This window comes from Triturus cristatus, chromosome 11, assembly GCF_964204655.1.
Source record: "Triturus cristatus chromosome 11, aTriCri1.1, whole genome shotgun sequence".
In the NCBI taxonomy this organism is placed as follows: domain Eukaryota; kingdom Metazoa; phylum Chordata; class Amphibia; order Caudata; family Salamandridae; genus Triturus; species Triturus cristatus.
Genome location: NC_140594.1, coordinates 388,639,572 through 388,711,660, shown reverse-complemented (window position 1 = coordinate 388,711,660; position 72,089 = coordinate 388,639,572). Strand labels below are relative to the sequence as shown.

Genomic DNA, 72,089 nt, shown 5'->3' with positions numbered 1-72,089 from the left:
TTATCCTGAAATTTGCTATTTTGTTTAAAAAAAAAAAAAAGAAGTATGTTAATAACTTTTCACCTGTGATACACACACAAACACTACAAGGAACTGTATCACTATAAGACTGTCTTTATATATAAATATATATATATAGCAGTTTGGGACAATATATATATATATATATATATATATATATATATATATTGTCCCAAACTGCTGTATTTAGTGGTTCACCAATCCCACGATGTCGGTGCCTGTTCGGCGGCCACAGTGACAGCAACGTATTCACCAAACAGCTTAGACACACTCCATACGAAGGTAGTAAAGCTGGAGAATGGAACACCAAGAGAATGCACAATATCTTTATTGTGCACAAAGGGCAAGACGACGCGTTTCGGCGTTAAGCCTTTTTCGAAAAAGGAGGCTTCCAATATCACAAATGTAAATCTTCCGCCCTCTTATTGGCAGAGAGCCCGCTCCGCCCCCTAGCGTTGTCAGCTTACCTGTTGTCAGTTCACAAAGTGTGTGTGGACCGCAACACCCAGAATGCATGATGTTGAGCCCAGGTAGGTGTTGCAGAGGGAGTATGTCACCAATTGGTCATGCGGGGATGGCAGTACAGTTCACGAGTTGCAGCCAATTTCCTGCTTGTTAAAGAAACAAAAGCTCCTCCTCGGGTCCCCAAACCGCTTCAGCCTCGGACATCCAGGGAACCATCCGGCGGGGGCAGCAATGACAATACACGCCACCCAGCATGAGGTTAATAACCTCAAAACCGCCTCAATTTTTCCCCAAAGTACATGGCGGACCCAGACCATCCAATACCTTGGATACACACAAAAACCGCCGCAACAGCAAAGTCAGTGACATCAGGGCCAACTTGCGAAGTGGGAGACTCTGTGCCGTGTCTCTGGCTGACACGGAATTGTATCCAACAGAACTCCTTCTTTAGAGACAGCAGAGACCACACAGGGGAAGACCTTGGCAGCAGATTTTATTTCTTATTAGGCAAATGCATTTCGGCAATTTGTCAGTCTTCATCAGCGCCCAAGTATCCAGGCGGCTTCAAACATCACAAACGTAAATCTTGCCACCCTCTTATTGGCAGAGGGTCCGCTCCGCCCCCTAGCATTGCCAGCTCACCTGTTGTCAGTTCACAAAGTGTGTGTGGACCGCAACACCCAGAATGCATGATGTTGAGCCCAGGTAGGTGTTGCAGGGGGAGTATGTCACCAATTGGTTATGCAGGGATAGCAGTACAGTTCATGAGTTGCAGCCAATTTCCTGCTGGTTAAAGAAACAAAAGCGCCTCTTCGGGTCCCCAAACCACTTCAGCCTCGGACATCCGGGGAATATATATACACACACGTATTATATAGTGAAGTGTTACTATTTGAGAAATTTTATCTAACGCTGGGGGCAACGGAGAACTAGTCATGGCTACCAGTGATCTGCTTAACCGACCCAGTCTATTTGCACCGGTACCTGGCAAACCGGTTTTAATTTGGAAAAATGGTACAATACATTTGAATATAATTTAGTAGCTATTGACGTCAAAACATTTTCTGCTGAAAGGAAATTAGCGTTATTGATTAGCCTTTAGGTAATGCAGCACCAGAAATATTTGAAAATTTACAGCCTATATCTGCACCATCTGGAGATGCGTTGTGGGATGTATTTATGGAAGAAGTTTGCAGATAGCAAAAACAGTTCATTTAAGAGCCAATGTCATGACTGAACAACAGTTTGTAAAAAGACAACAATATGGGGACGAGTCAGTTGAAGAATATGTTGCTGCTTTGAGAGGTTAGCTGCTAACTATGAGTTTGGGGCGATTGCTGATACATACATTTGAGACCAATTTGTGTTCAATTCTGAATATAAAAAGAATACAGAAGCATTTCTTGGCATGTCGTAATCCCAAACTATGCGAAGTTTTTGATCTAGCTAAGGGGTTAGAAAGATCTGTGTTATCAACAAAGGCTTTAGCCTCCAATGAAATGCATTTAAGTTTGCCTGTATTTGTAATTCAAAAGGGTGTTTATAGACAAAATGCATTCTTTTTAAATGTGGATCTAAGACACATCTTGCTAATAACCGGCTATGAAAAATGCAGTGGAAAATGGGATAGTGTTTGTCATTCAAGCAAATTGAGCAACAATACTACTGTCAACAGAGTTGAGAGTGTAGAAAATACATTAGAGAATTTAGTTTTAACATTGTATGATGCTGAGCCTAATATAAATACAAACATGATTTGTGCAGGGTATGAAGCACCATTAGGAATTGTACATACTTGGGAAGTGGCAGTTGATGTTATGGCATACTCAAGTTCACTAATTACCTTTTTGTCTGAAATCACGTTTAAATCAAAATGGGAAAGTATTAATTTGTACAAAATAGACCTTAATCCAAAAGCATTTGGCAATTTCAACATAAGTATGTTAGGCTATTTTGAAGATTGGTTGGAATTTCAGGGCCGCACAGTTCTCAAGAAAATATATATTGTCATTGATGGTAAAGATATTGTTGGATGGTATGATTTGGGTATGTTAGGTTTTAAGTTATGTCCTGGCACAGATTTCCCATTATATTGAGAGGCATTTCAGTAAATAATGTGGAACTGCTACAGTCAACGGATCAGGATGTAGTCAATAAACATGCTAATGTATGTTCTCCTATTGTTGGTCTGGTGAATGAATTTGTGCTGATTTGAGATCCTTGAATAAGTGTATTGTAGTAGATTTTCATCCGTTACCTAAGACTTTCATCACATCATTTGGATCTTTTCAAACACATGGCTCGGAACAAGACCCCAGGGATGGATGGTCTCCGTGTGGAGTTCTATGCCGCATATTTGGCTACTTTAGCTCCGCGTCTGCAGGCAGTGTATAGGGAGGCATGGGACGTGGGTAAGCTACCGTGTACTTTGAGGGAGGCGATCATAGTACCGTTGTTGAAGAAGGATGGGGTCCCATCCTCCGGGTCGGCGTACCGGCCGCTCTCCATGCTCTCGGTGGATTATAAGATCCTTAGTAAGATCTTGGCCACGCGACTCATGGGCCACATGAGCACATTGGTACATCCGGATCAATCGGGTTTCATTCCCAAGAGGAATACCGCAGCATGCATTCGAAGGTTAGTGCGGATTATGGGGGACCGAGAGGAGGGCCCATCGGAGGCCGTGGTACTGTCGGTAGATATCGAAAAGGCTTTCGATAGCGTGGAGTGGCCATATCTGTTTCGGGTGCTGAAGGGGTTTGGCCTGGGGGACCACTTTGTGCGCTGGACCAGATTGTTATTTTGTTCTGCCACAGCTAGGTTCCGCACGGGACGTACTATCTCAGCCGCTTGTCGGGTGGATAGAGGCACTCGACAGGGCTGTTCGTTGTCCCCACTTTTGTTTGCCTTGGCGATCGAGCCCCTAGCGACGCATGCTCGTAAGGGACGTTCCTATGAGGGGGTTCCGTTGCGTGGAGAGCTACACCATATTTCCCTGTACGCGGATGACCTCCTGCTGTATCTAGCAGATGCGCGGGATTCCTTGCGGGGCGCTAGAATCCTGCTCCGGGAGTTTGGCTACTTCTCGGGGTTGCAGGTTAACTGGGCTAAGACTTGCCTGTTTCCTCTGTCCCCTGGGGCCCAGGCGCCTTTGGCGCTTGACGACCTACGTTGGGAACCTGCCTGCCTGCCGTACCTGGGCTTCTGCATATTTCATGCTCCTGCCAATCTCTTCAAGGGAAATGTGGGTGGCGCGCTGAGGGGGCTTAAGGGGAGTATGGCGTTTTGGCGCACCCTCCCGTTGTCGGTGGGCGGGCGAGTGGCGCTGCTGAAAATGGTAGCGCTGCCGCGATTGCTTTACTTCTTTCGCACCTTGCCGATATGGATTCCGGCTTCCTTTTTTAAGGTGCTCCGGGCACTGACGACAGGGTTCATTTGGGGATCAGGCAGACGTCGAGTGGCGTTGGCCACTCTGATGCGACCGAGGGTGGAGGGGGGTCTGGCAACTCCAGATTTTGAATGGTATTATTTGGCAGCGCAACTGCAATGGCTTACGCAGGACGTGGCGCGCGAGTTCAGAGGGCCTGAGGGCCCGCAGGGTAGGATTATCCCTAGTCATGTGTTGTCATTTATTGTGCTTCAGCAAAAACTCCGGTTGGACCAGCTCACACTCGAGGAGCGCACGCTTCGGCTCTGCTGGAGCCGTAGTCAGAAACGAACAGGCTTCGTAGTCCCATATGCCCCGGAAATTCCTTTGGGCATGTGTACGGCTCTCCCACATGGATGAGACTGGTCGGCGTTGGCGAGCTGGGAGGAATGTGGGGCTCACATGCTTGGGGATCTATACAGAGACGGGGTTTTGTTGCCATTCCAGGAATTGCAGAGGGATTTTGATTTGCCGATGGGGGATTATCTTCTTCACTCTGCCTTGGTGTCCGGGATTCAGAAACATTGGAAGATGGGGCTGTCGGAACCCCCAACGTCCTTGGGATGTCAGTACGTCGTTATGGCGGCGGGCACCTTTAAGGCCATTACCTGTCTCTATAGGCGGCTGTCCACGGAAGGGCTCGCGCCCCTGGCTGGCCTGCGGGAGAAATGGGAGGGGGACCTTGGTAGGCCTATTCCAGAGACGGCGTGGTCGCAGCTGTTGCGGAGCGCCTGGAAGGGCACACGCAATGCTAGGTTTCAACTGGTCCAATTTTACACTGTTCACAGAGCCTACTTAACTCCGGCGAAGATTTCGCGGTATTTCGGAGGCTCTCCATCAATGTGTCCTCGGTGCAATGCGGAGGGGGCTGACTTTGGACATATGTTCTGGTCCTGTCCAGGGCTGGGCTCTTACTGGGCAGATGTGGTGGCGTGTTTGAATCAAGTGACTGAGCGTGAGCTAGCAGTGAACATGGGAACTTGCCTTTTACTTTGGTTTCCGCACACCCCCCATACAAAAATTACGAGCACATTTTATGATTTGGGGCTGATAATGGCAAAAAGGGAGCTTACCATGCATTGGAAGGCAAGGGCAGGACCGAGCTTTAGGAGGTGGAAGGCGAGTTTCCTGGTTTGGGCAGGGAATGAAGGGACACTTCGTCTACAACTGGCCAGGCGTGCTTCTAATGACAAGGCGCTAGAAGCTGCTAGGGTGTGGGGAGCCTTGGTGGAGGAGCTTTGTTGCCCGGGGGAGCAGGATGAGGAAGGTGGGGATCATGCACGCATGGCCCGAAATATGGGGACTGAGGCGGGGCCACCTGGGACCGCTGGGGGGTCTGCTCAGGATGAGGCCACTTGAATACTTTCCGCGAGCAATCGGCATTTGTACAATATCTTAAGATGTGCCGAGTGGTCGGGCCGCAGGAGTGATGTGCATATGAGTGGCAGCGTGCAGCCTTTGGTCCTTTCGAGACCATCACTGGGGCTCATCCCATAATTTTGAGTTCGGCTCTCTTGATCCTTGGGGCACTTTATGTTTCACCAGGAGGGGGTCTGCTGCGGGCACACTGACAAGGGGGGGAGGGGGTAGAGAGGGGGCGGGGTGGGGGTGTTAGGGAAGAAAATGCTGCGGAACTAACTTCTCCTGCACTGTCCTGAGTTGCCTAGCTCTCTTGCACAAGGCTATTGTATGTAACGTTGATTTAATGCTGCGATGGTTGGGAAAAAATCAATAAAAATTCTTTAAAAAAAAATTTAAAAAATCATTTGGCTCTTTTCGGTATTTGAGACTGCCATTTGGTTAGCCTCTACTACCAGTGTATTTCAAAAGCTAATTCATGTTTTTTTCAAAGGACTGGAATGTGTTCAAGCTTCCCACAACAACATCTTAATATTTGTCAAAGAGATCAATGAACATATTAAGTTGTTATACGAAGTGTCGGAAATCCTTGAAAATAAAGGTATGACAGTAGGCATAGACAAATGCTAATTTTTAGTAAAGGAAATTGATTATTTAGGGCACAAAATTACAAGGAAAAGTATCAAAACCAAAACAGATTTAGTGGATACTATTGTCAAAGGAGGCAACCCTATGACAAAATATCTTTGAAATCTTTTTTAGGTTTAGGAGAGTACTATGCTAGGTTATTTCTGGTGTATGCTATATTTACTGAACCACTGCACAAGTTACTTAAGAAAGGAGAACAATTTGTATGGACGGAATTACAAGATTAAATCTGTGACAGTCAAAGCTTTAGCCCTCAAACCGTTCGATCATTCTGCCAATTGCTATGTCATAGAGGATGCTAGTTCATTAGAATTGGGTACAGTTTTTAGCCAAATTGTAGATAGCCAAAAAAACACAGTGTCCTTTATAGCTAGAGCTTTGCGAGGAGCTCAATTGCAGTATAGTACAATTGAAAGGGAAGCTCTTGCTTGTGTATGCGTGGTACAAAAATTAAAGAACTTTTTGTGGGGCAAAGAATGTTTTCTTTTGACAGATCATAAACATTAATGTATGTGAAGGACGAACGAAAATCTAACAATGCTTCATCAAGACTAGTTAGGTTGACATCTAGACTGCAGTTTAACTTTTCAATTAAACAAATAGCTTAGGGAAAAAAATTGACAGCAGAGTGTTTGTCTAGATTACCCCAGAAGGATGTGGGGGGGGGGGGGGGGGGGGGAAGAGGAGCTGAATAAGCATGAATGTGTGGTTGCAGCTGTTGATGCCACTGACATGTGTGATGGTGCAATATCGGAATCAGAATGGCTTAAATGGAGGGCATAGAATAGTCAATTTCCACTTGTTAAGCAGCATATTGGGATGGGATGGCCACCCTGCAGAAGCCTGTGTACGATATTGCAAAGCTTTCCTCAATTTGCTGGAGAAGTGCAGAAAATTTTATTCTTTTGAGACCGGATTGGTTTGTTCCTCCGGAAGGTATTACGCAGAGACTGATTAAGTTGGCATATGAGGGACAACTTGGAGTTACTGCCAAATAGAAAATAATCAGACAACATTATTGATGGCCAGGTGTGGACTCTGCAATTGAAAGGGGAGAGGATGAAGCCTTACGGCTAGAGCGGTCGACCTCGAAGCTGGGAAACTGAGTTTGAGTATCAGCATCGATGCTCAACATCCTGCGATTCTGGGCAAATCACTTAATCTCCCTGTGCCTAACAAAAAAATGAATGTGTCCACCTGTAACGAAACTGGTGCTCATGTAAAGCGCTCTGATACCTAATATATTCGTGTCTAGTTGGCGCTATATAAAACTCTAAAAAAAGAAAAGGGTTGTGGATGCATGTGCTATAAGTGTAGGTTCAGATAAACATTGGAAGGTAACTTGTGAACCATCCAATCCATCGGACGTTCCCAGTGTACCTTGGGAAAAGCGGTCGGTTTTTCTGGACCAATTAACATTTTGGGATAAGAAAGATTTTTACTTGCTCTAATGGACAATTTTTCAAAATGGATATATCATACATTTGATAGCAATCCTAGTAAGGAAGAAGTGATAAATATCTTAAAGTATGTTTTCCAAATGTAAGGTTTCCCAAAAACCTTAATGTCAGACAATGGAGTACAATTTATATCTAATAGAACGACGATTTTTTTTAAGTCATGTGGTATTATTATTGAGATGTCACCGCTCTATTGCCCAAAAGCTAATGGTCAAGTTGAAAGGGCCATTAGATTTGGCACCAGTCACAAGAGGGCAAGGGAATAAGGCAGCAAGGGGGCCTAAAACTATTGGGAAACAACCAAAGAGGATCAATGACCCTTCACTGGGTCTGCACTCAGACTCAAGAAGTGTAGGTTCAACATTTCACCATAGTCTCTTCCTTGGCCTTAGTGTGTAGGAAACACAACATCCTGCTCTAAGAAAAAGGAGAGCTTCTTCTCCCACAACCTCTGCCTAGCATCTAGAAGTAGAAGTGCCTATTACCTCTGCTATAACGGGCACACTGCAAAAACAGTAGAGGACGCAGTCTGCCAAGGAGTTGATCAGTTTTAGCAAGCGAAAGGAAGGCAGGAGACTTTCATCCAACCTTTATCAGGAAGAATGGTTAAAAAGAAAAACTCAGCTATGCCTCCCTGAAAACTAAGAACACCAACACTATGCCTCCAAGCAGCAGTTTCAATGTGATCTATGGCAGCATTTAGCTGAAAAAGCCACAACATAGGTGCCTCACCTATTTTGTCCAGAAAGGCATGGTAGGAACAATAATAGTTTCTACAGCAGACAAGGCCCTGACTATGGCAGTATCCACAAAGATGTACACATTACCCAGTCTCAGCGGAAGACAGGAAATCTCAGAGATCATTAAGTTGGTTTATTTCAAAAAGGAAGTTGCAAGGAGGGCACAGTCAGCTACCCAGGGAGTTCCACCAGGAGGAGTCTGCTCAAGACCAGCATGGACGTAATGCCCCCATAAAGAAACTAGTTACAGATTGTGTTTTTCAAGTAACAGTGACTCTCAGGCCTTTGACACTTCACAGGGGCCTAACCTCAAGAGGGTTGGAGGAACAGTCCAATTCAATTGCTAGAACAAATGGGAAATAGGTGTCTGCTGCAGGCTACCCATGTAGTAGTCCAAAATGGCGTTCAGATGCCCTAATTGCACAGCTTTTCAAGGGACGCATGCCTTCCACAGTGGACATCTTGGGAGAAGGCATGACTTCCAGTTGCAAAGCTACATGGTTCATGCACGCTCTGCTAAAGAGTACAATGGTGGGGAGAGAAGACAAGCAAATGTATCCTGAGGGAGTATCTCTCTCTACAGGAGTGGAGTGCCTGTCTTGTAAAATCCTTCCTGATAGCCCTTGTGAGGGACAGCTGGAGAACTGACGGAGGCCCCTTGAGCCAACATTTTACCTTCTGTGATAGGCCACAGGGATTTTCAGATTTCATGTCAAGACTGGAGGCTAGCATTATGCATATCAATTTTATTGCTAGCCCCTTGCAGCACTTTGAAGTAAAACATTATTAACAAAAAACTCTAGAACTTAGAATGTCAATCCAGCCTATATAAACTCCACTGCAGCAGTCATCTTCCTCTTTTATTAGCTGCTCCTTGCCAGATAAGTATCGCTATTTTCAACCTGTTTAAAGTTTATAGTATAGATGTGTATAGAGAAGTCTTTGCCAGACTGTTTTGTGTTTGAATGATTGGTTTTGGATACATTTTTTAAACAAAATGTACTTGAGCGTATTTAAGGTAGGTATTCGTTTGTCTTTGTGAGATAGTTAACCCAATTTATGGGTTTTATGTTTGAGGAATATCAGTTTAAAAAAAAAATTAGGTATTAGGATGTAGGATGTGGGGGGAAAAAAGGGAAAAAAAGATTTGTGCAGTGTTTTACTGCTGGGGCACGAACGTACGCTGATGCTCGAGACCAGCAACTGTAACAGTAGAGAGACCGACCTGAGTCACGCGTACTGTTTCTCTTCGAGTGCATGTCAGGGTTCGGCTTCTCAGCTCCTGGTTCCGGACGCATGGGGATCAATTTGTTCCTCCGAGGCATCCGTAGGGGGAGCAGGAGTCGTCATGCATACGTGCATGAGGGCGCGACATATGGAATGTGACAGCCATTTTTTATACTTTTAGCCTCATAATAGAAAACGCATATTGAGGGCAGAACAGCCATCTTACTAAAGGGAAGAGCGTACGTTGTTCAGATTAACTGTCAACAGCCGATTTTGACAGACGAGGGTGTACGGCGAGTGCCAATTTGAGGAGAGGAGATTGAAGTGTATAGTTTAGATAAGTGAAGGATAGGCTAGAAGTTAATATTTGAAGTGACTAGAGGACATTGAAAGTTAGGTAAATACATAAGAGGAAGAAGAAATACATATATTATTGAAGAAATGGAGTTGATTGAGGGAGGTGAATCTTCAGGCATGGGGGATGCAAATTTAAGGAAATAGTGCAGGAGGAAGTTAGGAGTTCGGTAAAGGACATGCTAGGGAGAAAAGGGAAAGCAATGGAGTATTGAGAGGATGAATACTGGTCAGTAGAAGAATACGAGGGAGATAAGGAGAAAGGTTTTGGCAAAAGAAGAAAGAAGAATAAGGATACAGAGGTTGGAGTCAAGTTTTTGGCTAAAAGTAGGGGTGTGCCAAGCGCCACACATGAGGAGTGTGTCCGTCGCGGCACAAATGGAGGTATCCAATGCAGCAAAAATGAGAGGGAAAATGCACATGGAAATGAATTCATTCAGGAGTCTGAAGATAATCAGGATGAATTCATTTTGGATGATTACTTTGATGATGGTTGGAATATGGATTTGGACAAGGTGGATAAGGAAAGGAGCGAAATAATAATAATAATAATAATAAAAGGGGATTGTTAAAGATCCACAAGGAGAGAATATGTTCAGTCCAGAGATGAGGCACCCCAGGAGTGCAGACTGGTGGCTGCTTCCTCATTTGGTGAAGTTTCTAAAGCTTTGGGTACGAAGACCTTTAGAGAAGGAGGCCAGGGCAGTGATGAAGGCTGAGTGCTCTAGGCCAGTGGTAGAAAACAAAACATGTTTGACACCGGATTTGGATCCTGATTTGATCAGCTTTCTGTTTAAGATAGGTCGTGACCCTTGTAAGGGGTTAGAGATGGCACTAAAGCAGTGTAAGGATCGATTGTTAGATATTTTGGGGCAATTAGCCATGGACTTGGCAGAAGAGGCGAAGATACAGGGTGTCTAAGTAGACAATGAGTTACTGCGAGGTTTGGCGCAGACAGCGATTTGCTTTCTCGGAAACGCGAATGCTGCGTTAACCGCTGAGGGACGCAATGCGGTGTTGATGAGGAGAAGTCCCAAATTGGGAGATTTTGCCAAGTAGGAGCCTTCCAAATACCCAAAGGGTTATTTGTTCAGGGAAGGATTGGTGAAGGAAGTTGGCAAATATGTTTCAACCTTCACAAGTCTAGATGAGGCCCAATCATCTTCGAGAAGGGTGTTTGGAAGAGGTGTTTTTGATTGGGCCGGGGCAAGAGCCTATTTCCCTGCACGATCATACAGTAGGGCGCAGTATCAGTCCCAGGGACATTCAGGGAATTTCAATCTGCGACAGGGTTCTATCCGCAGACAGGAAGAGAGGGCAGGATTCGCCAAGCAAAAGGAAGAGCTCAGTTTGCACAAGGAACTCAAGGTAGGTATGAGGACTGTTTTTGGTTTTATCCCAGAAAAGGTAGGGGGAAGGTTACGGTGGTATGTAGAAAATTGGGAAGTGTTGACAAAGGATCAGTGGGTCCTACAAACAGTTCAAGGATTTGTGTTGGATTTTGAAAAAGAGCCAATACAACTAAGAGAACCAAGGGAATTGGCATTTCAAAGGGATTTACAGGTTTTAGTAGAAAAGGAGATGATACAGAAAGGAGCTGTAGAGAGGGTGTCAGAGGTAGATCGGGGTTTTGTAAGAACAATCTTTTTGGTCAGGAAGAAGGAGAAGGGTTGGAGACCCGTGATACATTTAAGAGGGTTAAATCAGTTTCTCATTTACAGGCATTTCAAGATAGAAGGAATCCGTCTTGCAAGAGAGCGATTGGATGGTGAAATTAGACCTGAAGGATGCTTATTTTCCATTTCCAATAGCAGAAGAGAGTTGCCTTCAATTAAGATGGTCGGGAGTTTTATACTAGGTTTCGTGTCTACCATTTGGTATAGCATTGGCTCCATGGTGTTTTACAAAGGTTCTGAGGCCAGTAGCCAAGTTCCTCAGTAAGAGAGGTATAAGAATGATTATATATCTTGACGATTTTTTAAAAAGTCAGAGGGAGCTGGAGTAACAGTTACAGGTGACTATATAGCTTTTTGAAGCACTGGGGGTTGTGATAAACAGGGAAAAGTCTGTACTAGTTCCGAGTCAATGTTTGGAATTCTTGGGTTTTTTGGTGAATACAACAGAGAAGACTCGTAGTCTGCCAGAGAAAAAAGTGATGAAGATAAAAGTGGAAGAAAGAGGAATGTTAAAGAAGGAAGAGTTGTCCTTGTGGGCGTTGGCAAGGATGATTGGATTGTTTTCTTCGTCAATTCAGGCGGTTTTCCTGGGACCGCTTCATTACAGAGCTTTACAGAGATTGAAGACGTAAGCTTTGAGGAAGGGCTTGTGGTATGAAGATCAGATTGCTCTATCAGGGGCGCTTGAGAGGAGTTGATATGATGGTTAGAGAATTTAGAGGCTTGGAACGGACGGGCAATTTCTGGTGTTTGCCCGGATTATGTGCTAGAGACAGATGCAAGCCTTTTTGGTTGGGGGGGGGGGGGGCGTGTTTGGAAAGTCAAGAAACTGGTGGGAGTTGGTCGCTGGAGGAGAATTTGGAGCACATAAATGGTTTGGAGATGAGAGCAGGACTGTATGCTCTGCAGAGTTTCAGAAGAAAGATCAGGAACATGAATCTCCTACTGAAGATGGATAATGTTTCAGCGGTTCGTTATATAAACCGCTTGAGAGGAAGGAGGTAAAGAATTGGACTCTGTTAGCAAAGAAAATATGGCGTTTTTGTCTAGAGCAGAAAGGAAAATGCTACTTACCTAGTATGCATCTGTTCTTGGCATGTAGAGCTGTAGATTCACATGCTTTGCATAGCCAGCCATCTAGTGTTGGGTCCGGATGTTGGCACTTTGTTTTTCTTCGAAGAAGTCTTTTCCAGTCACAAGGTAGGGGACTCCTCCTTTCGGTGATAGTGCGCATGGGCATCAACTCCATTGTTAGATAGTTTTCCGGCAGAGGGTTATAATGGAGTTAGTAAGAGTAGTAGAAAGAGATGTCCATGTATATATTTATCCAAGTTAGATGTCACTGCAACAGGTATAGATACCCGGGGAGGCGAGTGGGTGCATGTGAATCTACTGATCTAAATGCCAAGAACAGATGGCAACTGGGTAAGTAGCATTTTCCGTTTGAGGCAAGTGAGCTGTAGATCACATGCTTTGCATAGGCAATACAGTAGTGATCTCCCAAAGCGGTGGCTAACCTGTAGCTGTTGCAGTCGTTTGAAACAGTGTACGTAAAACTGCTTGGCCCACACTAGCTTGCTGTCTTGCTAACACTTATGCACAATAGTGTTTTGTGAATGTGTGTGGTGTAGACCATGTTGCATCTTTGCAAATGTCATCTATGGATATATTTCCTAAAAATGCCATAGAAGCCCCTAGTTTGTGTGTGGAGTACGCTCTAGGAGGAATGGTCAATGTTCGTTTTGCTTTTGCATAGCATGTTTGAATGCACTCGACTATCCACTGTGCAATACCTGATTTTGATATGGGATTGCCTTTATGTGGTGGAGCAAAAGCCACAAATAGTTGTTTCGTATTACGCAAAGGTTTTGTCCATTCTATGTAGTAGAGCAATGCTCTTTTCACATCTAAGGTGTGTAGAGCACGTTCTGCTAAAGAATCTGGTTGATGGAAGAACACAGGCAACTCAACAGATTGGTTGATATGAAAGGCAGAAATGAACCACTGGTAGAAATTTAGGGTTGGTCTGAAGAACCACTTTGTTTTGGTGTACTTATAAAAATGGTTCTTCTATGGTTAGTGCCTAAATCTCACCCACTCTTCTCAGTGATGTGATAGCTATGAGGAAAGCTACCTTCCAAATGAGAAATTGAAACTCACATCTGTGCAATGGCTCAAAAGGTGGACCCATCAGTCTGGTGAGGACAATGTTGAGATTCCACACTGGAGCAGGTGGAAGTCTTGGGGGAATGACTCTTAAGTCCCTCCATAAATGCTTTAATGACAGGCACTCTGAAGAGAGACAAATGTTGTCTATTCTGAAGGTATGCAGCTATTGCAGCAAGATGTAAGCGCATGAATGTGTATGCTAAGTTTGAACCCTGTAGATGTAATAAATAACAATGTTTTGAACTGAAGTATCAAGTGGGTGGATTTGATTGTTATTACAGTATACGACAAACTGCTTCCACTTTGCCGCATAGCAAGCTCTTGTGGCAGGACGTCTAGCCTCTTTGATAATGTTCATGCAGTCTGGCGTGAGATTGAGGCAGCCAAACTCTAAGACATCAGGTGTCAGATCGCAAGGTTCTCCATGACTCTGAGTGAGGAGATTGGGTGTAAGATGTAGTTTTTGGTGAGGAACTACTGAGAGCTCCAACTCCAATTCATCCATAGTGCATTGCCTCTGGACAATGGGTGTGGATACCTGGATGCGAAGCTTGGGCATTTTGCATTTAGGTGTGTAGTGAACAGATCTATGTCTGGGAAGCTCCACATCTGAAAGAATGGGTGGAGAACTCGAGGTGGAGTTCCCACTCGTGGATCTGTTGTCTTTCGCGACTGATCAGATCTGCAATTTGATAGTTTACTCATGAAAGGTGTTCTGCGAGGAGATACATTTTTTGACATCTAGCCAACCTCCAGATGGTCTGTGCTAGTTGTGACAGCTGGAGGGAGTGTGTCCCCCCCCCCCTGGTTCTGTATGTAGTATATTGCTGCCATGTTGTCTGTACGTATCAGGACAGCTTTGCCTACTAGATGAACTTGAAATGCTTTGAGTGCTAGAAAAATCGCTAGCAGCTCTAGATGATTTGTGTGAAACTGCTTTTGCTGCAAGCTCCACATGCCCTAAATTGTATGCGTTTGGAGATCAGCTTCCCAACCAGTGAGTGAGGAGTCTGCTGTTAGCACTATCTGTGGAACTGAGTCGATGAAGTGCCGCCCTTTTGAAAGGTTTTGTGGTTTCCACCACTGCAGAGAGCGATGGGTGCGGCCGTCCACCAACACTAGATCTGATAAGACACTGAGCCTGGTACCACTGACGTGCTATGCATTCCTGAAGGGTACGCATTTGAAGTCTTGCGTAGGGGACTATTAAGGATGCAGGACGCCATCATCCCTAGTAACTGCATGAACACTTGAGCTGGCAATGAGTGTTGAGGCTGAAACTAAGAGAGTAGAGTCTGCATGTTGCGGATTCTGGCCGGCTAGGGGTAGGCCAGAGCCTTTTGTGTATTTATAGTAGCTCCCAAATACGCCTGTGTGTTGGATGGTTGAAGGTGGGACTTGGACAGATTTACTTTGAATCCAAGATCATGGAGCAACTGCACTGTTTTGTGAGTGACGTAGGCAGCTGTGTTGAGAGCTTGCTTTTATGAGCCAGTAATCTTAAGTATGGGAAGATGTAAATGTGTTGTCTTCGTAGATGAGCTGCGACTACTGCCAGGCATTTGGTGGAAACCCTGGGTGCGGTGGTTACTCCGAATGGGAGTACCTTGAATTGATAATGTGGGCCCGCTACCACGAACCTGAGGTATTTGCGGTGAGTGGGGTGTATTTGGATATGGAAATAGGCGTACTTTAAGTCAAGAGTGGACAGAAAGTCGTCTTGATGAAGGAACTTTAGCATTTGTTGGAGTGTCATCATATGAAAGTGGTCCGACAATGTATAGATTTAGTTCTCTGAGGTCTAGTATAGGCCTGAGAGAGCCGTTCTTCTTGGGAATTAAGAAGTACAGGGAGTATACACCGGCCCTTTGATATTGTAATGGGACTGGTTCTATAGCTCCTTTTCCTAACAGAGAGAGAACTTCTTGCTTGAGGAGGTTGAGTTGTTCTTGTGACATTCTATAGCTCCTTTTCCTAACAGAGAGAGAACTTCTTGCTTGAGGAGGTTGAGTTGTTCTTGTGACATTGCGTGTGATCTTGGAAGAATGTTTGGGGGAGTGTCTGCAAGTTCCAGGCAGTAACCATATTGGATAATTTGTAGAGCCCATTTGTCTGAGGCGATTGTTTTCCAGACAGGTAGAGATTGGGAGAGACGTTCCACGACAGGAGTGGAAGGATCGGGGGTAGCGTAAGGAAGTCACCATTTGTTGTTTGCGGAGGGAAGTGCATGTTGAGTTGACTCTGCCTCTTCCCTTTCTGTTGTTACCTCTAAGTCCACCTCTAAAATAGCTTCTTGATGAGGGTGATTGGTTGTTGCCCTTGAAAGAGGGGGAGGGATTCTCTGTGAAAATATTTTTGGAGCCACCCCTGTAAGAGCGATAAAAGGATCCCCTATTTTAACCCCTTCCCCGCTCATGACGGAACCGTTCCGTCATGAGCCACGGTTGCCGTGTGCTCATGACGGAACGGTTCCGTCATGACACGCCCGTTGGCGGCCGCTCCGCCTACGCGGCGCTGTTTCCCCGCCTGTGCGGGGGGACAACGCAAATGGGCGGAGTCATGACGGAACCGTTCCGTCATGAGCACAGCTCAACTGTGGCTCATGTCGGAGCGGCTCCGTCATGAGCACAGGCCCACCGCGCTGCCCCCCTGCCCCCCCCAGCGCTGCAGCAGAATGTCCGCAGCAGCGAAGGGGTTAAGGCAATTGTAAAGCCCCCCATGGACTCGACGACCTCAGTGTCCTTCTTTATTTTTCCTAGCAAAGTGTCCACTGCTGGACGGAAGAGGTGTCCTTTGTCAAATGGTTGGCTGAGAGTAGAGGCTTCAACCTCAGGTTTGAATCCTGAAATTGTCAACCAAGCATGCCTGCGTAGCAGTACGGTGGTGTTCACTGCGTGGGCTGCTGTGTCTGCTGCGTCTAAGGCGCACCTGATGGAGATATTGGTGATTAATTTACGCTCCTGAATAAGGTCATTAGCCTTTGATTTGTGTTCATCAGGCAGGAACTGCCTTAGTTTCTCTAGCTCATCGCAATAAGCCCTGTCATAGTGAGCTAACAAAGCTTGCGCATTAGCAATGCGCCAATGATTGGCCGCTTGTGATGCTACCCTTTTGCCCGAGGCATCAATTAATTTAGACTCCTTATCAGGAGGAGGGTCCACACCTGTAGTCTGTGAGTTAGCGGTCTTGCGAGCGTTGGAAACTACAACAGAGTCTATTGGCAGCTGACCTTTGATATAAGCGGGGTAAGTAGGTGCTGGTTTATACTTTTTCACCAGCCTGGGTGCAATAATTCTTGCCCTCACAGGATCTTTAAAGCGCTCAACTGTATCTGTATGCTTCAGCATCCCTTTGAGCATTGGTAGTGAGTGAGTAGCTCTCTGAGAGGAACTTAGGGTTTCAAATAAGAAATCCTCTTCTAGAGTCTCTTTATGTAGCTCCACCCCATGATAATGAGCAGCCCTGTTAAGTAGCTCAATGTATCCTATGTTGTCATCAGGTGGTGAGGTTCTGAAAGGATAAAGATCCGGATCATTATCAGTGTTCGGATCAGTGTCATAGTCTTCCCATGGGTCAGTATCCGGTGGCCTATCCTCATCCCCATCCCCTTCATCCTGTGGGTCAGGTGATAGCGGTGAATTTGTGGGTGTGATGAGCAAATTCGGATCAGTGGGCGAAGGAGGTGGAATGTAAGGTGGAGAAGGGTTAGTACCCACATTTTTTTCCTCTGTAGAGGAATGTGGTAATCCTCCAGCAGGCTCATCTTCCTCTTCTCTGGTAATTTGGCATGAATATGTCCAGTGTCTGGATTTGTTACCAGTTCTTTTTGTTTCGGATCCGAAGGCGGAATGTCGGACCAAGGCTCTTTTGATGGAGTCTTTTTCTCTTTGGTCGCTGTTTTCGGCGTCGAAAGTTTCGGCTCCGAACCTTTCGGCTCTAAAGCTTTACACTTTGGTAACAATGGAATGGTTACCACGACATGGTTCGGTTTCAACACCGAAGGTTTCGGCTCGGCTCCGGCATGGGACTGACTCGAGCCTGAGCCGGAAGGCTTTTCCTTGTGTTTCGGCGCCAGGCGGAGGGCGGGGCATCCAAAACCTTTTCTCGGTGCCGACCTTGGCCCGAAGGTAGAGGAGAGACCGAAGCCTTTTTCTTCTGGTGTTGCTGGGGCAAGGGGGTTTCTGTACTCACGGTACGGTGACCCGGTGTAACTTGCTCCTCTTCTTCCATGTCGGAGTCTGCCTCGGTCACGGAGATATGCTCTGCTTCTTCTTTGGCTCCTTGAGCGTGGAATTCTCTGTCGGAATCTTTGCAGAAGATGTCTGGTGCAGAGCCGCTCTGATGTTGCATTTTGTGAGCCCGACGGTTACGGAGCGCCTTCTTCAATCGAAACGATCAGCACGCATCGCAGTCTTTTTCATCGTGTTCCGGGGATAGGCAGAGGTTGCACACTTTGTGCAAGTCGGTGAGCGGAAACTTAGTGCGACACCCAGGACAGAGCTTGAATGGAGTCCGTTCCATCGACTGTTAGCAAGCTCGGTGCGGGTAGGCCCAACGGCCCCCCACGAGTTTTCCAATCAAAGACCTTTGAGTCAAAACGATAAGCAGAGAATGGGAAAACGCATCGAGAAACAATACCGTCGAGGGTAGTGGTTTGCGAGTCGAAGGGAACACGAGAAACGGTGCCGAACCGGAGTGCAGCAAGTCAAATCCGAACCCGATGGCATAAAAAAAACAATCTAACAATGGAGTAGATGTCCATGCGCACTATAACCAAAAGGAGGAGTCACCTACTTTGTGACTGGAAAAGACTTCTTCGAAGAAAAACAAAGAGCAAACATCCGGACCCAACACTAGATGGCAGGCTATGCAAAGCATGTGATCTAGAGCTAACATGCCTCGAACATAGGCTTACAGGCAGAATATTTTCCAGGGCAGGAGAATTTAATAGCAGATTGGAATTTGAGATATCTCCGGGATTTCAGCGACTGGAAGCTGAATGTTCTAATTTTCAAGAGAATATTTCAGATTTGGGGTCCTCTGGAGGTGGATTTGTTTGCTTCGAGACTGACGTTCCAGATGGATCGTTATTACAGTTGGAGACCAGATCCGTTGGCAGGGGAGGTGGATGCATTTCAACAGGACTGGAGAAAGATTCGGGTGTATGCATTTCCGCCGTTTGCAATGATACACAGGGTATTGTTGATGGTGAGTTGACAGAGGTGACAGGTAGTTTTGGTGACGCCTTTCTGGGTGGGACAGGCTTAGTTCCCACGACTGTTGAAGTTAGCAGTAGAGGAACCGTTCTTAGTTCCAGAATCAGAGGACGTTCTATTAGGGGCAGAAGGAGAATTTCATCCCTTGGTAATGGAAGGGGCATTGAGCCTTCTTGTTTGGAGGATTTCATGGGTGGAGTGCTGTTTGCAGGTCTTTTGCAGCAAGCTCAGGAGTTACTCAGAGAATCTTGGGCACCAGGTACAAGAAAGATATGTTGGTGCATGGAAGAAGTGGGTTTGTTGGTGCTTGGAAAGGGGGTTGGATCCTGTGAAAGCATCTGCCATACAGTTAACACATTTTTTTAACAGATTAGTTTCAGAAGGGGTTGAGTTACAGAACTATAAATTGTTATAGGTCTGCTGTTGTAGCGGGTGATGGTTTGGTTGGAGGTTGTTCTATAGGTAGGGAACCACTAATTTGCAGAGTAATAAAGGGTATTAAGATGCAGAGACCTCCTAGACCGAGATAGGATTCACTGTGGAACGAAAGTTTGCTTCTTCATTTATTTGAGAGTTGGCCTATGAATAGGATTTTAAGTTTGAAGCAGTTGTCAATGAAGTTAGCATCTTTATTGTGTTTGCTGAGTTTGAAGAGTATCTGATGTTAAGGCACTGGACAGGGGAAATAGATTGTTCAACCCAGACTGAGTAATTTTTAGAATAGCTAAAAGGGCGATGAGTATGTCCTCATCGATTCTTTTACCCTAAGTTTGATAAACATCCTAAGTTGTGTGTGGGGAGATGCTTGAGGGAGTATGAGAATAGGATGGAGGAATTCAGAAGGGGTGGAGATAACCAGTTGTTACGTTAGGACATATAGGCCAGTTTCAGCAGCGACAACTGCACGATGGGTGAGGACTTGCATGTTTGGAGCAGGTATTGATAGGAGTATGGAGCACATTCAGTGAGAGAGAGCATGGCGAGTAAAAGTTTCAGGTCAGGTGGACGCTTAGAGGAGAGTTTGCATGCTGCTGACTGCTCGAATGCTGATGTGTTTGCAAGATATTATTTGAAAACTACAAAATATGTGTAGTCCGTGGCATTATCACAGCTTTGAACATGCATAATGCTAGCCTCCAGTCTTGACATGAAATGTAGATTCTCCAAGTAACTTGAAGAGAGAATCTGGATGTAATTAAAAGATACAGAGGCTAGCATTATCCCTCCCACCCTCCCAGGTATTGGGAGAGGGATAGGATGATGGAGAGATAACTTGGAGAATTATAATAAGGTTCTCATGTGTCATTAGAAGATCTTTTATAGGTAAGACTGTTGTTTGTTTCAGGTAAAGACAATAAAAGAGGAGATGAGGACTTCAGTTTACTTTTGGACGAGATTAACGTTTCGAGTTTTGGGACCAGAGCAGCTTAAAAGAGGAAGATGGCAGCTGCAGTGGAGTTTATTTAGGCTAGATGGACAGTCTCAGCTCTAGAGTTTTCTGTTAATGTTGTTTTACTTTAAAGTGCTGCAAGGAACGGACAATAAAAGTTATATGCATAATGCTAGCTATTGTGTATTTAATGAAGTCCAGATTCTCTCTTCAAGTTACTTGGAGAATCTACATTCTCCCCCTCCCCAGCCCACCTCTCTGGCAGAGTAAATTGAGTCAAAATCCGATCTCTACCACCTGGGTCAAAATCCATTTTAGTACCTCGGCCAGGCCCCACCTCCTCCAAGACCACAGAATATGTTCAAACACAATATGCTACAGAGGTTTAGCATGGGCTTCCATTTCATTAGGGACGCCACCCAAATTCTAAAAGCTTGTCGCTCCTATCTGGTCACGCTGGGGCTGCACTTAGAGGCAGCCGATGCAGCAGGATCATATTAAAAATGCCCCTACCAGTCCTTTGAGGAATGCAACAGGAGAGCCCAGAAGAATATTCAACAGAATACATCTAAGGAATACCATATCCAATGTATGGAATCGAGAGGGGGACCACCCCCTTGTGGCCATACAACAGGTGACAATATAAAAAGACGAGAAAATGGGAAATTTTGGGAGTTCTTCCTGAGACTAATTCTAGATTCATACAAATATGAGAGGTACCTCCAAAGTAGTGAACTTACAATAGTACCTAGTGAGTTAAGCATACCAAATGGCCCTCACGGCCAGAGGGAGTAATCCTCACAAAGTGAAGCTGGTGCATAGTGGTCGTCTTCAACCTTGCAAACCCTACAGCCTAACAGCTAAAGAGGTACTTCCTGATTCAGGAGAAAGGAGGAAATCATTGTCTCAGAGCTGGAAAAACAGCTACCAGACAAGCAAAGGCAGTCGGAGTCCAAGGGTGAGAAAAGCCAAGTAATGGAACTCCATCTCCAGACTGGGAGTTTAAACCGCAAATCAAAGAGCAACCCCAGACTAAAAGAGCTGCATATGGCCATATGACGGAAGCCTTGTATTGACGATGCCTTGAGCATGAGCTGTCCAGTAGCAATTAGGACAGCCAGCTAACTCCGGATGACTTTGCTTTGGGTTCACTGCATTGACCACCTAGTCCACCTGTATTAAACAACTGGGCACTTGTGCTCCTGTCTCCATCTTTTCAGTGAAAGTCCAATGCATCACACTCTTTGCCCAGTGGATCCATTTTAACCCTGTTAAATATAACACAGAGACTAATGAACTTTCTTTTGGCACCCACAATAGCTTTTTGGGACTTACAGAGGACCCTAGTCCAGTTTGGATGGTGGATTGTTACATTTTGTGGTGAGAACCTCGGCCAGACAGGCTCATATATGCTAATTTGGCCCACTTTACACACAACTACCAAGACTAGAGTGAAAGAAATACAGAACGAGTTCAACTTAATGCAATGTATTTTATTAACTGGTAGGTTAATAAACCTCTCAGTCCATATTCTCCATTGGCTTGTGTCATGGTCTTTTGTAAATGCTGGCTTCTGATTCGTAAATAGGCTTGTTAGTCCCTCCTTAGTACCACCTTGTCTTCACTTGTAACCTCCCATGAGGAGTGGCCCTTTTACTTCTGTAGTTACACCGTATGTCTTATTTAGTCTTTAAGCACTATTTCTTTAATGTGTTCCTATTACTGCAGGTACGACATGCTTTCCTGCAACATTCAGCACGCCATGCGTGCTTTCAGTTTCAAATAAAAATGAAATAGGTCTCGCATTTACAAGAGTTTCAGCTATTGGCATTGTATATGACAATGCCTTTCATTTATGTGTTAATATCAAAACAGATACATAAAAAGCATTGTCATTTACGATGCCAATAGCTTAAACTCTCACAAATACGAGACCTATTGCATCGCAAATGCTTGTTTCAATCTGTTCTTATAAGAGGGGCCTATCATTGGCCACAGAAAAATAAACAGTCAGGAAAAGAAAGCCCTTTTACTGATCATAAAAATGAATACATGGACACCAAGCGAAGGCTTAGTTAAAAAAAACGCGAACATATAGTTTGACATAGGAGCCTCTGACTGACAGATACAACGTGATCCTTTCTAGATTACACTGTCGCATTCAAACAAATTGTGCATTCTATTCCTTAGTGGTGCCTGTACGTGAACACCACATACAATTAACAAAACAACTTCTTCTCGGTTGTCATTCTAGGCACAAAAAGGACCTGAAGGAATATAAAGACTTGGCTATGTTCCAACTCCCCCTTCCAAAATCAGGTTTGGGGGACCCAAGTGGACAGTGTAAGGAGGTGGCATTAAGCGCAGCTTTAGAAACCCACACCAGTGGGAAGCACAACAAGGATTCACTATTGGGCTCTTGGTAGTTTGTGAAGTTAGCAACTGATGAGAATTGGGAGACACTGACACAGGTGCAGGGTCAGAGTACCAGACACTGGTGTACAGAAATGCCTAATGTGGGCATTGTGAGGAAATAGTGCTTAAGGATGGTGTGAGGTGGCATAATCTGGCAGTGTGAAACTAGTACTCCCTGGAAAAGTGAGTAGCTCCAAATAAGTCAGAAATCACAAAGTCAGACGGAATCTCTTCCGTTATGCTAACTGCAATGCAAGTGTTTGCTGTTAAGATAAGCCATCAAATAGGCCATCCCTCATTGTTTTCAAACTAGCCCAGGCGCCTGCTGTGGTTCTCTTATTGAGCATGTTCATACTCAGGGCAATGAGGTTCCATCTATGTTCTTCATAGACGTTTTCAACCAAAATAGAGGTTCACTACGAGCTCATGCAGCTGTCAGTTATGTTTGCTGAGATGTCAGTAACAACTGCAAAAGGCTCCAGGGATTAGAGGTTATCTGAGTGATGTGAGACAAAACAACACTTGGTGCGTTGCGTGAGGCACTCGGAGAGCAGATAAATAAAACACTATTACAACGCAAAGCTCTTGTTTATATACACAGAAAAGCATGATTTACAAATCTGAAAATGGATAGGGGCAAATGATTTGAAAGAAAAACCATGAACGTTGTGCTTGGCATACGCTCATCAGCACGTGGAAAACAAATCATAAATTGAAAAATTTATCAGGGTAACATCAGGCTGTGGTGCAGAGAACTCAGTTCAAACCTTTCACAAGGGGGACTATGCTTGAGAAATACAGACAGCCTGCTGGGTATGAAGCAAGTGGGGAGAATTGCCTTCTTAAAGAAAAAATCCAAAGTAGGAGTGACCAAACCCAGTAGCACTGCACAAATGCTGCATCTCTTTCAAAGGCTGACTGTTCATTGGCTCTAAGGGAAAATCCAGTGGTGGAATGGAATCCACAAAGCTGGACAGCTAACTTTTTGAGGGGCCAATCCTGTTACAAAACAGAATCACAGGAAGATCCTTCCGGGTTGGGGGGAGGTCAGAGTTCATCTCACTTTCGGATGCAGGTAAGGGAAATGGGAAGCACACACTGAAGTATTAGGTCACGTTGTCTTCATTGCCGCTGTCGTCGTTGTCAATAGTAGCACTGGTATCCTCTTCTTCTGGGTTACGCATGGCATGGTAGTTGAGGATTCGCCGGTTGCTCTGGATGTTGTACTGCTGCTGCTTATAGTAAACCTTAAGGGATCCTTTGATTGCAATGAAGGCAATACCACCCTGTAAAATGGGAAAAATAAACGAGAAAGGTGAAACAAGCGAGCCATCAAATGAAACTGCCCTCGTCAACAATACTATCCACTCAGCCCCTGAAGTGTAGCATAAGGGTGCTATGTGAAGCTAACAAAACAGCAAGTGTGAACCTCACCCTTAGGATAACAGGCGGATAGCAGGTGAAGCAAACAAGAAGACAAAAATGACACACTGAAAGAAGATAACTTTTCTTAGGGGCTAAATAAATGAAGATAACACACCAATTTACGCCTTTTCAAAATAAATGTATTGCTCTATAAATGCTTAAACGTCACGCTGAGGCAACATCTGACAGACAATTTACGTCAAAAGAACGTGAGCCCACACGTCATCCCTTTAAATAGGTTCAAGGGATAACTGTAAACAAAATAAATGTAATCTTAGGCAGTGCACGTGTGGGCATTTGGTAAATAGAAATTGTAGTCACTAATAAAAGTGGTAAATATGACAATGCTAACCAAAAACTCTTGATGTCATCAAGTTAAAGAACACTAGCATTCATGTCAGCTTGGCTAGCTAGAGTCTGTAAAGTTGCGGGGAGCACGACTGTCCCAATAGTAACAAATTGCACCAGGCATGTACCTTCAGGTGAAGTAGGTAAGAGAACAGAACAACTCATGATTGTCTGGAGCACACCTGTAGATTCAATCTCCTATATGGTTACAATATGTCTTGCAAAGATTCAGTGTAGTTATCAATATAGAGCACAATTTTAAAAAACAAAGAAAAATATTTTTCCTTCACACTGTAAGAATGGCTTTGATGAATTTGACAATCTAAGAGACACAAATTAGATATCCGAAATAAAAAGATTTTATGAAAGTTTATATATCATGGATTAAAAAAATCAGACATTAAATACCGAACAAAGAGGTTGTTTGATGTCCGATCAGAATAAACAGCCAACACATGTTTCGTCTACTAAACTTCCTCAGGACTTTCCAGATATGGGGTAAGGAAACCATCCAAAAGCTGGAACTGGAAAAACTGGAATATGATGTAAGAACTAGGAGACACTATATAGTTGCTCCTTGTTCACTGTAACAACATGGCACACGAAACGACCACTTTCAATTTTTAAATTTCACACGACCAGCCGACTAACGTTATTTTAGTCATAAAAACAAAGTTGGTAATGATGTTCCGGAAATCAGAATCCACATCCGAACACTCCATGTGAATACAAAAATACAAAGAGAAATATTTTCCCTTCAATACATTGTAAGAATGGCACTGACCAATGTGCCAATCTACTAGATGCAAACTACATATCAAAAATACAGAGTTTATGAAAGTCTACAGTGTGTATGTATATGTTTGATTTAAAAAAAAAAAATCAGACATTAAATGGCAAATAAAAATGTTATTTGATTTCAGATTAGAATAAACTGCCAACACGTATAGTCTACTAGACTTCCTCACGACTTTTCGGGTTTGAAGTAAGGAAACCATCCAAAAGCTGGAAATTAAAGTGTTTTTTAACCAGCCTGAGTTCTTCTGTGTACTAGCTAGCTTGTATTCTTGCTGTTTTACAGCTCTTGGGGGGGGACAAGGAGTTGGGCGCCTGCGGTGATACAGTTGAAGTTCTCAATGCATTTCGTCAGGCTGCTGGTGGCCTCCATGACATACAAAAGAGGCAAAGTAATTCTTGAGAGAAGAAAGTATGCAGAAGAAGCCCCCGGATCAGCAAACTTTCAAGGAGAGAATAAGTGATGCAACACCACTGAAAACCTTACTGAAAGGCTGGCCTGGTCCAGTTTGGCTGGCTTTAGCAGGAAAAAGGTACACGGTCATAGGAGGGACGTGATTACTATTCTGTTTATTTTCTAGAATCCAGGCTGACTGCACAAGGAAGCCTGGAAACATGTCTTAGATACCGTGCATCTGGCTCTCCCTCCAACCCAACTCTAGCAGTCATTTAGATTAAACCTATAAATCTAAATCCTGAAGTGCAGTACCATTAAGATAATCGCGTGGAGCGGTTTTATCCCTGATTCTAGGGGCTTCCACATAAATGGGGAATAACTCAAGAAATGCAAATTTCTACAAGATTTTTCAAGTGTGTGCACCTGATCTGGCAAATTCTTCAAATCCACAGGATACATACTTTCTTAATCCTATAAATATAGATCACATTTTTCACAGGTTTGTCAGAGGTCGAGTCAATTACTAGTAAAAGAGGGTTTAATGACAATCCATTAACAATAGCAGAGTAAAATACACTGAGATCCCATCACTAACAGTCCATTTGTTCGAAGCAGCCATAACTATACACTCTAGAAGTATTTCAACCTTCAGAGGAATTTTAGCTATAAAGGAAACTGTGGAAACTATTTCAAAAGGCTACAGAGCATATAGGACGCATGCATTAGGGTAGTGGCATTCATCAGTGACAATGATGGAAATACAGATCCACCTTTTACCATATTAAAATCCATCAAAAGTTAATTAGAAGGCATGAGTGGCTCATATCTTTTCATACCATGGTTTTTTGAGCCTAGAAGGATATACTCCTTCTATATGACCTTTCACGAAGTCCATCCCTAAATCAGCTTTGACCAACAACCCTTCAAAGGTTGGTTAGGCTGTGTGTCTTCAAATATGGTCCAAAACGTTCACATAAATCTTCTGGAGCTTGAATCAATTTTTCTCAATCTTCAGTTCTTTCTGCAAGTTCTCCATGAGCCGATTGTACAGGTTTTGAACATACAACCCCGGTGCAATGTTGTACCCATGCAAAAGGGGTGTTTGCCTATTCACCCTCCCTTTTCAAGTTGATAATGCGATTGTAGGATTGCAACAGAAGAAACTACAATGTTCAGGCATACCCACTGAGGCATCTATACTTCGGTCCTCACAAAAGGGAACTCTCCATTCTAGTCACACTGTGCATGTTGTACAGCGGAACACTTCCTGTTTTATCTCTCTGAATCCAGAAAACACTCATGTGCCCATTTCTGTTCTTTCTATCTGAACTGGAATACCAAATATGAATTTTAAACCCTTCAACTCCCACTCCCATATTCGCCAATTCAGGATACATATATGATCGCAGTAGTCTCTCTCCGCTCAGATACCAATTTTCAGATCTCTTTCACCTAACCAGGACTCATTTCAGGGTTTTCTAAAAGACCCCCCTCTTTCTTTGCCTGCAAAGGAGAGCAGTTCTGTAGCCCTACCTATAATTGCTAAACCTAAACTAACTTGAGACCTGAGAAGTTAGTCTTCAACCATATAGACATCTTGCTGAATCATTTTAAAGATGTGAGCTGGCAGTAAATAATCCATGCAACCGACTACCAATGGATCTAAAGCACCCAGTTACCTCATTAAGTATAGTTCGTACTACATAAAATTGCTATAAAAATATATTTTTTAACAAACATTCAGTGTAGAAGAAGGTTAAGATACGGTCTTAGAGAAAAGACATTTTCATTTACTTGAGTCTATGGCAAAATTATTTTTTTATTTCTTACCCTTCAAATACCAGCACTACAACTGTCCTATAGAACACAACAGTGAGGCTGGGGAGCTGAAAATTAACGTACTCACTCCAACCACACAACTGCACTGTTGCCCTTGTGTTGGAAAACGAGGCAGCATCTGTGAGGCCTGCACAAATAACATGACTACATTTGTCCTTCACTGGGAACCAAACACCCAATTGTAGCGCCTGACTCTCAGAGGGTAGCGTTGCAGAGCAGTCTAAGGCTTACTCAAGGGAGGTGGTGTGGGCTAGTAATCGCCATTTGCAGGTGCACAAAAATAACACTCAATAATTGATTGTCCAGTCTGTACTTTGCTTTATAAAAGTAAGAGTACATTTATTAAACACACACACCACTCAATACTATGCACCAATTTACAAATATACATAAGCTGTTGGAATTACTTTGTGACATTGCATAACATCTCCACCCCTCCCGCAGGGGGGGGTGGGGTCTAGTACCACCACTCCCATGTATGCACATCAACTTGCCCACAATGCAGTTAGTTGAACATAACCTGGAGCGAGGGCCCTGCGCACTGGCACCATCCCAGTGGCGACCCACCCCATTACCTCAACAAGCATTAAAAAGGGGTAAACCTTCCTTGGTGACACATGACCCTGACTGAGCATCTCCTACTGACCATAAAGTATGCACCTCTATATCTTAATGGCTAGCAGTCTGGGGTCTTCACCTATGCGCAGCAGCAAGAATCCATGTTTACGCACACTTTAGAATGACAGTACTCATCACCTTGGTTGATCATTTGAATGCATTGCAATTACAGCCCCTAAGGGCATCACAGATGAAATCTCAGGATTGCGCATATACAGCCGGACACCCTAGCAGGACTGTCTGGCAACATAACCCCACTTGGCTTATGACATCTCCTTACACATGTGACTTACAGTCCCTTCAAAAGAAGTACTTCTGGCAACTACACTTCTCCTGCAGTGTGCCTCTTCACTTTAAAAGGAATCCCAGGTAAAAGCATGGGATTACGTAAATACAGCCACACCCCCTAGCAGGAAGGTCCAGCAACATAACTCCATTTAGCTTAATATCACCTTACACAGGTACTTCACTTTACACATGTGACTTTCAGTCCACCTAAAAAGAAATAACCAATAGTAAATGCATTTCGGTGCAATTACACCACTTCACCTCCAGGGGATGCCCTTCTCCAGACATCCCCCAACTCAGCCCTTCACTCCGTGATGCACTTCATAGAACACCCTCAGCTGTAGAACATAAGTTCCAGCCTAGAAGGTGTTAAAGGCTGGCTGAGCCCTTGAGAGGTTATTCTTTCAGATGCCCCGTGAAACTTAGGGGTGGACTGTTCTTCTTTATGCTGGGGGAGACTGCGGTGCTCCTGCAGCCCCCCTGCACCCTTTTTCACACGTGAGGGTGACCCCCTCCTCTGGGGGCCACCAGGCACCAAAATGGCAGATTTCTTCGTGCTGAGGGGGGGAAAGACTGGGCCTCTCCAGCAGCTCCCCCAGCACCTTTTCACAAGTGAGGGTGACCCCCTCCTCTGGGGGCCACAAAGCACCAAAACGGCAGATTTCCAAATGCCTGGCGACGCATTATGGGGCGCTTTATGCTCCTCTTTACCAGCCCCCGCCACTGGGAACACTCTCCTCTGCGACTCTGAGAGCGTAGATTCAGCAGTGTGCTGTCTTCACTGGCTCCCTGCGCCAGCCTTTTGCCAGGCTCTCCTTCTGGGCCTTCCTTCTCCCTGCGCAGAGACCCCTGCTTCTGTGCACCAGTCCTGGGCTCTTCTTCTGGTGCTGATAGGGTCCTGGGGGCAGTCAGGGGGTCTCTCCTTCCAACTGCCCATTGCGCCAGGCTCCAGCACCTTCAGCCTCAGCCTCAGCCGACCACACCCCAGAGAGACCTTCTCTTCCTGTGCAAGCACTTTTTAAAAGTTGAGTAGGGGGCTGGCAGGAAGTCTCTGTTGGTCCTATCAAACAGCGACACATCACGTCCCTGTCCCTCCTTCTTGTCCAGCCTCGGAACTTGTTCAAAATGGTGTCGTCCAGGGTTTCTGGCCACATGTTTGAAGCCTCATCCCCCACGCTGCCTTCCCTCCTTGGTGCAGCCTGGTGCCTGGCACCCAGTGACAGCTGCTAATTGATGAGCCTTTATCCCCTCCCATCTTCTCTTCGTGGAGAGGAGGCCCTAGCTTGTGGAAGAAAGGTTATCAATCCATCCAGCTGACGTCAGCCCTCAGCCTGGGTCTGGTCTTGGCTGGCTCACAGAAATATGACAGTTCTTGATTACCCAAGAGCAGTACAAATATGACTTTGGACTCTGCAGAATACTTCTTTTCACCTCCAATACAATGGACTTTAGTACATGTCTGGAAACTGTAGGCCTTGTGGAAGTTAATTTAGCCATGGGCCCCACATTCCCTTAGGGAAATAATGAAGTGAAACACAGTAAAAAACACTGACTTTCCCTGGCATGTTTCTTTCCAGCGTATAAAGCCTATTCCATATCACCACCCAATACTGCATAAGTCCTGCCACACCATTCACTTTGTAGCTGCTCCTGGACTGCGCACGCTAGGAATCTCCCCTGCGCAGCCCGTACACGCATGTACACATGTGTCTGCATGTAACCAGCCCGGTGTCCCTTACTCCAGCTGCTGCGCAGTGGCCTGGTCAAGCCAGGGGAACACCAGTAAAATCCCCATGCAGTCTCTTACATCCTGAGTTCACTGTGAGTGAGTCCCAACTTATGAGGCTCCCCCACAGTAAAAGCTCAACAATTAGGTGCTCAAAAAGCAAAAAATCCGGGCGGCCCATAGTGTCAGAACCACCTTCTAACACCTTGTCAGACAATACTTTGTAATTTACTAACTACAAACTAATTGGACTAAGATCTCAGACCAGGAAGGGTGAGGTGTGCTAGGTCCTGGTTTTCTTCTCCACACATACTTTAGAGTGTGCTAGTTTTATTGTGTAATTAAATAGCAACTTCTTCAAATGGAATGTTTCAGTTTGAACAATGATGATTTTACACGACTTATTTGCTAACATGCATCTCAAGCCATTGATCCGATCTGGGAAGACTGGGTGTTCTGGGAAGCATTAATGTTTGGTAGTGTTGGTACGCTTCATTGCCTCAAAGTCCTGGATACATGCGCTTGCAAAGTTTGGCAAACATCGATAGTTTCTTTGGCTCTCCAGCGGTAGCTGTGTCTGGGCAGTGTGGGCTTACTTTAAGAATTGGTGGGAGATATGGACTCGGACACAAAACAATAGTTATCACAGTTGTTTCTTTGATTAGGTATACATCATTAACATAATTTAAGAATTAAAACAATAGCACTAGAACACTTGTTGAGAAATCCTAGTGTTTCTGTATGGGGATAAAACAATGTCCAGTGTAAATCCAGATGGCCAATATGTAAGCACTTTTAGAATACTCTGGAAGCACCATCCTGTTGGTTAACAGATGCACAGTCAATTGATTAAAGAAAGCCTCACTACATGCCAAAGTGTGGCAGCGATCAGGGTAGCTCAGAGGACTTGGCTCCTGCTGTGGTGTTCCTTCCAAAAGATTCTGCAAGGTCAAACAACTGGCATTAGCAAAGTTAGAAATAGAACTGGGGTTTTGGGACAGGGTTCATAGTCACAAGTTTAGTATTGTCATAACGACCTTTTAAATAAATCTCTGCACTGGTTAACCCGACACAGGAACTTCTCCCTCAAGTTGAGAAGAGATATTTTGCTGACAAGAAGAGTGGGTTGGATTGGCCCTGGGCCTGTGAAGGTAACTGTGTGATAATTAATTTTAAATCACCTTCCCTGGTTAAACAACTGCTTTTTGGGCAAGAAGGGAATCACCTAGCTGCTAGCAATATTTTGTCACTCACCTTGGGTTACTTTAATAAACCAGGTTTGCTTACACGCAAACCCTCCAACGGTTCAGCTGTTCCTTCCAACGTATTGGCACCTTCATCCTTTGTCACTCCGGTTCATAACAGATTTGAAGCTTTGGCAGATGTGGATTGACTTGGTGACCGGGAGGTAGACCATCGTGCCTCCCCAGCTGCCACAGCCACTATTGCTGCTGCTGTAGATGTGCCCCTGCTAACTCCCTCAAATTGGTATCCGGGAACGTTGCAAGACTATCTTCTAAACTTGCAACACTGGAGTGGCATAATTTTATTCATTTGTATGACATATGTCTGTTCCAGGAAACACGGTCTACTACCCCCCTTTACCGGCAGGGGTTTGCATTCAAAATGAGGTGGCAATCTCCTCAGGGAGAGGTAGGCCCTCCGGCAGAGTAACAATCTGGGTAAAACTGCACTGCGTGCCGTCATTAAAGAAGTTAAACTGGGTTCACTGGACATTCTTGGTATTAGCCTTGCATTGCCTGGTTTTATCCCTTGTCATGTCTATAATATATACCACAGACCCCGAGGTGTAAAACCTAAGTCGGATGAGATCACCTTGGTAATTGCACACTTAGCTTCACTCCCAAATGAGATAATGAAAATTGTTAGCAGGTGACCTCAACTGCCACTTTGAGCCCCTAGATGCTCATTTTAGGCTTCACTCTATAGAAGGGGGTCGGGTGTGGTCTACACCTCAATTGCCAACTTTACCAGCAGTTAAATGGTCTTTATTGACAGTCCAACTAAACACGTTTTTGCTTAGCCAGGGCCTTCGGGCTTGTAATGGTAGGTCTATTTCAGATACAATCGCCCGCAGGGGCCGAGCCTTTTGGATTATATCCTATTGGATGTCAGGCTATTGGTTGCTTTAATTGACATGACTGTGATCCCTCGCATTGACAGTGACCACAATCCCTTACCATTAGAGCTGAAGATGATAATGCCAACAGCATGTACTGATCCCAATGGTTGATGGTAGATTGGTTTTGTAATCCAGCAGGCGTAGGGTGCGTTGGAATACTATTTTCACATCAGAAGATGCCATTGGTAATATTTACTGATGTGTTACTGGGAATATTGAAGATCTCTTGGTATTGTTAGACCATTCGCAGCAAGAACTGGGAATATGGGCAAGTGTTACAGATTCATATTTGCAATTGTTTGGTAAATTAAGTGAATTTTTCTATGTAGAATCTTGCCATTCGAGCAGGAGGCTCAAACCCCCCACCTGGTACAACCAGCGGCGCAAATTTGCAAGAATAGAGCTGACATTGGCCATAAAAGAGCAGCACCATTCTATAATAAGGGAGACTCAGTTAATCTACAAAGGTTACATAAGAGATGGCAAGAGAGAATGGGAACAGATGAAGTGGACCAACCTGTTGGTTGCGGCAAGGAGGGACTCGAGCTCCTTCTGGAGCATAATCGCTACTGGATCTGTGGATGGAAATTCCCCGATTTAAAATCATACACCGATGGCAACCCGGGTAGTCAATTTTGAAAGCTTGCATTCCTTTCAAGATTCTAGCTTGCAATCTGCTGCTGAATCCCTTACTTCCTACAGTAATGTCACTCTAGCGACTAGCACTGATTTGGACCCATTCGCTATTATAGGCAATCCCCCTGAATGCCTAGTTGTCACAGACCAAGATATCATAGTGGCAATTAACAAATATGTTCCCCAGAAAGCTCCGGGTTTGGACAGGGCTCCAGGAGATCTTTTTCTTGGTAAACCTGGCGTGTGAAGGGCCTACATTTCTCTGGTCTTCAATGCCATAATGCGAGGAGCTCCCATACCTTCAACATGGCTTAGAGCTGAGATAGTTCCCATTTTCAAGAAGGGAGCCCGGAATACTCCAGCTAATAATAGGCCTATTAGCCTAATTGACTATACCCCAAAACTCTTTGCAAGGGTTCTTTTGCATAGGCTTCTAGAGTGGATGTACGAGTCCTAGATCCTTACACCCTTGCAGGCAGGGTTTAGAGTACGGATCAACACGCTAGACCAGGTGCTCTATTTCCAGTTGTTTTCCTGGAAATTTGTTTTATTAAGGCAAGGACAGCTTTACATTTGTAGATCTTAGATCTGCTTTTGATTTAGTTCCCTGCCCAAGCTTTGGCAGGTCCTGGGTGAACTGTGGGTACCGCAATACCGGTTGAATATGATTAAGCGCCTATGTGATAATAAATTACCCAAGTGAGATGTGGTTCGACAGGTGAATTGACTGAGCCTTTTCCTGTCTAAAGGGGGGTGAGGCAGGGCTGTGTCCTAGCCCCTACCCTCTTTTACCATAATATAAATGATCTATCACCTTTTGTGGACTGTGGCAGTTCAGATGCCCCGTACCGTGCAAACATCAGAAAACCAGCCCTGATGTTTGCAGCTTATACGTATCTTTTAGCCAAGTCTCCCATGGGCATACAGAAGATTTTGGACAGATTCAATACTTTCTGTACCAGTAGAGGCTTAGACAAAAATATCACCAAAACTAAATTTATGGTACTCAATCCCTGCAGCACTACAAGGCCTAACCCTGTCCTTAGCGGGTGTCATTTGGACCATGTTCACACGTTTGAGTAGTTAGGAATAACCCTTAATGAGCACTTTAATTGGCACCCGCATTTAACTAGGAGCAGGTTAAGGCTTGAGTGAACCATTGGGGGGGGAATCATAAAATTACAAACGTGATCTCCCTTTCGCCCCATTTCCCCCGCACTACAAGTTTTCAATCACCAAGCACTTGCCTCAGCTCTTTATGGAGGAGAGCTTTGGGGGCACAGGCATGCGTCTTTCCTTGGGCTTGTAGAAAAAAGTTTTTTTCTGAGAGCTGTCGTGGCTTCCCATTAGTACCTCATTCATTCCCTTAAGGCCGGATAAGGGGCAAAAAACCTGACTGATGTGGTAGGCTCAAAGCCTCTATTATATTTGAAGAGGCTCTGGTCTACTCCAGAGCTTGCTACCCATCAGTCAGGATTGCAGGAGATCTTATGTAGTATGGGTGCAAAAGATATTCCATGGCTTAAATATGTCAGGTTTACACTCACAACATTGGGCTTAGGCAACTTTGGGATGCCCCCGCGGATTGCAGTGAATTATAGAAGCTCCAAATTAAGAATTCCTATAAGCATATAAGCTAAATCTGTTGCATGCTCAGTCACTAGCAGGACCTTTAACTCTGGCCTTCCTCCAATGGAAAGATAGTTATGGGCTGGAGTGTTTCCTGGATGATATTGAGCCTGTAGCTGCAAGGAAACTTTTATCTGCAGTTCAGGTATGGGTCTCTACTCCTACTTTCCTTTTACATCCAGATGGGGGGCTCATTCGAGACCCTACCCCTACCAGTGTGCCCTCCGTCTCTCAGCAAGTGAAACAGTAGAGCATGTTTTATTTTTATGTCCTGTATACCAAGGCCCTAGGAATTTGTATATCCGAACCATTGTGTTATAACCTTGGGTGCGGGACATGTAGAGAAGCTCCAAGAATCCTGAAGGTTGATCCCATCCACTATGTCTTGTCGACCGTGATGCTGTTCACAGTTTCACGGTTTTTGCTGGCTATGTGGAGAACTGGGCAAAATCATATGAAAAGAATCATTGCCTAGTTTCCTTGTGGTGTAAACAATCAAATGCTTATTGCTGTTTTATTGTTTTATACTTCTTATATGGATTTTAATGATGTATTTATGCTTAACTGTATTTATTCATTACCATGATTATAATTGTTTTATCTGTATTGCTGCACTTTGATTGGATACTGTTGAATAAAGTAAAGAATACTAGGGAAAGAAATGCTGGGAGACACGCATCAGTATTATGACATCCTTTTAGGTTTTCTTGTTTTAAAATTGTATTCTCTCAACATTTGTAGTACTCATTTTTATTTCATCTATCCCAGTGAGTATTCTTGAGCTGCCCATACTAGAAAATAATACAGGTAATCCGGGTGACATAGGGGACTCTAAAAGAGTCCTCTCCTAAAGACTTTTCTGAGGTTTTTGTACCTTTGGCTTTTGTCTTAGTATTGTGGTAGCTTTTTGACAATCGCTGTATTATGATTACAATTGTTTTATATATTTACACTGTTATAACCAGTGATTTGTATTTGTTATGATTCTATGTATATATAAAGCTTTTGCACTGTGCACTTTTATGTTTCATCAAACCGAAATAAAGTTGATTGATTGTATTGTCACTCAGCTGCCCAATTTGACCTACTTCTTCCATATGAGTTTCCTGAGAGACAAAAGGCCAGTATCCTAAAACTGGCCAGTCATGCTTTACTTTTTTATTTCTACAATTAAACTAGACCCTTCTGTGACATTAACAATATAGCTTCATGCTTCTCTACATCACTCTGTATCCGTTGTTTGCTCTTCTCTTTTCTCAGATTTCAGAAAGATGACTGCTGCATCTCAGCATCACGCAAGTGGGTAACATATGTAAAAGAGAAGCAAGAGGTGGAGGGTTTTTCTATGCAAGACTACTTTCAGAAAGCCTCATAGGAAGATTTTGGAGTAATAAGCCTTGAATTTCCACCCTGACTGGGGATAGGGAATATGGGGACATAGATATAGAAATTGTGAAACACCGATATAAAAGGAAAAGGGCGACAGAAGGCAAGGGTTTTCTTACAGAGGGGGGGGGAAAGTAGACAGGTGGAACACAGAGGGGGAGACATGGAAAATAGGGAAACAGACATGAGAGGCAGGAAACGGAGGTGAAACAAATACTACACATCAAAGACTATTGACTTACACTCACTGCTGTAGAGGAATGCAGCAACATCCAAACCCCATACCTGCTGTGGAGCCGTGTACAGAGCAGAGTCACGACCACCCTATATACAGGTTACAAGTCCCAAGACCCACCCCGTTAATAAGGTCTGCCACAGGTACAACTCACAACCCAACAACTACACTTGTGCAAATATAGTGACAGATCGAAAGACTTATCACTCGCTCTTTTGCCCCCTCCCAATTCGAGATCGCCCTCGACTGGGAAGACCCACCACCCAAAGACAATAGTCTGTACTCAAAGAGACTCAACAAGCCCAAGAGACCAAGCTATTGGTGATCAGTTGTTTATACAAACAAGCACTGGCAAAGCCAGAAGGGCTCACATTTGGGGCCTTTTGGCTATGCCAGCTGCTTCTGACAGTGCTGTAAAAGCACTGGTACACTGTGCAGCATAGTCAAAATAATAAAAAGATAACTTTTTATAAAGTCCAATGGTGATCACTTAATTTCACGTGTGTGTTTGTGTGTGTCAGAACCCATGCACGCTTCAAACCTTGCAGACACCCCTTTGATCGGTAAATTTAAAAAAGCACAATTTTTACAATGTGAAAGCACCAATTTATAAAAAATAAAAAAAGGACCATGGTTGTTGGGGGAGGATGAAAGAAGTGGGTATTGGAGGAGCACATGTGACAGGAGAAGGGTACAGCACACAGACGGCAGGGGGAGAAGCACAAGCTTAGCACATAAGCAGGAGACAGCAAAATGGAACGTGAGTGGTGGTGGAGGGTACACAGACGAAAGAGAGCAGCGCAGGTGGGAATGAAAGATGTGGATTTAACATGGAGCTGATGGGGGAGTAAAGCACATAAGAAAGTAAGTTTGAAAAAGGTAAACACTTGTGAAGTGCTAAAGCAAAAAGAAAAAAATGCGCACAACTGGGGGTGGGAGCGAACGGACAAGAAACCACAACATGGAGCAGGAGATAGTCGGACAAGCACACAATGTAAACAGCTGGAAAAAGAAAAAAGCTGTACCTAAAAATGATAAGTGATAGGAAAGAGGCTATGCTCCAGGGAAGTGGCATTTACCAGATGGACAAGGAAAGCCATCGAATAAAGAAGCAAGCAAATGAGAGCGATAATAAAGCCATCTAATAGTAAGCAGTAGGAGGGTTTCAAGTCCACTGTATGATCTTGGCAAGCCTACAATAGAGCTTTTGCCACCAAACATCTTGCGCTGTCGGGTAAGTCCGACCAGGAAACAAGATATACTGCTTGTTAACAATTTCAGCCAATCTTAATACACCAAATCAAGTTTTTGCCCATATGCAACCCTGCCAAAAGACATGTTAGCGGGCTGCCACATCTTAATCATCAAACCATAAAAATAAACCTTTAGTCAGGTCTTACCCTCGAGTCCTGGCGCACAAAGCATACAAACTAATGAATTCTTGTTATCGGGGCCTTCTCTCCTTTAAGACTGTTTTCCTGCTGAGATGCCTCCCCAGAAGGATAAATGAACTAAAAGTTCTTTCTTTTAAACAAGGTTAGAATGTTTCAAAGAGGTAAAGTTTTCCTTTATGCTGTCTGAAAGCAATATTAGACTTTTATTCGAAACAGCAGTGGCTGCTGTCAGCTTTGCAGAGTGGTGGGACGGGCAAATGGGTGGTGGGTGCATACATGGGCTAAACTACATTCATGCAGACATGCATTACATTATCGTTTTAAAGTTAAAATGTTTAACTTTAAAATGGTAATGTAATGCACGTCGGTGATTTAGGGCATACATTTTCAAATACAATACATAAAAAAGGAAATGAATGTCACTTACCTTGCTGCAGGTCCTTGCTCCGATCCCGGTATTCTTCTCTCCTTCAGCATGGGCCCAGCCAACTCCCCTAACCAATCCTGCTGCTACTCTCAAGCACCAGGATTGGACAGAGCAGGCTCCCTCAGTGCTTCAAAGGGCACTGTGGCCTGTGCTTGCTCTCAACCCAGCTTTACAAGACAGCTGGGTTAAGAGGTTTCAAGTAAACACATCTGGCTAGCCGTCATAAGACAGCCGGCCAAAGAGACATGCGCACTTTAAACTTAAAGTGCCCCGCCCATCTCTCATCTCTGCTACTGCCACTAAGCAGCGGCCTGCCCCGTCCTATCACTCTGCTCGGGACTCGGGATAAGAAATGGTAATAATGTTTATTACCATTTTATTTTTCACCTGGGGATTATGGGCTTGTGTTAGGGTCTTGCAGGTCACATAAATCTTGCAGACCTGAAAGTTCTTCGAAGTTCCAGTAACTTTCAGTGCTTTTTTCTAGACAGACCTATTAAAGCTTGGTTCCCAAATTTCTGCTGAGCTACAATTAAAGGTTATTTATGGGCTTGTGTGAAACACCTTGTAGGTCACACAAATCTTGCAGACCTGAACGTTCTTTTAAGTTCCAGTAACTTTCAGTGCATCTTTCTGGCCGGTCCTGTTAAAGCTTGGTGTCCAAGTTGGGGTCTCATTTCATATTCAACTCATTTTTACTTTCCGGTGTCCAACAACACTACTTACATTGACAAAGCAGACCACACAATATTCTCTTTATAGCAACTTGCAAATTATATGCACTGTAACATCTTATTTCATTAATATACTACCCTCCCTACCTTCATTGTATATAACTATTTTATTTTAGTTTGTAAATACTCGCAATATAAATATCAATAGAATAAGGCAGATTGTGTTTACTGGAATCTAAATGTGTTTGCCCTGCTAGAAATGACAGAGAGCGAGGTTAGGTATGACAGATGTTTGCACTAAATTTGCTGTTAGATTCTCTGGCATGATTGAGGCAAAGATGCTGTTCACAATCTTGAAGCAAATCGCTTCATAGAAGCACAAAGGGAATGCCAGTCACAGACCACAAGAAGGTCAGTGCAGCACTATTCATCTAAACAGACAGGTCAATATAGAGCCTGTCAAACACATAGATGTTGAGTAAGCAAAAGTCTTGCACACAAAGTCCAGAACTGTACTGGTCATGGTGTCACAAGTCACAGTGACGAAGACCAGAATAGAGATGGTCTTGTGGAAAAATAAGGTACCACTCCTTCAAACATGCAAAAGTGCTAATGTGGTAATGGACACAGGGGGACATGTCAGCAGACTTCAGTCCTTTACAGAAACATTACAGTAACACTACCCAGATCCAGAAAGGGCTCTCCATATTTGTAACATGCATTGCATGATCTTTCCTGCACGACAGGCAACACAGTGTGAAGTACTGCCCACTAAAGCTGGCATTCCAAGAGCTCAACATAAAACACAGACCAAAAACAGCCTGATGGTGCAGGTCACATGCACAAAGAGAAATGTGCTGCCATTCCAAAAGGTGAAGCAAATGCAGCACACTGCTCATTCGTACAAAGTACACTATTTGTCCCTGGTACGAGGAATCAACTAAGAAGCCAGCAAATGGGAGCGATAATAAAGTCAGCCACTAGTAAGCGGCGGATGAGTTTAAAGTCCCTAAAGTCGGGTAGGCTTGACATAGAAACCAGGAAACACAGAGGCATCACACCAATGATTCCATGTATGAAGGACAGCTCACCACCACACTGTTGCATTAAGGATACAAACCATTCCTCCCCGTAAATGAAGGTCACCCTACAAACGCCCTACTTATACGAACGACTTCTGAAAACAGTATCAGGCAATAATACAACTGGCCCTGTATCACATTAACAGGGAAGCACACCACTTGTCCCAATTTCAAAAGGCAGCAAACAGCAGGTCCCACGTTTTGTGAAGTAAAGCAGACACATGAAAGCAGACCTACAAACAGCAAAACCATCAGGAAACACAACAAGTGGGTCAAACTCACCAGGATAGTTCGCTGCAGGCTGGAGTTCACACCACGAAACATCACTCGGCCCACCAGGTTGGCGATAGATGGAAAGACAAGTGCTCCACAAAGAGTGCGTGAAACCGACAAGTGGTCACTCTGTGGGTAGGACTCCAGAGGTATGTGCGGTAAAGGACGTCCAATGCCTAATGGAGAAAGGCTGAATGTTAATGAAGAAATTAAACAAGTAAGAAGAGAGAAAAGGGAGTTTCAAAATTTAGATTTTATGATATATCAGAGATGATTTATGTAGCAGAATTCTAAAACAGAGCTCTACAAAGCTGATAGGGTGAATCGCTGTTTTACAACTCAAACTTGAAAAGCTAGTATCTAGTTCTCGTACCACAGCCAGAATCCATATGTCGGGTACATCTTATTCTTACCTAAAAGCAGTGCATTGAGAGCCTGCAATTTGCTGGAGTATTTATGCCACATCCGCAGCACGTAATCTTCCCAGCGAATCATCTTGCCTAGCACCAGCATGACGGGAATGGTGGGAAGGCCCATGAGCAGAAAGAGGGGGTCAGCACGTTCCATCACATCTAAACCTTTCTTGTGACCAACAACCTGAAGCATAGAGATGAAAAAACAGAGCATTGAAGTACCATACTCTTCCTCCCAATCTAAATACTCTTGTGCAAACACACAAGAACAATACAAAGAGAGAGCCCGCTCTAGCTGCACAACTTAATGATGGGGTTCGTAGAAGAAGGCAGCAAACACTTTCACAGTACAAGTTAACTTCTCACAGGAGATTTAAACCAGTGCAAGTCTTCTACCATTCCGCTTAAAGGGCAATGAGAAGAAGATTCAGCCAATACAGTGTACGACAAGTGCAGAACCTGAAATTTGTGGGGGCAAACCTGCAGTTTGAAGGGAAAAAAAACTATTACCTATAGAGCATGATTTAAAACACTTGTGTTTAACTCTACGGTTCTGGACATTATTTGTTTCATGAAAACAATGTTGTACGTTTCCCCTTTTTCTTCCGCTGCATAATAAGGTCTTGAAATTTACCCGCTATTCCAGTTTCGTGGTCAGAAAATCATTTCTGAAAGACAATCCTCCACTTGACTGTATTTTTTTTTAAAAGCCACGGCATTCCCCAGTTGTACTGTAGTATACCGATATTTGCATAGTGCTTTTCATATCCCTCCAAGAGACCAAAAATGCGTTTTCAATTGTTGAGGGAGTAGGTCCGCCGCATGTCAAATTTATATAGCGCTTCGTGATCAGGTCGAACAAATATTTTCCTGCAAGGCTGTAGGAAAAACTGCTAAATCTGAACATGGATAAAGAGCATTTCCAGGACTAGAATCAGGCTATTAACGTAGTATCTGGTCATCCTGAACTCATAATAAGTTTGCTCTTGGACTCACTGGGAATTCAGACAAATGACCTACGTGCTTCATTGAGCTAATTTGAAAGGGAGAATTTTCACAAACTCAAGTGACCATTGCACACGTTTTCCAATGGAGCTTGACAAAACATTGCCCATTTAGTTCAATGCCAAAAATCAAACCTCTCGAAGCCAGTATGCAGAAGAGCTGTCCAGGAAAGGCACAAATGATGAAAAACAAGCAATAGCCCTCAAATAAAAGCTGTGCTAGATCGAATGGCTCTAACTGTGTAGTACTGCAACATTTATGCAGTGCTTACTTCCCTCTGTGGGGCACTAAAGCACTTGTCTACATGGTTAGCACGCCACACTTGGTAGGGTGTGTGGTTGGAAGTGGGTTGTCTTTGATCCTATGTTGGAAGGGGTTCCACGCCGTGCGCGATGGCCACCGAGGTGTGGTGATTGTGTTATTGGATGACACTATGATGGATGATGGGAGAGGGAGAGGGAGAGGGAGAGGGAGAGAGAGAGACGCAGTTTATAGTTTTCATTAAGCCGGCAGTTTTGAGCAGCTCCGCAGACCCCTTTATGGTATTTCTTATGATCACAGTTCAGTTAGCTGGTTACCGCACTTGGTTGTTCATTCTAAAATATTTTGCTTTAAGTTTATGGTTCATGGGGAAGGTGACATGGGAAGAGACCTACTGGAATCAACTTAAAGAAAAAAAAAATCATCCCTTATCTGATTGTCATTGTGAAAGGTCCAGAAATGATCATAGTATATAGCTGGTTGGGACCTGCATGGGTAGACTAAAGTAGAGTCCTCTGATTGGTTAGCAGCTCAAGGCAGATCTCTTCAATTATTCATTGCCTCTTCAGTTGGTGATGGTTAGTTTATGGCCAGTCACAGTACTGTGTGATGGACAAAACGCGCAGCAGATGTCTTGTCAGTGTAAAAGTGTGAAGCAGTAAAAATGGATATTTTTTGCCTATATGAACTGCAAACGCCTTACGCGCCCGCTTAGCATTGTGGTTGCAAATTTTTTTGTGTACATTTTATTTTAAGAGTAAGTCACCAATTTTGCTTTCATCCTTACACATATACTGCATATAACCAGGAGGCATTCTGGGAGCATTACAAATAAGACTCCTTGCGTTCTGTTTTTATTATTTTTTTTACGGTAAATACAGCGATAACACAATGTGTTTTCTGTCTGCATTTATTTTTAAAAAAATTGAAAAATACAGACAATATGGCTTCTTTTGAGTAACTTCCATGCTCTCTTTTATCAACTTCAGGCAAACTGCTGTGCAGATAGACAGCATGGGGAATTAACAAATAGGATGAGATTTCCTTAAATAACTGCATAAGCAAATATACATTTGCAGTATAATGCAAATGTTTACCTGTGGATGTACTGTTTTGCTATTTGGTTTCTTAATTTGCCAAAATACGTCAGGGATCAAAGTAGGAGAGCATGTTTATCAGTTGAATAAATGTGGCAATATACAATTTTACAACTTCATTTATTCACAAAACACAAACTAAATATGCATAAATACCAATAAGATGTCCAAAACATAAATATGGATAAATACAGGCAGAAATGTTAAAAAAATAAATAGATATAACCGAAGCCGTAATTATAAACAGTCTTAAATTGTTACATTTTGAAAACATGTTACTTATTTTTATATTGGAAGAACAGTCTAATACAAACTGAGGCACAGCTTAGTGCTTTTCCTTACACTATTAAGTTTAAACAACTTACAAATATAGATACAAACCTTGACTTTGGGTTGGGCAATTCTTTTTAACAGGTCTATAGTGTGGTATTGCAAACTAGCTGCACTGGGGTTGGGTTCAGTAGACAAAGTAAACGTGAAAACTTGATGTCTGACTCCAAATCATATGCCCTTGTCTCCAGGTGTTAGGAATTCCACACCCCTGAAAACTTACACACTAGAAGGCTTTGTTTTTTGTGGTACATAAATACGGGTATAAATCATTTACACTGACCGATCACACATACCAACACAGTAACACACTAATAGATAACCATGCATACATTCCACCAGACCTACAGGCCCCTTATCGCATAAACAGCGTCTTCACGGCACACAGAGCAACAGATAAATAGGTATGCATGAATATGGACTAGTATAAAGAACAGCACAAAACACAGAAACAACAGACATCCTTAACAAAGTCTCGCACATGTCAAGCACATGCAATTTCAACACAATTTCAAGCACAGTGTAAACAAACTTGACTTTATTTAGGTCTCGCCTAGGCAGTCCTTGCGCAGTCTCTTTGAGACATGCTGTATTCAGGATATGTATTAAATCAAAAGGGGGAGAAAGAAGCGGAGATCCATTCAGCTTCCAAACAAGAAGCAATAATCACAAGAGAATGGATCACTTGAACCTGTGTAACCAGGGTCAGGTATGGTGGCCGTCTTTAAATCCCTCATTCATGTACATAGGTGGTCGGGCGGTATATCTTGATTTTCCGCCTAATTTTTAACGTGACAGCATCATCATCGTTTTTTTAGGTCTCGCCTGACCTAGCGCATGCGCTGGTCTGGCGAGACTTTTTGTGAGGGCTCCAAAAAGTGCTACCATGGCCAGCCTAGAGGTACAGAGCATGTGCACGGGCGCGCGCGCCGCGCTTGATCGCGATCACTTTCGTGGCCGCACGGCCACTTTGATGTTCACCGTAAGCCAATGCTGCACTCGCGGCTTCAGCTATGTTGATGCCCTCTGACCTCATGCTAAAACATGCCTCAGTTGCTAGGGGAAGCGATGCTTGGCTTCAGACTCTCTGAGTGCAGCAAACACTGGGCCCGGCCGCACAGGCTGCTTGTGCACAAGTCTTCGTTTTCTTTTCACCCCTGCCCTTCTTGTCTGTGTAACCATGAGTGACTGCGTCATAACTTGAGCCCACGCAGTAATATAGAGGTTATTGCTGGAATACAATGCTCAATATTAAAGGATTTCCTGTGTGTCCCCTCTTCTGTTTCAAATTGCACAATTAGTGAAATGTAGGGAAATGTTGCTCTTTCCTCCTTGTAGTACGACTGACAGTGCATGCCTTGAAAAACCTGCAAAACATAAGTAAATAATCACAGGTGTCGTGATTAACTAATAGCGCTCGTTTGAGGTTTCGTTTACAGTGATTGGAAAATTATAAAATTACCGAAATTATTATTTTGTTTGGTTCCCTCTGTTTGCCTGTACCAACGTTCACACATGCAGGGAAGCGTTTTTGTGAGCCATGGGGTTGTTTTTGTTTTGTTCAAAATTGAGGCATGTCCATAAATGTCACAAATTATATTTACTGTAAAATACTTGCTGAGTTTATTTAAATAATCTTTGCTGCTGACGCTTCTCATGGCACCGCATGTTCTTATGTATCCAAGTGCATTTTGTCTTCACCTCACAAGATGCTTGTTAACTGCCTAGCATGTCAGAACACCACCCGAAATAGTTTTTTTTGTAAACGTGTTAAGAAAAATATTCACATCTACAACGCCAGTAGATCTAACTCATTTTCTAGATGATCACTCCACTGCAAACAAAATAACATAAGTAAACAAGCATTGGCATAACCAATAGGTCTCGCCTTTGGGACCTTATAAGTGTTTAGCTATGCAACAACTGATGTTGTTGCACCAAAGATATTGTGCAGAATAACTAAAAACTTATAAGGTCCCAAAAGCAAGACCTATTGGCTATGCCAATGCTTGTTTTAATATGCCATCCTCCACCCGGAGGTAGACCAACTGGTAATACCATAGGGATCAGTGATAAATAGTGCTAAAGTGAGGTGAGTTAAAATTGCCTACCTCTCCAAACTAGAAAAATCTTTAATCAGTTGGAGACGTGGAAAAGTAAAATCAAAGTGGTGTGTATGAAGATAAAGTTACTGATCTAAGGCATTTGTTTGTCCATGTGATTGGTCGACATGTTTCAACCCCATATGTGCTCAGACAGGTCGGGGGGCTTTCATCAGGACCTGTGGTTAAATAAGGTTGCTTAATTAGTAGCCTAAATAGGTAGGTCACTGACTTACCACTCCCTATTGCGGGCCTCTGTTTTCAAAGCGATCACAAGTCGCAGAAACGAACATCGTCAGGTTATAAAGCACGCCGGTCCCCCGAAGAGGCCCACAATAGGGAATCCAAGTTATAGGTACTAATGACCGATAACGACTATAGAAGAGAGGTAAGTCAATGACCTACCTGTTTAGGCTGCCAATTTAGCAACATTATTTAACCACAGGTCATGAAAAAAGCCCCCCGATCCGGCTGGGCAAAAACGGGGCTGAAACATGTCGACCACTCACATGGACAAACAAGTGCGTTAGATCAGTAACTTTATCTTCATACACACCACTTTGATTTTACTTTTCCACGTCTCCAACTGATTAAAGATTTTTCTAGTTTGGAGATTTAGGCAATTTTAACTCACCTCACTTTAGTACTATTTATCACTGATCACTACTGTATTACCAGTTGGTCTACCTCCGGGTGGAGGATAGCATATTAAAAAAAAAAACAATGATGATGCTGTCACGTTAAAAATTAGGCGGATAATAAAGATCTACCGCCCGACCACCTATGTACGTGAATGAGGGTTTTAAAGACGGCCACCATACCGGACCCTTGTTACACAGGTACAAGTGATCCATTCCCTGATGTATTCAGGATATGGGCATGAAGCTCCGCCCATCTTTTTAATTGGCTCCCGTCACTGTCCTTTGTAAATGGTGGCTTTTCATTGGTCAATATGCTAAGTAGTCCCTCCTTAGTACAACTTTTTCTCGTCTTGTAACCTCCCATGAGGACACCCCCTGCTACATGTGTTGTTACTTGGTACCTTTTAATTACACTTTGTCAGCACTATTTTCATAATTACTTTCTCCTAGCTGCTGCAGGCATAACATGCTCTCCCCGCTTCCACAAAGCAGAGGCTGCGTGTTTTCCTGGATAAGCGTGGCACTTGAGTGTGGACGCCACACTTTATGTTTTAAAGACGCTCACTCCCCTCCCCGCTCCACGGAAGGTACACGTTATTGCTTTTTTTTTTTTTAAATCTACTTCATCTTCAACAATGGTGGCTGCGCCCCTTTCTTGGTATGCGTGGCTCAGCAAACTCCTTTAAAAAAAATATCATTTGTCTTTTAAGCAGCAGCTGTGAGCTTTACTTTGGGTGGTGTGACAGTGCGGGACATGAAGAGGACTATAACGATAAGGAGTGGTGGACTCCCAGACCGGTCTCATCTCCTCTTGTAACCCCTCACCAGGAGGACTAGTTCCCCTTCATGGACCAACAGCAAGGATCGAGACCAGAAGGTGCAGGTCCCTTTAAGTGGAGCGAAGGCTACGAGACGCTGTACCCGCCCTCCTATGACGTCACCGAGTGGGAGCAGCCAAAACAGGAAGAACCGCACAGTGAGTCGGACGGCGTTTCCAGGAGGAGTGTTGGAGCGGAGCGGAGTGAACGAGGACGAGGAGAGGAGCGGAGCGAACAAGGACCAGGAGAGGAGCGGAGCGAAGAAAGAGGAAGCGAGACGAACTTCGGACGGCCAGGAGGCCCAGGACACCGCGCTTCGCCCAGCCACGTTCCCAGGGGAGGAGCGTGGCTCGGTCAGGTACGTGACCGAGTAGCGGGCTGGTTAGGTAAAGAAGGCAGACCGCCGGTGTAGGAGAGGTGTTTCCCGTGTTCCCTTCCCTTAGTCAGCACTTGAATAGGCACAGCGTGAGGGGAAAAGGGGTCAAAGCACTGGTGGTAGTCTTTCCTCACACCCGGTCCCGGAGTTAGGGAACGAACCTAGCAACACGGTCCCCTGACATAGCCTTTTGTCTCTTTGTTTCCTTCCGGCTGGGAGATCGCCTTGCTCCGGGGAGATCCTGCGCACGTACCACCTGGTGTCTGGACGGAATAGGAAAGAAGAGGAGAGAAGAGAGAGTAACAACATCGAGAGCCTAAAGAACTGTAAAATCATCTCGAACACTGGCTGACCGTGTATCTAGAAAGCATTACTTGGCAATAAAACCCCGTTTAAAACAACGTTGTGTCCCGCCTGTCCCTGACACTCCGTCACAGGTGGCTTAACAAAGTCTTTTGTTTTTACTATTCTTTTTTTATTAACCAGCGTGGCCCACCATTTTCATTTTGCGCACCGGCTATTTGGGTGGTGCTACAAGGAGAGGGCGGGCAGAGGGACCACCACCACAGGGAACAACAAAATGGCGGAGCTCTTCAGGGCAACGGAGCTGCCCGCGGATCTTCTGCCCCAGGTGAGAGCGTGCTACTGGCCACCAAGATGCACCCACAGCATTAAAAAAAAACTGTAAGGCTTGGCAGCTCCTTAGTCACTGGTACAGAGTGCTCGTTGCCACCTGCACAGTGTTGCATTTCACACATGCACTGCAATCAGCCACAATCTCTGTGAATTCCTTTCCATAGGACAATGCATGCTCATGCACGCTTATACACGAGCAGACATCTTAAAATGGATTTCCATCCATTCAAAGGTGTCAGTCTGGCTATGTGTCCATAGGTAAGTCACACGTGGGTACATGCGCTCCAGAATTATGTGACCCCGCACCTTTAATTGTGCAAAATAAGCACCCGTATAAAGGGAAAAGCCTGCAGCATCAGGAAAGCTGCAGTGGCCTCAGTGAAGTACCATACACGTTGTAGCATGCTGCCCATGTAGGCACAGGCTTCGGCATCTAACACAGGGTAAAATAAAATAAGCGCTATATAAATGTTGGCGCACAATCCAAACAACAAAGCCTCACTTCCCTCCTAGACATAAATCTGTCCCACCTCTCCAAAAATGCACAATACTCTCCATCTCTCCTCCAAACATACATACCCCAATTCCCTGTCTCTCCCTATACGTATAACTCTTTCCGATATCCGTCCGTCCATCCATCCATCACAACTCCTCGCCATATACACAATGCCTTCCCTTCCCTTCCCTCCATACCCGCCCACCCCCCCAAAACTAAGAACTCGCCGCCGCTGCTCTGCAATATACATACACCGATACACTACTCCTCTCCATTAGTAAACCCTAAGCCTCTTTAAGGCTTCCCAGACTCCTGCCCAGTACTGCTGATTTCACTTCCCCTTGTTTCCAATGGAGCATTTTCAATGCAATAGGTCTCGCAATAGTTAAATGCAGAGCTATTGGCTTTGCAAATGGAAAAGTAATACTGTGGGGGAAATAACGTAATTTTGTTTTTTTACTTTACATATATATATTTTTTATTGTCTTTTGTAGTAATGGCGGCACTAGCATGGCGTGCCACCATTGTTACAAAAGTGAATAAATAGAAGAGAACAAAATTTGTTGTCCGCCGTATTACTTTTACTGTTGTGTAGTTCCTATAAATCTATATAGGATCTGCGTTTTTAGACAACATGAACTATGGGATTGGAGTCCAGACTGATTCTAGACACCCCCACAGGATATGTTTGTCTGTAGACCAGCTAGCTCACAGTGCCACTATGGGCCACTCTTACCAAGAAGCAAATATTTTCTGGCAAATATCGAACAAGACAACCCTGACCCCTCAGGGATCGTGGAAACAGTACAGTACTTTTCGCTCAGTCACTCGTGCTCACTTTGTCTCAGAGAGATGCACAGAATAAACGGTGGGGACGTTTTCAATAAGTATTTATTGAACCAGCATCATTCTAGTATAAAATACGTGTGCTGCAACAACCATTAGACAGAAACAGATATATACGGTCATGAGCACGGAGTAAATAAAATGTAGAATTCTACCATAGTGCTAAAACAGTGAATATATGCATATATATATATATATGCATATATATATATATATATATAGATACGACAGTAATAATGTGTACTCCTACTATGCAAACCCTAACTAGATGTACCTAAGTGTACCTAGCATGCATGTAGGTTTATAGTCAAGAATCCTCTTAGGAAAGAACCAACCCAATTACCTGATGTGAGAGAGCGAAGGACCCCATCTTGGTATCGAGCTGGACACCCCGCGAGGGATGTCAGACCACTGCGTGCTGGAGTATCTGCGTGCAGGGACCTCAGCATGGAAGTCTTTCTCCTCTGATTTGCCTAGCGAAGATGTGGTGCCTATATACCCGAAAGGTGCCCTCAGGGGTTCTACCGTAGATGTGCCAAGGTACTGTGGGCATGTCGGCCGAGAATGACGATAGTGGTGACCCTTATACAGAGTTAATATGCAGAAGATGGCAATCCTGCTGTGATACTGAGAATTCTCATGCATAATAAATGGGGCTAGTTTTCGGAGAAAACCACACGACATTTATGCAGCACCTAACTAGGAAAAAGGTCAGCGCCAGAACTATTATGAAGAACAATGGTAGGACAAATTTCATGGTCATGCAACTACCTAGGCCTATATTGGGTTACATGGGGTTATGGGTTTCGAGGTGATGGGTTGGGGCTTAAGAAGTTAAAAGGCTAGCGTTTAATAGTATATGGCATTAAGGGTAACAAGTTTGAGGAGCAAGAGTGTACTGTATATGTTTAAAGGTATAAGAATTAAGGCTAGGAAATTCGATGTTAGGGGTATGGGGTAAGGTGTTGGCTCGGTGTATAAAGGTTTAGTATGATGGGTATAGGGCTAAGGGCTTTGGCTTTAGGGTTTAAGAGGGTAAATGATGTACAGTTACCTCTCCAATTACATTTTTTTGTGTCATAGTTGGAAATGTGTTTAGTTTGCGTTGTTTTAATGACAGTTTCAGTTAATTTAGCCATTTCTGTATAAAATAAAATGTCAAAGTGCTGCATTTCACAGTAGCATTGCACTTAATTTCTTCGCTTGTCACAGGTGCTCGCCTCTAATCCCATCCATCTCTGGTTCTGGGCATTATTGGCTACCCCTTACACTCCTTGCTCAGGGCACCGCCAGTCAGGATGTTGTCCACACTGGAGGCATGGCCCCCAAGAAAGTGGCTGTAATATGGGTTGCCCCATTGTTACCACCAACCCCCAATCACCAGCACAGTCAAACCTGTCCCCTTTTCCAGCTCCTCAAAAGTTGTCACCTTATGTCTCATCTGAGTGGCAGGGTACACATGGATTTGAGGATCTACCACAGGATTAGAGGATCCCACAGTCTATCAAATTCACACCCAGGACATGGCCAGGTGCTTGGTGTTCCTCCCTGCGGATGAGAGAAGGTGTCTGCTTGGGCTCAGCTCTTCACATGTGTTACGGGTTCTCTATCTGCAATCGAGATCTTGAGAACATGTTCTCCAAAATGTTCTGGCTGTGGCACTTCTTGAGATTCCTTCTGCATGGCCACCCGTTGCCCCCTGCCCACAAGACAACACTTCTGAGCATAAAGGACAGGTAGGAAGGAATACTGGCACCAAACCTCTGGTGAGACTCAGGTTCCTGGTGGCCAAATGGGACATAGCATGTAACTGGAACACCAATGATTCCCCTCAAGTGACTGACTGGCAGAAAGGAATGGATAGATACTTGTCCACAGAGAAAACAGATTACAAAATGCACAGATGTGCAAGAAAAGAACATTTAAAATTTGACGTGTGTTACCCCTTAACAGGTAAGCCCTATAGCCACAACTCTGAACCCTACATCACAAAACTCTTAACACTGTACCCCAAATATTTAATCCTACAGCCTTAACCCATGCCCTCATCCCTAACCATTAAACCCTATAACAATAACCATTCGCCCCTTAGTGCCCAACCCTCCAATCATTACCACTATACCCAAATTCGTACACTCTCTCCTCATACTCTTAAACCCTAAACATTTAACTCAAAACCACTTCATGTCTTTCACCCTGGCGTTACTTCAAAATATTTTTTGAACAAGCACTTCATGTAGTTTCCTTTTCTGAAGCATTTATTCTAAAAATAAAAAAAGACTGTGCTATTTTTCGAACATGTTTCATTTGAAGTTTTGAGGCAATGCCAAAAACACAGGACACTTGAGCAGTGACAAGAGTACATAAACCACAGACTTTTTCTCCGAGTTATTGTCTCTCATGCAGCCAACCTACAACACAGTAGAAAACAAAACTTCAGTCATCCAAAACACCCCATCAAGCAGCATGCAGTTTTTGCAACCATACAAGAAGCAGATCAAGTTACTTCAGTAAACAACCCCAAATCCAACAAAATACTAACCACCGTCTTTGACTTACCTGCATCACAGTGACAGCACCGTAGGTGACTGCGGACCAGTACACCGTTCCAACTACAATCCCTGCTGCAGCAAAGGGGCTTATTTTGGAGAGAACTCGGTCAACCTGTTGCAGGAAGTAAACCAGTGGACCTGCCAGGGAAGAGACTTGTCAGTACAGAGAAGGCTGAAAGACATGAGGCTACAGGCCAGAAAGAGGATGGGTGAATAGAGAGGGAGAAAAATATCAAACAACAGAAGGGGCTAGATATCCAAAGACAGTTGTTCATATAAAATGGGACAGGCACAGGATAAACAGGATGATCCCAAAGAGAAGCGGACTGGCACAGCAACGTTATTTCGAGAAAAAGAAGAGCACCAAAGAGCCAGCACAAGAGGAAGATGGGAATAATACAACAGACAAAGAATGGGAAAATCACAGGAAGCACTAACCTATGAGGACACGAAACACAGCTGGACACAGGGAGAAAAGGGTTCAGAAGGAACACGATGGACACAGTTCTATAATCAAAATGCATATGGGAACACAGTTTGACCAGATCCACTGTTTCCCTGTCCCAGAATCAATCAAGAATGATGGCCAGAGAAAAAGAGATCAAAAACTAAACATCTGATATCTTACAAATTATCAAACCTTGTCTGCACACTCCCAAGAAAGGAGAAGGTAGTTAATAACAGAGAGGAATGCTTTAAATTAGGTTGCCTGGCAACTAACAAACCACTTCAAAATCCAAGAAATGTATTTCCAATCCCAGGGACATAGATAGCCTCACTCACCAACCCTTTGTGGGTGAACACTTAAAATGTTCTGATCCAGGGAGAACCTCATCCAGCATTCTAAAGTAGGTAATATGAGAAAGTGCCATCTTTCTTGCATGGTATGCCCCCACTTTTTGCTGAATGTACTTTGGCTGAGTGTGCCCTGGAGTCCTGCCAATCAGGTGCCCAGGGCCTATGTTCCTTTCCTAAACAAAAACCTCAAAACCAAATTGGCAAACCCTGGCCACATGTCAGCCCCTGGTAAGTGGTACCCTAGGTACCCAGGGCCTTGTGACCAGGGAAGGCCTCTAAGGGCTGCATCACTCATTGTGCCACCCTTGGAGGCCCTGTACCCTAACACACACACACTGCCCTGGCAGGCTGAGTGTCTGGGTACAAGACAAAACAGAGAGACGACATGGCACACATCCCTGTGTGCCATGCCCACAATCTACACTGCCCTGGCATACATCAGCCACCCCTCTAGCTGGGTGCCCTATGCCAGTGGTGTGGGCACAGAGGCAGGAGCCCTGTGCCCCTACAGTACCCAGGTCCATTCATGGGCCCTGTAAGTGCAGTGCTGCCATTTAAGAGTACATGGTGCTGGGAGCTTGTCAAACACAAACTCCACAGCACCATAATGGCAGCACTGAAGACTGAGAAGTTTGGTATCAAACTGCTCAGCACATTAAATCCACACTGATGCCAGTGTGGGATTTAATGTACCAAGCACCACCGAGGGCATCTTAGAGAGGCCCCCTGAAACCTAACCTACAATCCACGTCTGTTCTGAGGCTGCCTAGGCTGCCACACAGCAGACATGTTGCTGGACCCCTGGGTAGGAGAGCCCCTGCTCTCCTGGATCTGCAACAATGCACATCCTGGGCGAGGTGCTAAATCTCTTCCCCCAGGATGGGCAGGGGGAAGCTTCAAAGGCATGCCGCCTCTGTGAGCTTCCCCAGGCCACTGCCACCCCCTATACTGGCGGGAAGCTTGGCCGGAAACCCCAAATAAGGACAGGGGATGTGCCAGCCTGCCAACCCCACCCCTCAGGTGGGGGAGGCGAGGTGAAGCACATCCCCGGGCTCTCGCCATCTTGAAGATGGGGAGCCCTGCCCAATCAGGATTAGGCTACTGCCCCCCTCCCACAGGAGAGAGGCAGGATAGGGAGTGTACCCACCCCAGGACAGGGACCCATGGGTCCCTGTACCTTCCTTCCCCAGATTCCGAAATCCGAAGAAGAGCTAGAAGAAAGAAGACCTGCCCTGCAGCTGCTAAGAAGAGGAAGAAGACAACTGCTTTGGCCCCAGCCCTACCTGCCTGTCGACCCTCAAACCTGTTCCTGCTCCAACCCGGCATCTCTTGTGGCCAGCAACCTCACAAACCCCGGAGGACCTGGCTACCTTTTGACTTTAAGCCCCCTGGGACTCCCACGAGTAGAGGCTCTACTCAAAATCTACTTCTAATCCCTGGCAGCAGCCCGGAACCGCGAACCCAGCACACTCTGCACCAGCCAAGCCTGGCCTGTGCCGGAGTAAACAAAGACCTCGAGGACGACCCCACGGCGACTGTGACCCAGAGTCCGGCACCCAAGGACCTCCGTCCACACTCCTGAAGAAGCCTGCAGCCTCAGAACCAGGTGCCCCCCCCAACTGCGATCAACAGAGAGTAAGTTTCCCGACACCAAAAGGCACCCCTGCACCAGGCGCCCCGCGGCCCCCTGTGCCCAATCCCAGGGTACCTACCTATCCTCCAACTACCCAACTTACCTCTCGAAATGGTGGTGGCACCTGAAGAATCTTCGTCCCCGAGCTTGCAGTCTTTTTCTAAACCGGAGATTTCCCATTGAAATCAATTGAGCGCCCGAAGGCTCAAAAGCACCCTGCACCCAGCCGCCCGAGTGGCCCTGGCAGTGCAACCTCTACACCTATCTACTTCCCCACTTGCCCTGAGTAAGTGAACAGGAGCCCAGCTCCCACAGCCGCGTGGCCTGCTAGTCAGCAGCCACCAACCAAGGCCCCCCTACCTCTCATGGGGTAACATTGGGCCTAACTCTCTCTGCACCCGGCCGCCCTTGTGCCGCTGAGGTTGAACCAACTGTACATACCTGACCCTGGGAGACCCATGAGTCTATGCCCAGAACCTTAACTCTGCCAGTCGAGTACTTACCTTTAAACCGATAACTACATTTTCTCCATAGGGTAACATTGGCTGGTTTTTCCTGAAATTTCTTTTAAGTGTGGACTTTTCAAAACCTAAAATATTCACCAAAAATCAGCCGAGTAACGGAAACGAAAATACTCACCTGCTCTTAGGTGAACTCCCAGTGCTGGATCTTGGTGCCCAGCACTGACTCTGAAAAATACTTACAACTGTAATTACCAGTAACCCAATTTTCTCCCGTAGGAAATCATTGACTGTTTTTCTGTGAAATTTCTTCTAAGTGTCAATTTCTGCAATCTTTAAATATTCTTTAAAAATCGTATAATATCTGAAAACGTAATTACTTACCTGTTTTAGATAAAGGTCCCAGTACTGAGTCTAGGCACCCAGTACTGGATTACAAAAGAAACGAGAATACCTGCAACTTGAATTTTCTGCCATAGGGAATCATTGACTGTTTTCTATGAAATATTTGTGTCAACTTTTAAAATAGCAAAATATTGTCTAAAAATCATCACAGTAATTAAGTCGACTTTTATCACTTGATTCCAAGTACTGACCCAGGACTGAATCTAGGATCCAGTCCTGGAATTCCAAAAGTAATCCTAAAAGTAATCTGTGGCAAATAACTTGAAACTTCCATTGAACTCAATGCATTATTGTGTTTAAAATTGTGTTGCCTATTGCAACCACTTGTAACTTTCTACAAAAGTCAATTGCATATTGCAAAAGTATTTATATAAAGCAGTTCATTCTCAGAAAGTATATTTTAATACCTATTGTTGGTTCTAAAATAAAACAAGCATATATTTTTATATATAAACCATTGGCCTAGAGTTCAGTTATTGAGTGTGTGAGACCATTTGCTGGCTGAGTGTGTGCAACAAATGCTTTACACTGTCCTCTGATACTGCCTTACTGCTCGAACAAGCTACCACTTTAGAGAGTAAGGTTATATCTAACTTTAGCCTCTGCGAAACCTCTGGGGACTGTGGACTCTGTACACCCTGTATCTATTTGGGAACAGTATATACAGAGCCACTTATTCACAGGTAAGATATCTTTGTGGGACATCCTAACCTACCAGCAATTCACCAAACAGAAAACTGGACCAGCCTCGCTATCCAACTCACAAGTCGGAAGAGGTCTTAAGGTATCGCCTTGGATAATTTCAAATCGCCACCCCCAAAGCTGGTCAGTAAATACTCCAGCGCTAAGAAGAGGGGTGCCTCGCCCAATAGGCTAACATATGTCAGATGGCAGCAAGTAATGCCTGGGAAATTGACACTTCAAGTCAGAACATGTCAAATGCGGCCCTAGAACAACAGTACCCATCACCTCAAACTAAATCAGATTCCACCAATGCCAAACATAGAACAATATCTCCAAAGCAAGTCAGATGCTCCCATGGCCTGGGCAACCTTACCCACCTTCCAAAGACAGGGCGATCAGGCCTAGACCACCTAACCAATCAGCCCCAAGCTTGTAAAATTTCACTAATGCCAGGTCTAGCATAATCTGACCTACTAGCTGAAAGATGTTCTCAGTAATCATGTTTGGTATGGTTGCAATAATGTCACATTACAGATAGCAGAGTTTCTTACAAACACTGACGACAGTGAGGACAGAGGACCATGCATCTGGCTACATTGTATTTTTTCCTTTATATCAACTGTCATTCTGTCTCCAAAAGCCAGCACACCATGCTAATAACAGTCATCCTAGCAAGTAATAGATTTCTTGAAAGAAAGCCTACCATGGCTGGCTGGTATTTTTTTAGACTTTCACTCCATGTGCTATCATGCAGATCAGACCCCTCTGTAGGCTTGTAGTGTGGGAATCCTTACCGAGCTTGGGGAATACTATATGATACTCTGTGCCACACTGCGGGCAGTTCACACTGCCGGTGCTGCTGCCCTTCTGCTTCTCATCGAGCCAACGCTGCAGGCAAGACTGGTGGATCCATTTGGTGGAGCCACTGCAGCGGCACGGGCTCACCCACTCGGCTGTGCGATCTTCGCTCTCCATGGCAAAGCATACCCAACAGTGCCTAGAAGATAAGAGCAGGATTTAAATGTGGTTATCAACAAGAGATCAATTATATGTATTAAAAAGTTAACAGCAGCAACTTTTTAGGGGCAAGGTTAATGAAGAAATGTTTACATCAAAATTAATTCATTGGTGACAGCTACAAATCATCGACCAGCAGGAAGGAGCCATGTTATTCACTATTTGGAGCAATAATTCTTCCAATAGTCAGTGAGCTCCCAAGCACCAAGCTTAACCCCTGCCCACATACAATGTTGTCCAAGTCTCACATCCTGCCATACTAATCTCAACTACTAAGCTCAGTCGTTCTCACTTGTTCCTCAACAACCAGTTTCACATTAGCTCATCACACTGGTACTGAGCTCCGCCCTGTTCACAGATGACCCAACAGTCTCTGAGGTCTTCTCCCCCATTGTTCTTCTGCTCTGCATGCAATATGTTAGGCATGCTCACTGACTCTTCCGATATACCCTCCTCTGCTCTATATATTTGCCTTTCCTTGCAAAATAATAATATTAAGTACATTGTATTGGGTGTTTATAAAATAAGTGAATCATTCTACTTCACATAATCTTCAGTTAGCTCAGTTCAGACCTCAGGTTAAGAACCGCTGTTCTATTACGTGTTCCTCCTTACACCCACCTAATACACATTCCTGGGATGAATCACACCAGTGCACAAAGGAGGACCTACAACAGTTATAAACAATTCCCTTTCCTGCCCTCATGGCCCCAACTCTAGATCCTTCATCTCCGTCTGTCATTCTGAACCTCGGGCAATCACGCACATCTTTCCCTCATCTTCATTACCCAACATTTCCTGCCCTTTAAATCCTATCAAATAAAGATCTTCACCTACTACACTGTCATCCTCATTCACCACACGTTCATTTCCTTTCTACGTCTAGTGGTTTCACCTTCACTGCCTGCTCACAATACAAGCATAGGTAAATACATTAGGTTTCGCCTACGGGATTAATATAATAAGTTAAGAGGTATGGGAGCAGAGTATGAGTGAAGGCAGAATGGTGTGAGGGCTGTTTGTGCGGGGTGAGTGGTGCATGAATGAAGGTTGATAAGTGTCTGAGTGTAGGGTGAAAGTGGCTCGATACATGGTGATTGATGTGTGTTTAATGCGGAATGGGAATTGTGTCAGTGTACAGGGTGGTAGATGTTACACTGGACAGGGTAAGAGGAGTGAGAATATAGGGTGAGCAGTATGTCAATAGTATGTACAGAAAGATATAAAGAGATTCTGAAAAGAGCTCAGCCTGTGCTTCTGAGGCACAGCCAAGACTCCAGGTGGAGACAGCTGCCTGAGCACTGCTCACCTCACTTGGCAAGGCACGGCTTAAAGCTTCAGGGTACATAGTACTGGACAATTTCTCTACACGTCTGAATAAGAAGACATCATTTCGCAGTATCTATTTCATGACAAGTGTATCGATTGTAACGAAAAGCTTAAAGATACAAAAGTAAAAAAGCACCTCTTGCAGAGGGGTCTGCGCACAAGCTAAACACAGTTTGATCATGATTTCAACGGGATGCTTAAAATATTTTGACCGCAAGACCAAAATAAATTACCGGGGTAGGGATGTAATCTCCTTTTAAGATTTATATTGAGTACAATAGATTTCACAAGCACTGCACAAGCGCTGTGCAGGTGAAACCTGAAATGACTTTCTAGATTAGTATCTCAGGAGAAAAGCACAGAGATGCCCCATCATCAAAGCGAACAATCTTCCTAAATAGAGGGAATTTCCAGTGCCTAATCATTGACAGCATTATTAGAAACATGACTTGGAAATGACGACTGCTTAATACTAAATGAAGCCATTCCACCAGGATACAAGACTGTTTACAGGAATTGCAGCAACAAGAAAGCAAGCGGCTTCTTTATTGTATATAAGGGCTCCATCAATCAAACTCACTACTCAACAGATGCAGCCTAACTCTGCATGTATCATATCTTGCTTCTAATGTATATAGAAAACATTTTATTTGGAATACTTAGTATATTTCATCAGTCTTATCCTACTGGAATAATCCAACCCAAAATATAAAATTGTGCAAACATCAGTGCTTCGATTGACAGGACTGACCTTCATATCACCAAATCATTTATCACTAACTAAAAGGTCTAAAACTTCATCTATGCGTCTTTGGACCCACACATACCTCGGAGCATCGGTTTATGCCATATTTAAAATACAGTGACTAATATACAGCTTTAAACGATGTAGATTTACTTGGAGTAACCACCACGCAATCCCATTAGACCTCAAACTAACATTCAAAGACAAATCCCCCACCAGGAACAAAATTAGTGTCTTCACGTACAGCCTGCACCTTTACTGCCTGTACCAAATATATTCAATGACAAAAACACAGCTAAAGTGGAGATAGGATTTCGAATTAAAAACAAAAACAACTGAAATTTGCATGCTATGGGTAGAACTACAGTTCATTACTGCACAACAGCTAAGCAAACTATAACTTGCACACTAGATGCAATACGCATGACCTCACTCCTAATGTGACCATTGTAATTACAAAGGTCATAAATAATCTTACACATAAGATTATCTGTCTCTAGTAAGCACTTCAAGAAGCAGTTTGCATCTTAATGTGATAGCGTATTTAGTGTTTTAAAGCAGCTTTCAACCAATGTCTTTGATTTTATCTTCATCATGCATCTGTGATCAGGTCAAGAAGTACTTGGTCTGTGCTGTATAAAACAACAAAAATAGATTAGTGACAAAGTTGGTTGTGTGTGAGCACGGACTCAATGTTGTGACCTTTACCGTCCTATGTGCACAGTTGTCTCACTTCTGCCAACTCTTTAGATTAGGAAGAAGACAGGAACAATGATCCCTTACAACATAAGTCAAAAACAATAAACAACACAGAGATGCAATGATATCTATGTCATATAAATCCCAATGGGAAATTGTAATTTTATTTACATCAAAAAGAAACCCTAAGAAGTGGGACATAGTATCTCTGTGTTTATTATGGTTTTTGCTTTATGTTGTAAGGTACCATTGTTCCTGTATAATTAAGTGTACCCACTGTCCCTCCCAGACTACTTGAGTCCCCTTGTGTTTTGAAAATATACATAACTCTTTCAATTAGGCCTTCCGGTTTTATGGTATTTAGTTTTTGGTATTTCTAGCTGTATTTATCCACATTTATTTTTTTCATATTTTTTTCACATTTTGCATGTGCTTATCCACATTTATGTTGGACTTTGTGAAAAAAAATGAAGCTACAATTAGTGTTTCAGGCATTTATTTAATCGATAAATGTACATTCATACAAGGATTGGTTTCAATTACATGAATACCCATAGGTTTATAAATCAATACACATGAAAATATGCACATTTGAGTATCAACTTTACGCGCTTCTTAAGCTCTTTAGCCCCCATTAGTAAACTCTGTCTATTTTAACTAATTTTTTTCTGTGAGATTAGTAGGAATGCTGTTTTAGTTGGGTTAATTTAAAATGGTGGTTTAACATCCACTTCTGAATTCTTGCCAATGTGTTGGAGTAGAAGGATGACATTTAAGGTTGTAATCTTCAGATAAATCTGGATATCTTCGGCAAAACAGGTGCCAAGGAATCCTGGATTTGCTGAGAATCTAGATCTAGAATGAACAGGGCCAGTGAGAGGATTGAACCCTGCAAAACCTCCTCTTGGAAGCTGACAAATAGGAGGTGACTAGCCCCTAAATACTCAGGTTAGCCAATACAGGTTTCTGGGATTTGTAGTACATGCGATCACATGAGAAATTCGTAAGTATGTGCATGAAGATAAAATAAAAAATGTGCATGAGCTATCCATGCAGTAGAGTGACATGGAATTCTGGATTAGCCCAGGTAGGCTAGGTTTTTTTTCATCTCTACCGACAAATTTCACAAAATTTAGTACAGGTGACGGGTGTTCTTACTTTATTTCAGAAGATCAACCATGGGGAAGTCTGTAATGTTGGGAAGGAGAAGGTTAGTAATGGTGTGTCTACGGGGTGTTGCTGCGCAGGCAGCTCCTGTTGTATGAACAAAGACTAATTTTAAGTATCTATTTTTCGCAGCTTCGGTCTCCAACACTGACGTTCCAGTTTTCGGAGCAGATCAACTGAAACCAGAGAGGATGGCTCTTTCTACTTCTATATTGGTGGAATGTCCAGGGTCTTGGTCTCAAAACTTGGTCAGCTTAGTGAGCATTTGATTGTATGGATCTGGAAGCTTCAGAGATCAAGTTGTTACTCAAATTGGAGATAGAGGTTGTTTACGTCAATGAATCCATCCAGACCACCATTGTTGCAACAAATGTAAAGATATGTCGAGTCAAATTGAAGTTACTATTATTTTTTGGCAAAGTTGGGAATTCAACTTTCCCCTTTACATGATGTACCTTAGAGGCCAAGTCACAGGTACATCCACCTGCCCACAGATCTGTTTGGTTTTCCTTTTTTATTTATTTAATGCAGTTTTATATGGCGTGAACTTTACACAAAGGTGTGAGAGCGCTTAACAAAAGAACTAGGTAAGTTACAAAAGGTACACAAGATAGACTAAACAAGTTAAATATTTACAGTTACAACTGTACACAAGATAGGCTGAACATGCTAACAAGTTATATATGTGCTGTTACAACACTAATAAGTTGCATATTTAAATTGTAAAAAATTAAAGGTATCAACGTTAGGTTAAAACAGGAGTAAAATACATATTTACACAGTTGACCTCATGCGAGTGCTAGATGGCCATAAGGGTCAAGAAATGGGTTAAATCTGTTCATCTCTCGCCACCCTGTTCCTCTAATAGATCTAATAGATCTCCCTTCCTGCCTCCTTATCATGTCAATATCTGTCACTGGCTATCTCTCCAACTAAGTTTACATTCTCAAATGCTGCCCACGGTTACCACCTCACCTAGTTATGAAGCCCTTGATTGTCACTGCCTTCGGACTTGTATTTCTCCCACTCACCAACCTATCTTTTCATACCCTTACACTGCGATCTCACGCTTATAACCCTACCCCTCACCTGTCCGTAGCCTCCATGGTTCCGAAACTGAGACAGCTTATTTGAAATCGAAAGCATTTGTTTAGTCCAAGGACGAGGTTATTCTTCCTACAGGACCAATTCGCCACGCCCACTATTCGTGGCTGTATACAACCCTAGGCTCTCGCCATGCATAGCAGTCTTTCTTCCATGGAGGTGTCAGGAACTACCTCGCTAATGACAACAAGAAAATTGGTGACGTAATATAAAGCTTTTCGTTCTAACACCCGACCAACCAGTTTTACTGTGCTTCGCAACAGCTACTATTCTGCGCACCAGGCACCTGCATCTTTAATATAACATAGGATTAAGTCCCAGTTATTCTTTCATTTCCTCGTAGGAATAGCCGCTTGTGATTTTCTCCAGTTAGTGTATTTCCAGGACTACAAACCATCCCCGCTCCAAGATGGCTTCCATCTCGTCATTAGTCTTTCTTCTATTTCCAAACCCACCATAGTTAAACCAGTTAGTGATCGTCTCTATACCTCGACTTCCTCAATTCTGTTTTCTGTGTTCCATCTCGTTTAATGGGCAGGGATTTAAAAGCTCAGTAAAATTCAAGCTAGTCCCTAAATGACTGGGAACTTCGACGCGCTTTTAATTGGAGCTAACAGTTTGCTGCCAAGCGACTATTTTTAAAATGGAATTAATAGTTGCATAATGCCGCTGTCGTCTGTTCGACTGCCTTCGAAAATGCATCAAGATTCAACTAATTTGAAGGTGATCTAGTAAGGTGTCTCTGATTAGCAGCTTTTTCTTAAACTCAAATAGGACAAAGTTTTTGTCAAGATCAGAACCACAAGTTATGTCTCTCTCATGTATATTATTTTAAACCATAGTCAGAACAATAAGCATAAATTGCCCACCATGCCTGGTAGGTTAAACTACACATGAAAAACCAATAAGTAAAAGTGTGTGGATGTGTAGGTATTTATTTATTTACATAGCACAGACTTGGTCTGGAAGCATTCGAGCGCTTCACAATAAAGTCAGAAATTGTCAGTGACAAATAGAAAATATACATATTCAATGTTAAGGGTAAGTGATCGCTGGGTTAGCCTCTCTCGATAGTTAGAGCACTCCACATATCCATAGTAAAACAGCAATACAAAGCAGGCGGTACAGTACCACATGAGAATGATAAATCGATTGTGCTGGTTGGTATGCGACTGGAGGGAGCTTGAGGATGTAGAGGTGGTTTAGGCCAGGTACCATTCAAAAAAAGAGAAGAGCGTTGAGGTATTTTTTGGTCTTGCCTGAGCCAGGGCGCATGCGCTGCTCTGCGAGGCATTTAGTAAAGGCTTTTAAACTCCAAACACACGCTCGTGCGTGTGCTTTTTTTTTTCCCACTTGCTATTGGGCTTTGCATGCGTCTTTCTAATGTGCATGTCCCACCTTCTCGGTTCTGTGGCCTAGGGTGCTCGGGAGCAAGCATGAGCGCCATCTGTTTCCAATTATCGCGTTCGCGTTAATTGGAAACAGATGGATATTGCTCGCGTTTTTCTAGGTCGACACTCAACTCGCGCCTGCGCCCCTTTACATCTCTCGCGTGCACGTTGGTGGCTTTCCCGAGCGCGCGTGCACCACTCAACACGCACCTGCACCCCTTTACATCTCTGGACCAGGAACACTTTCCAGCTATGCAGAACTCCCACACACAAACAAGTTTTTTTCTGGAGTCCATGGTGTCCATACGTCACTGCATGAAAACTCGCGTGGTCGAAGTAGGCTGCGGTGTGAACCCTGCTTTATTATGGACTAGTCTAGTGAGTAGGAATCTTTTGTAATAGGAACTATGGCGAGAGAGCGAAAGCTGACATGAATAGCAGGGGGTTTAGTGTGCGTCACAGCATGAAAGTCCCGTTAAGGTCACGCGTGCCTCTTCATCAAATAAGTTTAGATTCGTCAACTCACGGGCACCCATGTTACTGGCGGGCACTGCCCTGTACGCGCTCACTCACTGATCGCACAGATCTCTAGCAAATCCCCCAGGTGAACGTCAGCTTTATTAAATAATAAAAACGCCGCTGACAATTTACTAAACATGCCCGATCTGGGAGAGAGACCTGTAGGAAACTAGGAATCGGTTTCGGATTAGTATCAGTTCTAAAACCGTCCTTCATTCAAAACAGAAATTTTGGAGAACCGGGTATTTTTATACTTGTTCGGGGGTTGCTATGGTCACGTGGGCTCTCAGTACTATCAATATTACCAGGGGTTATTACAGAAAAGTTTTCACTCGTTTCAATGATACTCCCTTTATTGAGACAAAGGTGAACGCCGATTCAGCCTTGGCAGAAGTTGATCCTGTGACTTGAAGATTATGCAGAGATCTCTGCAGCAGGTGCACTATCCCACCGAGCTAAGTGGGCTCGGACCCTGTGGGAATCGACTCTGTACAGAGTACGCATATTTCTCCGGTCACGGTCTCGTCACCAGGAACTGTCGGAGGTTTTAACCCGTGTCTCACAGTGTACAGACAGGTCACATGGAGCAGAGAAACCACAAGAGTACACTTCACTCTGTTAACAAATGCCTGGGAGTCACACACAGGGAGTGTTGTTGTTGTGGTTGCTGTTCTGAGAATATGGCAGAGTGTGAATTCGATGCCAGCACCGAGGACAACGGCGCCCGCTGGACTGACCTGACAACAACGCTTAGGTGCCCGGTACCTTACCTGCCTCATGCCGCCTCCCATGGCTCCCAGAGGTGCCTGGTAACCAGGCACACCGGCTGCAAACAGCACAAGTAGGGAGGGCGCTACGAGGCCCCGCCCCCAGGCACCCTGCTGACAGCAGAGGTCACGTTAGGAGGTGACGGGCTAGGAGCTGGAGGAGTCGGTGTGAGGGATCTCGACCTGGGAACGCCGAGAGAATGACATTGCACAGGGGGTTGAGTGCCTGCTGCAAACTTCTGGCGTGAGACGTAGGGGAGCAGGCCGTAATCCGCCTTTTATCCTCAGTACATCAATAAATCGCGTACCAATATCTTGAGTTCTAACTTCTAACCCAGACAATGTAGCCTTTAATGTCGCTGTCCACGTGGCCACTTACTGTTAACGGGGACGGAGCAAATCCACATAGGCGTTAGCACGAGGCGTGGCCTATGATCGGCCCCTCCCATACAGGAAATCATAATGCGCGTGAGAACGGGAGTAGAGTTAGCTAAATAAGTCTATCTGTTTTAGGTGTCCAGTACAAACTTTTAAAATTCAATAAGTACTTTCGGAAATGTGACGGAGTTTTAAGTACGAATAGGTCAACAAATAATTGTTCTTTCACACTTTCAAATCTGACAAACTTCACTGTTTCACTGTCGCCTCTGCAAAAAAACATTTGTTGTGGCCCCACTCCCTCCCACCAGCGTTAATGGCTTTCAGGGGTGTGTTATGCATTTAATCCTGGTTCATCTTTTTCTGGTCTCCCATTCCATTTTGGACCTTCTAAGTGTCTATTTCACAGTTGATTAGTTACATCACAGTCTGAGGTATCAATAGCTCAGATTACCGCGCCCCGGTGCATTATGGTTGTTGTAATTATTTTGACCGTGGTACATTTCCACGCGGTATGCCTCAGTGTAAATATTGAGAAATATTTTAATCAGTGTGCAGCCCATAAGAGGAGTGTAGCAACGCCGCTCTAAAAGTATTTCTGTAAAAACGTGATATTGTATGACAAGCAGTGCCTGTCGCCTGGAGTCCGATTTGCTAAGGGTAACCTTTGGAGATGACTTAGTCAAGACATTTCTCTTCTTCGATGCATCCAACCAGTAGCTTAGCAAGGGTGCCATGGGCCCCGGTGCAGGCAAGGAATTGCCCCTTGGACTCTGCTTGGCAGCAACGTACAGCAGTTATCAGGGTTCTAGGTGCCCCGGTGCCACTGCACGCGCTGCGCCTCTAAGTCCATCTACAGCCCGCACTACTTACAGTGGTTCATGGAACTGATTAACAGTGGTGCACGTTACATGCTGATAGTACAGTTCTCTGTGTATTAGACACACTGCAGGATAAGAGAACAGCCTGCGGACATACCTGGATCTGAATAAAAGATGCAACGAGTTCCACATAGCGCCAGGGCAACAGACCCCGTCTCATTTCCACACGCTCTGACACGTCTCTCTTCCTACAGTCTCCGTCACTTGTAGCCCACTCCTTTCTCTCTCCCTCTTCCGCGCCGATACATCAGTCTCTCTAGGTCCCCTATTCATCTCTCTCTCCTCCCCTCACCCATCCTCACTCTCTCTACTGCCCTTTCCACCTCAATCTCCCTCGCGCACTCTTTCTCTTCTCGTCTTTTCCCTTCTCATGTATCTTCTTCTTTCGTTCTCTTTCCCTGTCACCCCTTCTCTCCTCTCACTTTCCCAGCCTCTGCTTCTCTCACACAGTTAATCTCTATCTATGACGTATCTGACATAGCCCTCTCTCTGCTTGCCTCTGGGTCTCCCGTTCTCCCATAACGTTCTCCGTCTCAATGTGTTCGACAAATCTTGTACTCCTTTCTCAATATTCTACTTCTCAATATCTTCTCCGAGTCAATAACCTCAATAACCCCTCCCAATGGGGCCCCTCTTAATATCCACTCTCACAACGTGAACGCCGGTCTGTGTTTCCCAATTGCTGTCTCCCCTTTCTAGTTCTCCCCAGCGCCTCCTCGGAATATCTCTTTCTCGGCACCCTAAACCGGGTCGCACTCTGCTGGCCATATTTCGAACTTGCTGCCCAGCACATTTTGCTGATGTTCTTCCAAGGCTTTCTAAAACATGCATTGGCATAGCCAATAGGTCTCGCCTTTGGGACATTATAAGTATTTAGTTATGCTGCTGGTCCCAAAGGCGAGACCTATTGGCTATGCCAATGCTTGTTTTTTAATGTGCCGTAGCATGTGGTAAGGCAGAGGCGTGAGGGAGTTCCAGATTCTTATGGCGCTTCCAGAGAACGATTGGTTCGTGTATCGCTCCTGCTTGAAAGTGGGGGGGGGGGGTTTGAGGAGGAGCAATCGAGCATTTCTTAAATGACTGTAGGTGCCTGGGATTTTTAGTTTCTTAGAGAGGTACGAGGGTAGTTAGTGAAGAGCTTTATCAGCGCTGCCAGCAGTTTTAAACTGAGCTTTTGTCTCTTTGCTTGGAAAGCCATTGCAGGGAGCGTAGAATGGAGGAGATGTGATTTAATTTCTTGCGACCTGTTGCGAATCAGGCTGCCGCATTAAGGACTGATCTGAGTGGGCCTAGGTAAACTTTGGGAATGCTGTAAAGGAGTGCAATTCCGTAGTCCGGTCTAGAGAGGAAAAGCACCTGAAGGACAGATTTACAGTCTTATGCTGGGATGAGGTTCCTGATTCCCCAAAGTAGCCTTAGCTGAAACCTGGCATTCTTAGCCATCGAGGAAATATGTCTCTGCAGGTTAAGATGTCTGTCGAATGTGAATCCAAGAGATTTTCATTCTAAATGGGTGGAGGGTAGGCTGTTAGTGTCCAGCAGGTGATCCATCTAGTCCTGGAGCAAAGAGTTACATTTCTTTGGAGAGATGAGAAGAAATTCTGTTTTCATTGGGTTTAATTTGAGGTGGTTGTTTGTCGTCCAAGCTTGAATTCTGTACAGACGGGTAAAGTGTTCCGGGCATGAGACCTTCGAGTAGATTTGGGTGTTGTCTGCACATAGGAGGAAGATGACTCCTGAGTTCCAGCGGATCGTGCAGAGGGTTTTGAGGTGGGCAAAAAGGGTCAGAGAGAGAGTTGAACCTTGGGCAACTCCTTGTTGCAGGCTGGCTGGATCTGAGACGCCATTCCCAATTTATATTGTTTGGAAGCAGTGTGTTAGGTATGAGGTGAACTATTTAAGGACAGCGCCATCAATACCCATTCAATGCTTACGGGTGTCGAAGAGTGCGTGTTGTTTGTGCGAAAGGCAGCAGGGAGGTTGAGAAGCACAAGTAGATAGAAGTTATTAGTGTCCAGGATTCAGAGGGCATCGTCCGTAATCTTCAGAATTTCTGTCTCAGTGCTGTGGCCTGACGGAATCCGGATTGAAGGGAGTCAAGGAGGTTGTTGTCCTGGATGGGGGATGATGGAAGGCTACGCAGCTTTGAATCACCTTGCCTAGGAAAGGCAGGGTGGATACTGGGTGAAAGTTGTTAAAGTTGTCAGGATCCAGTGATTGTGTTTTTTGGACAGCTTGGGAACAAGCCTTGATCCAGGGATCAGTTAATCAGGGTTGTCTTAACGGGGAGAGGCAGTTTAGTTAGGGATTTGCTGATAGAGTCTCGAATGGCTTCGCAAATATCGTTTCATCTTGGATAGAGTTAGTAGTAGATCTGCCTCTGAGATTGGGAAGAAAGAAGACCACGGCTGCAGTGCCAACTACAACTATGTTGTCGAGTTTGTCCGCAAGGGAGATGTTTGTCTTTTACTTTTTTGTCAAAGAACTCTGCAGAGTTATAAGATAGGATCTCAGATGCCTTAAATGGGAGGTTAGAGGAAAGGATTTTAGCTTGATTAATTACCCCAAATTGTTCTTGGCCATATTCAGGAGAGATCTGATATATGATGCCTTGACTTTACAGATGTGACCTTTGTAGTTTTGTTTTGCTGCACACACCTGTGTTAGATGTAATGGACAGGGTGCATGTTGGCAGTTTTTATTCCACTTTTCTGATATTTTTCCTTTCTTCTTAGAGGGCTTTGGAGTACCAGGGGCAAGAAGGTTTGGGTCTGCTGCATTTGCTCTTGATGGGTGTGAATTCCCTGATTAAGGAGTCCATGCAATGGTTGAAATTGTTTGTGGCCTTATTGATGTCGCATTGTGAAACAATCAAGGTGAGGTTTGGTAGGGCTAGTTTAGCCACAGTTTCATTACCGGTTACTCGCCTCTCTGAACCAGAGTTTTTCTTTCTTCAGTCGTCCATTGTTTTTCTTGTTTAAGAAAGACACTGCAAAGGGAACCTGCAGGTGATCAGTCCAATCAACCAGGATAGGGTCGCTGGTTGATCAGTGAGGTGTTCTAGAGATGATCCGGTTGAGAGTGGTGTCTTTGCAGTGTTTAGGTTTTTGGCAGTGTTGGTGGTGGTGATTGTCTTCTAGAAAAGCAGCAGAGTTGTCCAGTGGCTTATTTAATTCAGAACCCCCTTGGAGATTTAAGTTACAGACAAAGATAATGTTGTCAGAGCTGATTAATTGTGCTGTGAAGAAGTCAATGCACAATGCACAATTTTCGATACATTTGTTGGTTTGACTGGAGGAGTGGTAGATCATGTTCAACCTGAAGTTAGAGCTAGCTTGTGAGATGATTTCCAGTGATAAGCACCTGAAAGATTGAAAGCGGATATTTGGGAGTAGCCTGCAACTCTGAGAGTTTCTGTTTATGGCGGCTAGACCCCAAGCTTGTTTGCATTCCCGGTCACTTCTCAGAATGGAGTAATGGGGACGAGCCAAAGCGGAAGAACACTGTAGTATCATTCAACCAGGTGTTGATGTTGTGTTTGATGATAGTGTCTGAGATCTCGAGGCAGTGTGCAGCATGCAAGTAAGGGGGAAACTGGCAGAGTTGTGCTTGTTTTGACTGAGAGGAAGGGTAGTAATCTGAATCAGGTTAGAGTATAAATTGCGTTTTAGGGTGGTCATGAGGCATGGACCTCACGTACGGTTCAAGAGATAAGATAGTGGTTGGGATAGGAATGCTGTTTTGCATTTGGCTAGAGACCTGAGTGTCAGGGGCAGTGGTGTTTTCATAGCTTTTTACAAGGTTGAGCATTTCGTTCTCTTTGAGTGGGAAAGTATGCCTGTTTAGGTCTTGGTGAACGATTATACCTAGGGACCATGTTGGAAGAGGAGCTCTTGAACTGCACCGGATGTGGTGGGTAGCATTTGTGAGAGGTACTTTAGTTGCTGACATGAGAGAACGCTTGGGTAAGGATGTTGATTTTCTGCTTGAGATAAGATATAGAGGACAGGATTGCAGAGAAAGGGAGCCAGTCAGTGGAATAGCTAGGTGGGGGCGAACCGGCATAGGCAGACTGCCCTCTTACCACGCTCTCACCTGCGGCCGTCACGGCCACAAGAATCGGCAGCACATACCACCGCAAGTAACCTGCGGCTGTCCGCTCTTACCTGCTAAAGTCGCATGACTTGCGTCCCCATCCAACCCCCGCTCTTCCATCAGAACTATCACGGGCGGCATAAGGCCTAGCTACACCACTGGAGCCAGTGGTGTACAGGAAGGGGGACTTATATTTGTTCTTTTCTGGCAGGTGTTGGGATGGGCTCTTTGTTCCGAGGAATCTGATGTGGGTGGGGTACGCAGAAGTGGAGAGTTATGGTGAGAATTTTTGGGAAGGTGATTGCTTCTCATGGATGTGATGATGAGGGGGGAATGAATAAATGGCCTGGGGAGATGTCGGGGAGCAAATTGTGGGAGGTGCGGAAAAAGAGTTCAATGAAGGAGGGTGGTTTTTGCACAACACGTGGGAGGGTGTTCATACTCTTGTTGAACATCCTGGATGTAGGGGTAGTTATCTGGGTCTTGCTGGGGAATTTGGCAGGTGGATGAGTGAGGCAAGTGAGTAGATAGGTGTATGGGGGCAAGAAGAATTGTGGGAAGTTTTGACGTTGGATGAATGTATGTTGAGTGGAGGATGAGTCAGAGGTGCTAAGTGTTGAATGTTTGGGGGAGTTGAGGAAGGGGTAGTAGTGTAAGAGGGTGAGAGACCAGATGGGTTGAGATGTTAGTTAGCTAGGAGGGGTTTGAGAGTGAGAAATATATTGTCAAACATGCAATGGATATTGCAAGGTTTACCTGGTTGGCCAAGGGGAAGGTAATTTAAACTTTTTTGTCCAAAGGGAATGTTTGACAGGTGTGGGGGTTCAAAACATTTTTTATTGAGATGTACCATAAGTTGATGTTGTGTATGAAGAGGAGGAGCTCAGTTTTTAGGTTTCTTTTCGCATACAGTGGTATTTGTTTGAAAATAGGGTTTCAGGGAAGATTTTGTGTTTTAAAATGTTCTTTTAAGTATAACGAGAGATTAGGACGATATATACTCCTGAAAGCGTTGACATCTGATTTAAAAAATAAAATAAATAAATTTAGGGGTGGTGGGTTGTCGGGTAGTGTCATTGCCATGATTATGCAGAGTGTGGATCGGAGAGGAGGAGAAAATGATCAAATCAGAAAACCCTTCAAAATGTGATCTGCGGCTTCCTTGAGTGATGGGTAAAGTAAACAAAAATGGAAAGGTCATGTTAAAAATGAATACAATTTCATATAAAGGTCTATTTAAGAATCATGCCCAAGCCTTGGCAGAATGTTAAAACGAGAAAAGAAGGCTGATATTTTCTTAGGGAAAATGGCAACCCTATGTTGGGGGGGGTGAAGAGGGGTTAGAATTGTGTGAATAAGTAGATGACCAACCCTAATTGCTTCTATTAATCGTCTTGCTGTGAAAGCTATTGTGGTGACTTTTAGTAAGCTAGAAATAGGTATTTTTCAATCTGCTGACTGGTAGGTTCAAACTAAAAAGGGTGCATAGGGACTTGTCAGGGGCATGAGGGGGTGATGATTTTATACAGTTACTCTGGCTTTTAGTCCTCTTTGAATGTTCCTTGTCGAGAACTTCTTCTGTTTTTGTAGCCAGCTCTATTTATAGGACTTTTTCTATAACCAGCTCCCTCTTTGTGATTCAAATCCTTCATCTGTGTTTACAATGCACACTGTTTATAGTCCTCCATTTATTTCCAGCTCCCTGTGTTTGCAGTCCTTCGTCTCTGTCAGTTTTTCTGTTTGGTCCCTTTCCTAGTTCTCTTTCTGTGGAGCCGGGTTTCTAATGCCACTCTCCAAGTTCCCAAAACTGTAGAATGTTTGGTTCTATAATGCACGTTCGTATTTCCAAGCTCGTTGTTTATCCAAGTGGGAGTAATGAAAGCAAGTTCAAAGCAAGTATTAAGAAATGCGTACACATGCATTAGTGTTCTTACATTCAACAAAGGAGCGACTCTCGAAAAGCAATACTTAAACAACAAGCACCTTGTTGGACTGTGCCCTTTCTGCAGAGTGATCCTCAAACCTTATGCCTTTACCCTGCCTGTTTTCTGAACCTGTTTTTGTTGGGTTTTAGGACTCTATGTACTTTACCACTGCTAAAGTGCTTGTGCTCTCTCCTTCAAACATGATAAAATTGTCATACACCCAATTGGCACGTATAATTTACTTGGAAGTTACTAGTAAAGTGGTACTACAGGTACCCAGGGCCTGTAAATTAAATGCTACCAGTGGGCATACAGCACTTATTGTGTCATCCCCTTATGTAGCCTTAAGTAGCCTTTTCAAACATGTCTAAGGCCTGGCATTGCAGCCTGTGTGTATTGTAATGTAATTGCATTTGCATTTATATAGTGCCACCTACCCCTGACGAGGCGTCAAAGCGTTTTTTTTGCGAATAGCATGCTACTCCGGAACCCAAACGGATTAGTGGTGAATTAGTGTTGTGAAATATGAAATAAATTTGAGCGGTGGATATGTTAGTCTGTTATTTGTATTGAGAAGGATAGTGGAGGGATAGAAGAGGGAAAGGTCCACTTGGTCATTCATTAATAGCTTGGAAT

The 72,089-nt window shown here is 44.2% G+C and overlaps 1 protein-coding gene across 1 annotated transcript; it reads right to left on the bottom strand.

Annotated features, from left to right (window-relative positions):
• Positions 1-21,630: 21,630 nt before the first annotated feature.
• On the bottom strand, positions 21,631-61,931 carry LOC146784246 (E3 ubiquitin-protein ligase MARCHF5-like). The gene is made up of 6 exons (XM_085634795.1): positions 61,483-61,931; positions 56,231-56,433; positions 51,463-51,593; positions 40,296-40,479; positions 39,892-40,058; positions 21,631-23,853 (listed from the first exon to the last, which is right to left on the bottom strand). Exons 1-6 carry the CDS (start codon positions 61,497-61,499, stop codon positions 23,674-23,676), a joined length of 882 nt encoding a protein of 293 aa, XP_085490921.1. The 5' UTR covers positions 61,500-61,931; the 3' UTR covers positions 21,631-23,673.
• Between the last annotated feature and the right edge of the window lie 10,158 nt (positions 61,932-72,089).

Excerpts from the sequence above, each read along its gene's own strand:
- LOC146784246 (XM_085634795.1), bottom strand. Across the intron at positions 40,480-51,462 it reads GTGCTGTCACTGTGATGCAG|GTTGTTGGTCACAAGAAAGG; the intron begins GTAAGTCAAAGA and ends TCTATGCTTCAG. Across the intron at positions 40,059-40,295 it reads TCTCAATGCACTGCTTTTAG|GCATTGGACGTCCTTTACCG; the intron begins GTAAGAATAAGA and ends TTTCTCCATTAG.